The 72,089-nt window shown below is 41.3% G+C and overlaps 1 protein-coding gene and 1 non-coding gene across 2 annotated transcripts; one reads left to right on the top strand and one right to left on the bottom strand.

Moving 5' to 3' along the window:
• Window positions 1-27,389: 27,389 nt before the first annotated feature.
• On the top strand, window positions 27,390-71,849 carry LOC126267749 (pyruvate kinase-like). The gene is made up of 3 exons (XM_049973053.1): window positions 27,390-27,953; window positions 70,848-71,443; window positions 71,504-71,849. Exons 1-3 carry the CDS (start codon window positions 27,390-27,392, stop codon window positions 71,847-71,849), a joined length of 1,506 nt encoding a protein of 501 aa, XP_049829010.1.
• On the bottom strand, window positions 47,752-47,826 carry Trnas-cga (transfer RNA serine (anticodon CGA)). The gene has a single exon. It is a non-coding gene; the product is annotated as a tRNA-Ser (tRNA).
• Window positions 71,850-72,089: the final 240 nt, after the last annotated feature.

Raw genomic sequence — 72,089 nt, 5'->3', positions numbered from 1 at the left:
TTAATTAAAATTTTAAAAAACGATGTGCTACTGGTATTAGGGGAGTACCAATAGAACTGGTGAAATATGATAGATAAATTACATGAACTTTTGGGAAGCCTTTTTGAAAAATGCTTATACAAGGCCATAACAGAAGACTGGAAAGTAAGATTTATATCAACAATCCACAAGAAAGGAAGAAAAGAAGAGTGGACAACTTCAGAGAAATAACTGTAACTTATGTATTTAGTAGACTTTGTGGAAGGATTATCAAACATTTTTTAGAAACAGAATTTAAGGAAACAGAGGCCGAGGAACAGGCTGGCTTCAGAGCAGGGAGATATTCTACAGATCATATATTTTGCTTGCAACAGATATTGAAAAGAGAAAAGGTGATAAATCAACCACTTCATTTAGTATTTGTAGACATAGAAAAAGTGTATGATAATATACCCATATGTAACTTGTGGAAAGCTTTAAAAGGGTTTAATATTAGTTCCACCATAATTAAAGCAATTCAGAACCTTTACGAAAACTCTGTAGCAATAATAAAAGTACAAAATTATCTTTCACCTGGATTTAAAGTTACAAAAAGAATATGTCAATGATGCAGTCTGTCACCAAAATACTTTATAAAATACATACAGAAAAAGTAATGGAAAACTGGAAAAGAAAGTGTAAAAACATGGGGCACCATTCATTACAATTTCTGATGAACAACAAATTTTGATACAAGGTAAAGAAGACATTAAGTACATTACAAGGAAATTAATAGATTAGTACAAAAGATTTGGACTTCAGGTCAACAGGGATAAAACAAAATATATGGTAATGGGAGAAACAAATCAAGATTTGACATTGGAAGAAGGGATGGGAACTATAAACACACTGAAGAGTATAAATATCACACAAGATGGAAAACAAGACACAGAAATTAATTCAAGAATAATTACTGGAACAGTAAATGGTATTTTATGGGACCAACAGATTAGAAAGGAAACAAACAGAAGATTCTTCAACACAATTATGAGAAGCATCATGACATATGGATCAGAAACATGGACAGTTAAATTTCAAATAGTAAAAAGGTTTATGGCAATGGAGATGGACTTTTGGAGGTGGACCACAGGGATATCTAGGCAAGAAAGAAGCAGAAATGAAGTCATTGGGAAGAAAGTGGACGTTAACAAATTCAGTTTCAGATTTTATAGGAGAAAAACAACTGTTATGGTATGGACATACAAAAATGGTGTCAAAGGAGAGCTTACCACAGAGAATAATGGAATGGGAGCCACCAGAAAGAAAGAAAAGGGGAGACTGCTGACCACAAGGATTCAAGGAATTCAGACCTCTATCAGAACAAGAAAAACTGAAGGAAAAATTATGGATAGATAGACAAAAGTGGATGATGTTAATCATGTTTGATGTGTAATCTTGGGGTACCAGAAAATGTAAAGTGTTACATTGTGAAACCAGATAATAATAGTAAAAAAAAGTGTACTTCCACTGACAGTTTGTCTATAATACCACCACCACCACCACCACCACCACCTCCTCCTCCTCCTCCTCCTCCTCCTCCTCCTCCTCCTCCTCCTCCTCCAATACGTCTTCTAGAATGCATTTTATACTGCTGCAGTGGTTGTGGAGTGTGCACCCCAAAATGTAGCAAATTGTTAGCATCAATCCAATAATTTTCTGCTGCAGGAAAACCAAGCCGTTTGACTCGAGCTCTATTTCTTTTACATCTTATGACTCTCTCCACGAGAAACATATCCAGTTCTGAGCTTTTCTGCAACTCTTAAGTGTAGAAGCAACCCACAATTTCTTCACGTTTAACATCCTTCAAGATATAAGTTCTAGGACTCATTCTTTGCACCTTTGAAACTGTAAATATTTCTCTTGACCAGTTTGGCAGGTATGATTTCTCTTCTTGTGTTTTGAGATTCATGGAAAATCTCCTACATTAAATTTCTGTTTATGTGGCTCCAGCATCTTAATGTAATAGTACACCATATCCGTGAGTCTATCAGTGTAAACATCAAATGGTTTCATTTTTATTGTTCTACGTTTGGTTTGATTATACTGAGCAGATATCTTTGGGAGGATATCTGTCCATTTGTATGAGTTGTGAAGGTAAAAATGCATCTGCATTTGACGTTTTATTGTTTTGTTCAGACATTCCACGATACTCGCTCTGGTGAATGAATTTTGAGTAGTGATGTATTCTGTGCCGCTGCATTGCAATCTTGAAATACCTATGGTAAAACTCTCCACTGTGATTGGTTTGGTGGTTATCTGGGCATCAATTCATCCCTGTCTGCAACAAACGCTGCTCACACATATCTGCAACATTTCTCCCCATTTTTGTTTTAAAAGGCAATACTCAGACAGATTTAGTGTATGTATAAATAATCATTAAAACATATTTGAATCCATTATTCTCATGTGAATATTCCCTCTTATGTACAAGGTCAACCTGTGATAAATCAGCCAAACCTTTAAACATAACATGCCTACAAGGGTATGCTTTGAGTGCTGGTTTGTGCATTTTTCAAATTACTGTTGCCTTACTTATTTGATGATAACTCTCTCTCTCTCTCTCTCTCTCTCTCTCTCTCTCTCTCTCTCTCTCTCTCTCTCTCTCTCTCTCTCTCTCTCAGCCTGAGGATTATTAAAACCACCTTATTACTTGCAGCAGCTGATGCCATGAACAAATGTAGTCAATCTATTAGGTTGTTGGGATCATCATAATATATATTCTTCAGGATTTGACTGTTCTCTGCTTTATGCTCAATGTCAATACCATCACCACAGCTGTTGTTGTTTTCACCATCGAGTATTGGTTTTATATTTCCTGTTGCTCTGGTTTCTTGTGATCTAATGTACATCAGTCAAATGTAGTATTTCAGGGTACATTTCCCCTATCATTAACTGAATAATTTATGGGTTTTTTCGTGGGTCTTAGGAAAATAAGATCCATTAAGCTAGGTGTCCTCTCAGACTGTGCATCACCAATCTGTATTGTGTCATCAGTTACATTTATAGGCTGCATATTCAGGATGTACAATCTTCGCCTGCTGACACCAAATGTTCTATCTGTCTGGCCAGGGGCATGATTGATAATGAATTCATCATCATTATCATGTGGTTTTGTTTTTGTTGAGAGCTGCTTGGGAGATTCAGTAACTAGGCTTAAAGTTCTCTCTTAGTGTTTGCTGTTGATCCATATGACCTAACCTTAGCAATCATAATTTCTCTCTAATGGTGTTTTGCACCTAAATGACTTTCTGCTTCATTGACATCTCAATGTATACTAAACAGACTTCTCTGCTATGTAAGGCTTTATATATCAGCTCTTCTTCGCCTTATTATTTGGCTGCTCCTGCTTCTCAATAACAAGGGCCTCAACAAATATTTTCCCTCAATAGCCTCAACCTTTTCAGTTAAGTTGGTTACTTTCTTACCGGTTTCATTAACTAATTCATTTAATGCATTGATCATTCTCAGAAGAGTTCAGTAATACATATGTAGCTCCCTACTCATACCTACAACTCCATGTACAATATTCTGGATTCTTGCATCAATGTACAAGCAAATTTTCTGTCTATGTGCACCCATTCTCTTGGGTTAAGAGCCAGACATGTGCGCGAATTTGTCCGTGGTGCACATAGACTGATGTGCTGACCTCTCTTACCAAGTTAGATGTATGGTGATTTCTTCCAACCCATACAAACTCTAGGGGCTGATTGATAAGGGGATATGGAACAAAAAAGGTCTAATGAACTTATGTCTGGAAATGCACAGTTTCCATGCTAGAGACCATTTATTCAATCATACTTTGTTACAGAGACTGCAGTCTTATATGTGTTGTACCATGCAGCCACAGTTACAGTATGTGTTGACAATGGTTTCCATGTGCCTCAATGCATGCATGTATGCACCATAGTATATTCTGTCTCACACATTCACATCAGCCAAGCTGCCCCTGCACTACCGCAGTGACCAGTAATGACCTCCATCTTGCTCTTTAGAACCACTGCCAGCATTCAATGTGTCAGGAACAGACTGGGCATCCTCATCATCCAAACTGATGAGCAGGACAGACAATAACAGCTCCTTGTCCTGCTCCAGCATGTGGACAATGTGTGCTACAGGATCCCACATGGTTGCTGCAGGTTTGGACACACTGAAGGTTGTTGCTGCTGCAGTCCAAACGTTGATGCAGATGGTGGTTGAGGTTGTTGCAGGTCCAGATGTCCCCAAGGGGGTCCACAACTCTTTTGTGGATATGTGTGTGGCGACCATGAGACCTCGAGCTAGTGCAGCTCTCGTTCTTTTCTGGGCTGGATACATACTTTTCCACATCCCTCCCCATCTTCGATCCTTCCCCCCCTCCCACCGCCCCTTCCCTTCCCCTTCTCCCTCTCTTTGGCGACTGGCGCTTATGACTGTGAGACGTAATTTCTCTTCTTTGCTCTGCAAAGTCTCTGTCCTCCCTTTGTCCTTCTCTTTTATTTGCCTCTTCTCTTTACCCTCTTCTCCACTGCAGCGTTTGAGACCTCTCTTCTTTCCTTTTCTTTGTCCCCCCCTTTCTCTTTCTTTCCTCCCTGTGCATGTCTGAAGGCTGACCCACACTTTCCCATGCAATTCCCGACCACAGGTAGACAAGTAGGACATGTACATACCCCCTGGTAAAGGCCAGGCCCAGGGAGGGATGATTACATGAGCTGGTACCTTCCGAATGTGCTGATTGGTCCCTCCATCTGTTTCTCAGGAGGTGTGATCTGAGGTGTAGATAATCACCTAAGCCATCAGTGCCAAAGTTCCTAGTTGTTTCTCGGCCTGACAAAGATCAAGACTTCTCTACAGTCAACCATTTCATTATTCAGAAAGGGTGTCAACGCAATTGCAGGTCCTGTAAAGTCTTCTTCGTGTTTACGAAATGGCATCTTGTTGTTAGTAACAATCAGTGCCTACCAGGCACAAAAATTGCTGTGAATTACACTGCTACACACCTTCCATCTCTGAGTGGAGGTGCACCGTACTTTAAATTCATCATGTGGGGTGGTTTATACCCATTCACTTGACGGATTATCCAACGAGGCCATACAAAATTACATGTCTGACCAGGGCATAGCAGCCATACATTGAGTCATGAAAAGGGTTGACAAAGACTTGGTACTGAACCGTACTCTCTTCTTGACGTTTGATACGGTTCAACTTCCATCGAACATTAATGCAGTATATGAGATCATTTCAGTTCACCCTTATATCCCCAACTCTACATGTTGCTATCTGTGTCAGTGGTTTAATCATACCAGCCAGTCATGTTCCAATCTGGCCAAATGCGTTACATGTGGCAGGGATGCCCATGAGGGTGATTGTCCACCTCCATCCCCTCGTTGCATGAACTGTATTGGCGACCATGCTGCTTCCTCTAGTGATTGCCCTATTTTCAAAGATGAAGGAATTATTCAGGAATTCCATTGCTGTTTGTAAGTTATTCACCAGTGGAAAGCCCACTGTTTTCCCAGGAGGTAAATGTAGCACTGTCCTCGCCTTGCCTCTCCTTGACTTACTAAGGAGGTGTTCACACAGACTTGCTATCTTACCTTTAGCACCATGGTCATTAGAACGGGTAGCGAATTATTCGCAAAATCCAAGTGAAGGAAGAGGTGTTCACATTTGCTGCTCATAAGTTATTTGCCAGTAGAACGCCCACTGTGCTCCCTGCGGGTAAATATAGCATTGTCCTTGCATCTCCTCAGCCTACTAAGGAGGTAGCCACATGGACTTGCAATCTCACCTTTAGCGCCACGGTCGTCATATTGGCAAGCCAAAATATCACCCATTCAACCTTCCGACTATCACCTGCGCACTCTAAGGCTTCTGCTACATCACGGGCCCCAAAATTGGACACCCAGACTTCCAAAAAAGAGCCTACTCACGAAGATTTTTTACATAGCCCGACCTCCCAACCATCGATTCCTCCCTCCTCTCAACGTCCTGCTTCCAAGAAGGCTCAAAAGAAACAAAGTTCCTCTCCTTCTCCGCCATGACGAATCTCATCTACAGTGCAACTCAGCAGTAGCCACCCTCGGCCATCTTCTGTGTCACCAAGACACGCTGCTGGCGGCTGATCAACCAGCCAATCACTGATGGCACGAGCTGCCCCCGAGCAATCTATAGTTCAGGATCTACATTTGGCTGAATGCCATTCCACGCCATTGGCTGACAGCTCTCAGCGGTCGTTGAGTTGACGGCAACTGTGGTGAGATTTTTTTTCCTTTTTCTGTCCACCCTATGTCAATTATCCATTGGAATATCTGCGGAATTTGCTCCAATCGGGATGAATTGTCAATCCTCTTATGATCCTCTTACGATCCTACTCTCTGGTCGCCTTCTGTCTTCAGGAAGCAAAGCTACGTCTCCATGATTGCTTGGTGTTCCCTCGTTCCAATCGGTGTGGTTTGATCTCCCCTCTGCTAGTGGCACTCTGGCACATAGGGGACTTATGATTCTTGTCCATGATGCTGTCCATTATCACCCAATCCCCTTAAACAGTTCCTTCCAAGCTTTCATTGTACGTCTTTCCCTTTCTAGATACACATTCTCTCGTTGTACTGTATACATTCAATTGACCACACCAATGGCAACAGCCGATCTCCTCCATCTCCTTGGTCATCCCCCCCCCCCCCCCCCCCCTATTTGTTGATTGGGGACTTCAATGCCCACCATCCGCTTTGGGGATCTCAGCTTTCCTTTTCCCCAAGGTTCCCTATTGACTGACCTCTCCCACCACCAAGCAGATCTTGTTTGCCTTAACCCTGGGGAACCTACATTTTTGTCTGCCTCAACCTCAAACTTCTCTCATTTGAACCTTTTTGTTGGCACTGTTCAGATAGCTTGGCGCTTTGAATGGTTCGCACTTGCTGATACACACAAGAGTGACAATTTTCCATACTTCCTTCATAAACAGCCATAACTGCCATTTATGGATCCAAGACACTGGAAGTTTTCCCAAGCTTTCCCAGTTTTCTCCTCTGTAACAACATTCGATGACTGTCAATTTCCTGGCATCAATAATCAGATCACTCATATTACAGCCGCAGAATGTTCAACACCTCGTACTTCCCCTTTGCCCCTGCCCCCCCCCCCCCCCCCAGTTCCTTGGTGGAACGAGATGTGCCGTGATGCAATACGCGAAAGCAGACATTCACTTCGCAGACATGCACTTTGCATTTTCTGCCACCACCCGACATTGGTCAACTGTATCTGCTATAAGCAGTTACGTGTGTGATGCCATTGTAATCTCTGGGCTTACTGTCGCACATGATACCTTAGTAGACCCAGTCGTAATTTCTAACTCATTGGGTCAACATATTGCTGAGATTCAGAGCCCTTCAAATTACCTGCCAGCCTTTCCCCGAAGATACGAGCAGTGGAAGTGCTACCTCTTGCTTTATCCTCTCAAAATCACAAAAGCTATAATACTGTTTCCTCTATGCAGAAACTCCAACCCGCACTCTCTTCCTCTCGCTCTTCCAGCCCAGGACCAGATGGCATCCATGTCTAAATGTTGCTGCATTTATCACACCGAAGTCTGCATTACCTCCTTCACCTTTATAATTGAATTTGGATTGATAATACCTTTTACAGGAGATGGTGGGAAGCTATCATCATTCCTGTTCCAAAACCTGGAAAGATCGAACATCTCCCCTCTAGCTATCGCCCCATATCTCTCACGAGTAGTGCATGCAAGGTTTTGGAGCGTATGGTGAATTGCCATTTAGGCTGGTGGCTAGAGTCTCGAAACCTTTTAACACCTGCACAATGCGGCTTCTGAAAGCATCGTTCTGCAGTTGACCATCTTGTTGCTCTCTCCACTTATATCATGAACAATTTTCTCAGGAAATGCCAAATGGTAGCAATATTTTTTGATCTGAAGAGCATACGATACCTGTTGGAGGACAGGCATCTTATGCACACTATTCTCTTGGGCTTTCGAGGTCAGCTAAGCCCTTTTATTTGTGAATTTATGAAAGAGCACACCTTTAAGGTGCAGGTGAACACTGCTCTCTCCTGTACTTTCTCCCAAGAAAACGGTGTGCCCCAGGGCTCCATGCTAAGTGTTTTACTGTTTGCCATTGCCATAAATCCAATTGTAGATTGTCTCCTTCCCGATGTCTCAGGCCCCCTCTTTGTCTACTACAGATCTCAACAGACCAGACTTCTTGAACAACATCTTCAAGGATGTCTCAATCGCCTCCACTCATGGAACATCGAAAGCAGCTTCTGCTTTCCTCATAGTAAGAGCATCTGTGTAAATTTTTTGCATCCTATGGAGATTTCTCCACCTTCCCTACACATTGGCTATGTCGACCTTCCATTTGCAGACATCGCCAAATTCTTGGGACTTGCGTTTGACAGAAAACTGTGCTGGTCTTCCCAAGTTTAATATCTTTTGGCTCGCTGTCTGTGATGCCTCAACACCTCAGTGTTCTGAGTGGTACCTCCTGGGGAGCAGACCGAGTGGTCCTCCTCTGCCTATATTCCGCCTTAGTGCACTCGAAACTGGACTACGGAAGCATAGTTTACTCCTCTGCATGGCCATCTATTCTTCGGCGTCTCGACTCTGTCCACCACCATGGATTACGTTTAGCGTCTGGAGCTTTTTACAGCAGCCCCATGGAGAGCCTGTGCGCTGAGACTGCTGAACCTCTGCTGTCCAATCGGCGAGCTGTCCTCCTGAGTTGTTACGCTAGTCATCTGTCTTTCATGCCTACCCGTCTGACCCATGCCCTTTTTTTCGATGCCTCCTTGGATTTAGGGTATGCAGGCCACCCTTCCTCTCTACTACCACCGGGAGTCTGCTTCCATCAACTGTTATGTTCTCTTTCCTTCCACTTTCCTAAAACTTTCTTGACAAATGGGGGGTACGGCACCACATTGGCTTTGTTCCCAGACCTGCTCTCTCTGTGACCTTTGTCAGCTTCCCAAGGACAGTACTCCCCCTATGGTTTATCATCGGGCATTTGCTGCTCTATACACCCAGGAGGGTGCCACAATACTGAAGGCTCAAAGACCACATTTGGTGTTGTGAGTGCCTATATTGTTGGTGACACCCCTAATAGATTTCGGGTTCCCCACCAGTGCTAGGTTTTTACTGTGGAGCTTTACTCTCCAGGCTGTCCAATACATCTCTCGCCATAAACAGCTACAGTATATTATATGCTTAGACCCACTCAGCTCTCTTCTCAACCTCCAAGCTCTTCATCCCGTCCACTCTCTGGTCCACCAGATTCAGGACAGCCTCCACTTACTCGACTTGGGTGGCATCTCTGTGGCATTCCTCAGGATCCCACGGCACGTTGGTTTCTGCGGAAACAAGGCAGCCATTATAGTGGCCAAGGCTGCAGTCTCTCTTCCTTGGCCTGCTGTTCGCATGGTTCCCTTTGCTGATCTACAGAGCGTTTTATGTCATTGTATTGCTCTTTTATGGCACACACATTGGTCTTCTCTTCCCAATAATAAATTATGGGGCATAAAACCTCTTCCCTGTGCTTGGACCTCTTCCTCCCAGCCTCGTTGTCGAAAGGACATAATTTTATCTAGATTCCGGATAGGGCATTGTCTTTTTAGCCACTGACATTTTTTAAGTCGTGATCCTCCCCAACTTTGTCCCCACTTGGACTGCCATGGGCAGTGAGACACCTTTTACTTCAGTGGACCTATTTTAATCCACCATTTACAATTGTCGCCTGATATATCTTCCCTTTTAGCAGATGACATGCGCTCAGCAGATCACATCCTTGAGTTTATCAGTGACAGTGAGTTGACATTGGTCATTTGCAGCTCTCTTTTGTGGAATAAAACCCCAACTTCAATAGTAGTTTTCTGAGATTTCCTTCCATTTCTAGTTTCTCTCCTTCTTGAGTTTCGCTCCCATTGCTGTTGATTTAACATTCGGTTTTGTACCCTTCCCTAAACCACAGAATGAGCACTTATGACTGTAGCAGTTTTGCGCCCTAAAATCATAACCAAATAATTTAAAAAAAAGGATCCAGATGTGACATCTTCATATGAAACATTTATGTAACAATTGGAATTCACGATATCCGGTGTTATATGGCACTACACAATATGTTCATTTATTTGGATAAAAGCATATGGTACCTGAAGATGGCAAAATGAATTGCCAAAACTGGTTGCTTTCAGAATATAATAAAATATCATAAAAACATGACTGTTCATGAAGTTTATTGACATTGAAAATTTGCTCACTCGTGCAGGCTTCAACATATCGAAGGGTGCTGCTAAATAAGGAGGAGGAAGCATCACATAGATACCAAGACACAAAACAACCAATAATAATGCTAACTACAGACAAGGATGTAATATGCAATAATTACGTTTCCACTTCCTGTTTTGCAGGGCTGTGCCAGATCTCAACTTGGTGCTGCTCAAGCCTCATGGTTCTTCTTCTGCTGGCTGGCTGAGGGAGATTGATGCTGTCGACCTGCTGAGACCACCCTACACCTCCTATGAGATATGTTACCAGATACTGCAATCGTAATGGCCTAAGGCTATCACATGACTAGATTCAGCATTCCTGTTGGTTCCAGCCCTTCTTTTATTGGACCGCCATCTTGGATTACACCACACAAGGAGAGGAGGAGAGGAGGGGGAAGGAATGGGAAAGGTAATGGGAGGGGTGAGGGCCAACAATGCCCCCTGGTGATGGTGGTGTCGACTAGATCAGTTGGTCTCCAAATCTCAAGGTGAACACTTGTAGTTCATTGTGTTAAAAAAAATGTACCACAGTTGTTTACATCATCTAAATTTTTTAAACACTACCATCAATTTCTAGGTGCGTTGCAATTTCAGAAGTAAATAAAAAATATTCTTAAACAAATTCTCTAAACAATGTCATAAACTACTGTCATAAAGTCCTCCCAGTCCAGCAGCTCCACACAGAACAAGCGAATTTCCCACTGTTTTTATTCACAGGTCACAGTCTTGGATTACATCATGGGAGGGGTGGGGGAGTGAAAGGGGAGAGTTAACAGTGCTCTGTGGTGGTGGTTTTATGGACTAGGTCACTTGGTCTCTGGAACTCAAGGTGAACACACTGAATGGAGCTACTACCTAGTGCTCAGTCAATGGCAATTCAAATTGTTTGAATGAACAATATACCACACTGTATAAAAGATAGAGATTTACCAAAAATTGGGGCTACATTGCTCCTCTGAAAGGGAAATCTTCAAATAAAATCAAAAGCTTTCAGCTTTAAATCATAGATGGTATCACAGTTTTCCAACCAGTAATTTCTCAATATGCCAGTTTGTGTTTAGTTGTTGAGTGTATGATGCCATGGCTAATAACAAGATATGAATTTCTTTTTTCCTTTATTTTACTACCTTGTACTCCATAGATATGTTTCTGATGACATAGAATAATTTTCATTTGGTTATATATTGTAGAACATGAAATGTGTGTGACTATGTTTACTATAACTGTGTCTTAGTAAATCTCCAGAAACTGTTTTCTTCACAAGTGGAAGCCATTGAGCTGAAGTGTTATGTTTTAAACTGAAATTTGCATTTGAAAAGTTGTCTCTACAGAACAGAATTTTATTACTGAAAGGGTAAGTACACAACCATTTGTTGTAGAATTTTGTGCTGAATTAACATTTACTTCATCTGATAATGTGGTTGCATTTGTTTTTCTCTTATTCAAAAATAAATAAGTGAGGTTACATTTTCAACATTTGTGGGGTTACTTTGTGCCACACACAAAATGGAGCAAAGTAACCCCACTCATTTCTACAAAATGTATTTTAGTTATATTTCTGCATTATTTCCAATAGATATGGTTTGTGAATATAAAAGAAAACCAGAATCACATTGATACATGTTATCTACAAGTCTGGGCAGTTGTGGAACACATGGACGAAGGGAGATTCAAAGGGATGCAGGTACAATAATTCTAGTTCAGGATGGTTTGAGAGCATACTGCTGCCAAAGCTGAAGAAACTGGAAGAAAGAAAGGTTTTGATTGCTGAGAATTTCTTCACACATTTGAACATCCAAATTTTCCAGATGTGTAGAGAAAATGATATTCTTTCATCTATCTTCCACCAAACTCAACTCATCTCACTCAACCTATAGACGTTGCCTTCTTTCATTCCATGAATGTAGCATGGTGGCAGGTATCGTGTGAATGGAAGCAAACACTTGAAGGAATGAAGTGTGCCGTTCTTCCTAAACACCAGTTGCCTGCTCTGTTGAAAAGGGCTCTTGATGTGATGCAGCCAAATGTAAAATGTAGCCTTGAAAGTGGCTTTAGGAAGTGCTTTGCTTGAATGTATCGGACACAGAGACGTCCAACAAGATGATCTGAGTAATTCATTTCTGCTCTTTCTTCAAAGAAAGGAAATTATCAACATTCCCAGGGATAAAGGTCACATGAAAAGAAGAAAGATTGCAGTCTCACCTGGAAAAAGTGTCTCTCATGCAACTAGTACCGGTAGTAGAATGGTGGAGACATATGTGGGTGTTACAGTAGAAACCACTTCACAAACACTAGAGGCCAACCAGGAAAACATAACACAAAGCAAATCTGGCATTCTAAGAGAAGTGAAGATCACTATACACAAAACTCTTCTACGGAAAATCCTGGGAGTCTTACAGAAAGAGATGTCTTCTGGAAGTAGAGCATGAAGAAGAGAAAAACTTACAGATCTCTCAAGGACCACAAATTAAACCAGTAAAGAGAGAAGTCAGTGCTTTTGTGATCTTTAATTATAAGGATCATCTGTATCCACGTGTTATTCAAAACTTTAATGAGATTGAGGCAAAAATAAGTGCTATGACTAAATCAAAAAAATCATGGAAATGGCCATCAAAACCAGAGAACTCTTGTATGAATGGAAAGATATTGTCAAAGGCATAGATCCACAAAACATGGTGAAAAAAAGGGACTTTTTCCAAATTCCTGAACTGAGTAATGTTGACTGACAATGTTGAATTCTGTGCTAATTGGGTTATGGTATCTAAATTATATAAACATGTAGCATTTGTGGTGAATATAGTATATCTAAGAAAATCTAATATTTACTTTTCCATAAGAATAATTTTGCACTTTTGAAAAGTAAATAATGTATTTTTGCATGTGGATTTTTTTCTATTTAATAAATGTTAAAATTGAACTTTACTGTGTGTCAAAATTTGATCCATACAAGTTTTCCATTAGAATTAAACTAATTTTGAAAGTGGAGTGAAGTAACATGCTGTATGGGAAACTTTGACCAACTTTTAAAAATTGTGTAACTCATTATAAAATGAAAACCCAAAGACTTCTTCACTCAGACATTATTCCTTTGTGCTTTAATGAACTGCTTGAAAATTCTCAAATGTATTTGTTAACATTAACTTAAGTGTTTTCAAGCATCTGAACAAAGTGTCTAAGTACTGGAGCAAAGTAGCCCTGTTTTACGGTACATCTGTCCTGTTATGCGGCCCAGTACAGACTGAGTCCTTCTCCCGTCAATTTCCAGATGGCAAAGTGGGAAGAGTGGTGGAGTTAGATTAGTGGAGGTAGCCTAATTGACATATTTCCCTGCCTCAGGACTTCAATTTCCCACCAAGACATCAGTGCGAAGTAGCAAATCTATGGCTGCCATCTTGGATCCGCCATTTTCAATAAATCTGGTAACAATGTAGAGTTGGATGATATGAACTTTGCCCTGCTACTAGTGCATACATATTTTTAACTTACCATAAAGCTAATGGACACACCAAAATTGGTTTTCCTTTCCTTTCCTTTCCTTTCCTGTTACTAACTTACTAATTAGTAACTATTGCAACAGCACACAGAATAAAATCAATAAACGGCAGCACTTACATCAAATTTAGCTGCAAGCAAGAACTGAACTGATTAACAAAACAAGTGAAATCAGGTAAGCTCAACAAAGTACAGTAGTTGGTCTTGGCTAAAGAACGGATGGGCAACAGCTGATAGTGCTATCGATATATTAATAATTAACCCTGCTATTGCCGTTCCCAAACCCAGGGGATGGGGAAGGAGGAAGGGGAGGGGTAACAACCTTATAAAAAAAACCTGGGTTCATCTGGCTCCAGATGGTAGCACCCAATTATGGCCCTACCTAGGGTTACAGGGGAAGCCCAGCCAAAAGTGTCAAAGGTGGAAGAGTAACGTTACTTCCGAATGGCAGATAGAGTGGAAGAGCCACTGAAACATATGAGGTAGTGGCTGTACACCATGTTAGGGGCTGCTACCAAAGCCCTTTGTGTCCCTATGTCAGGGGCAGCCTGAACTCATCTTCTGGGGCTAACAACTTCAATCGTATAACTGTACGGACACTAGCCGTTCCATCAAAAAAGTTGTTTTAACCCATGGAATTGATCAGACTATTGAATTAAGATTACCCCAGGGGGATAATCCTCCATCGACCAAGGTCGACACAAGCAGGCATTCGGATTCTGTGGGACCTGCCAGAAAGTGCATAAGGGAAGTGTCAGAGCTCCCAAAATTCTCAAAGAAGATTAAAACTAAAAAGACTTTCAGAATTGGAACCATAAATGTACAGACAATGATTAAGAGTGGTAAACTTAAACTGGTAATAGATGAGATGAAAGAGAGAAGCATTGGAATACTAGCAAAGCAAGAAACAAGATACACTGACGACGAGACACTGGTGTCAGAAGGTTTCATAATACTGAATGGGAAACAAGGAGTTTGAGCGGGAAAGGAAAGACTTGTACCTAGCTGCTTTGGCATGGGATTCATAGTAGACAAGAGATACGAGGATGGCATAACTGAAATGATGAGCGGGTCAGAAAGGATATCAACACTGCCATTTCAAGCAGGAAACAAAACATATACATTAGAAAATGAATATGCGCCTACAAATGACAAGAACAGGAAAGACTAGAAAGTTGCAGACAGTTTCTGGTAGGAGCTAGATGATACACTGAAAAACATACCAATAGACATGAAAAGACACTCATAGGAGATTATAATGCACAAAGTGGAAGAGAGAAGTAACATGAAGGAGTAGTGGGCAAGTACTCTGCACATCAACGGAAGAGCAAAAATGGAGAAAGACTAATTGAACTGTGCCGAGAACATAAAATGAGATAGACAACAACACACTTCAGGGCCAAACTGAATAAGAAAAAGACATGGACAAATTCATGCACCCACCTTGAGGAATTCCAAATTGACCACATAACAATCGCCTGGATAAGCACTAAAGAGATCATAAACACAAAGGTCAGGAAGAACACAAGAATAGAATCGGATCATTATCTTACAGAAGTTAAGTGCCTTTGGATTCCAAACAGGGACAGATTGCCACATACGAATAGGAGAACCGGACACATGAAGATAGACAGAGACAAATTAAGACAGTCTATCCAGATATAAGGGAGAAATTGAATCATTCAATGAATGGGAGGACATGAAGTGAAATATGGCGAAACAGGCTGAACTATGGGGAAAGGAAGAAAAGAAATGGAAGCACTGGTGGTGGAACAAGGAAATTGAGTAAGCAGTAGAGACTCGCAGGAAAGTCTGGAGAGACTGGAGCAGCAAGAAGGATCCCGAAAAATGGGAAGTTTTCTTAGGAGCAAGAAAGGAAGTGGACTGAACAATAAGATGGGCCAGAAGACAAATGATGAAGCAGGAACTGGACGAGATTGAGACCAACTTCAGGAAAAACAACAGCAGACACTGTTTGGAGAATTCAAAAAGAGTCTGATTGGATACAAGGGTAGAGATCTGTTTATAAGAGATAAGAAAGGGGAGCTGGCTGTTAGTGCGATGGAGAACTGTAGGATTTTTGCAGAGAACTTTCATGATCTGCTGAACTGTGAAACACCTGAAGACGAGCTGGGATTGGGGACTGGCACAGAAGAGGGAGAGCCACGCCCTCCAACCAGGGATGAAGTCACACATGCCGTAAGTGATCTAAAGAAAAACAAGGCAACTGGAGAAGATGGTACAACAGACGAGATGATAAAGTGGGAAGGCAACAAAGCAATAGACAACATGACTAACGTAATCCATCAGATTTGGAGAACAAAGAAGTTGCCAGAAGGATGGAAGAATGCAATTGTATTACCAATACATGAGAAGGGGGACAAAATGGAGGCAAACAACTACAGAGGAACATCGCTACTAGAAGTTGGATACAAGGTGCTGTCAAAACTCTTGCTCGAGAGAGTAGAAGAACAGTTAGAAAGTACAGTTGGAGACTGCCAAGCGGGATTTAGGAAGGGAAGAGGATGTATAGAACAGATTTTTACCCTGAAGCAACTGATAGAACATAGGGCCTTAAAAAACAATAAGACAGTAATAACTTTCGTGAACTTCACAAAGGCATATGACTCCATTGACAGACAGTTGTTAGGATCCTGAAGAACAGAGGACTAGATGGAACTACACAAGAATTGATAAAAGAAATTCTGACAGACACAAAAGCAAGGGTGAGATTCAGAGGAGCACTGTCAGAAGAATCTGAGATCAAGACTGGTGTTAAACAGGGAGATAGATTGTCACCATAATTGTTCAATATAGCACTGGATGGAGTGATCAGGCAGTGGTGAGCAATAAATGAGGAAATGGGAATACCAAAAACCCATGTTGGTGGCATAATGGACGACAACAGGGCTCAAGTGGACTACTTAGCCTTTGCAGACGACATATCAATAGTAAATGAGACAGAAGAAGAGGCAAAGACACAACTCGACAACTTAAGTAAGGCAGCCAGAAAGGTGGGACTGGGGTTCGCCTATGAAAGACAAAGACATTAAATACCACTTCAGACTGGGAAACGCCGGAGGGCACTGTGCAAATGGTGGACAAATTTAAATACCAGGGAGAATTTATAACAGGAAGGAACGGGAGCAAGGAGGGAATAACAGATAGGATAAAGAAGATGAGGTCAGCCTTCTGTATGATGAGAGAGATATATAATAAAAAGAATATATCCACAGAGGCAAAGAAAAGCCACTACAATGCAGTGGTGAGGAATGCAGTATTATATGCTGCTGAGACGATGACACTAGGAAGAAATGGGGAAGAACAACTAGAGAAAGAAGAGAGATGGATGTGAAGACGTAGGGAAGAACTTTATCAGAACATGAGAACAATACCTGGGGAAATCAGACTCAATCGGGCAAGGTTTGCTGGACGTGTAATCAGGATGAATATGGACAGAATGACGAAGAGAGTGTGGGAAACAACAGAGAGGACAAGGGGAAAGACAGGAACCAAGTGTGTTGTTGAACTTCGGCAGGACTTGTAGGAATTGGGGACCAAGATCGAAGGGAAGGAAAATTGGAGGAACAAATACACCGACCAATATACCAGAGACCATTTTGGAAATTTGTGATAATGTCTTATGGGACCACACTGCCAAGGTTGTCGGTCCCTAAGCTTACACACTACTTAATGTAACTTATACTAACTTATTCTAAGGACGACACACACACCCATGCCCGAGGGAGGATTCGAACCACTCGCGGAGGAAGCTGCACGGGCCGTGACAAGACGCCTCAGACCACGTGGCGCCGGAGATCAACAACAGAGAAGAATACAGGAAAAGGTTAGAGTGTCACCAGTGGAGCCGACAGAAGAAAAGGACACTGAAGATCTCGGAAAAAGAGTGGGAAAGAAAAATTGAAAAGGTTCTGGGAGAAGAAGAGGAAAATGTAGTCAACGAAAGAACTTCCCATGTCCTACAGAGGCTGTAACGCGAGAAGATGAAGAATAAGAAGAAGCAGATATGTCAATAATTGAAATCTATCAGTGGCTTTGTTGGCTTTCGACAACACTTATCCCATTTTCGTCGTATGACTGAAAATCAAAATATCTTTCCTACAAGGCGCTTAGGTGATAGGGGGAGTCTGGACCCCCTTGTACCCCTCCCCCCTCCTCCTCCCCCCTTTGGCTATGTCCTTGACTCGTTTCGTAAATGTATGGCCAAAGAGCCCTATAATTTTACGCCTTCATTGCGCTGTGGCTCGATATTAATAAACAATAACTCACGTCCTGCTAATATGATAACTGTGATTACACATTTGCGCTACTTTGCTATAAAATGTAACTTTTCCTCCTATGAAGTATTCTGATTTGCATCTGCAGCAGCAACAACTCAGTACAATTGTTGTTACTAATAAATAAATGTGTGAAAAGAGATTATTACGTGTAATATTAAAGTTTCAGTATAAGTGTAAACAACAGTGTCATAACAACACCAAAGCCTAACAGTCTGGGTGGTTTTCTCTTCAGCTAGAGTTGTGGTAGCTTATCTGGTATAGTACGTTAAATAATGTAGGTATTGCATTCCATGCAAATTTCCTACGTTGCATATCCACTGATTTGACTAGAAATGTAGTAAAGAAAATTTGTTGAGTAGATGTACAACGTCTTTCTGCAAAAGGTCGCGTCTTCTGCTATCTACTGGCCACTTCATTTTGTTTTTGTTTTCTTAAAAGACAACATTCTTCAGCGTGATCTCCGATGCTCCTTAGAAAGACAAATATGGTGTCAGTTTTAGTTAGTGCCTATTTTTATGGCTCTAAGTACGGTTCCTATTTTAAAACTTATGTTACAAATCAATATAAACGATGCTATGTTCGCGCTCATCCGATATCATATTCAGAAGTGTAGCTTTCTTTTCGCTTGGAGCGCTGTTGTCACAGTGTACAACAAAAACGATCAAGAGTGCCTTACGGGTCGTTTCAACTTGATAGGTTACCGTGTAAACGGCGCGGGGTTCAAGGCTGTCGGGTTGGCACTTTTCACATCAATACGGCTACCGCGTAAACGGCGCGGTTACTTACGCCGACAGCACTGAGAGACTGTAGCAACTGCAAGACGTTCAGAAGAACATAAAGTTGAACACAGAACCAAAAAAATAAATAGCAATAAATTAGTTGTGGGTATTATATTATATTCGCCTGAAGAAAAGACGAAATAGGACACAGTGTCTTCGTCCAATCGAGACACAATCTCTGGACGTTATTTATACTTTTTGAAGACTCGGAAAAATAATGTCCATAAAATTTTCACCTATTTTAGAAAGGCGTACGAACGTTTGATGATCTGCATTTAAGAATAAGAGATTAAATCCAAAGCTGCAACACATCCATTAGAGAATGTATCGAACCTATACACTTACTGGCAGTCACAATCAGGGAAAAGGAGACATTTTAAATTTCATTGTTACTTATACTCCTGTTTCAAAGACCTCTAATATATTTTAAAGCATTATGTATATGAAAGATATTTAACAACCAAGACGGATGTTTAACAATAATGTAGTAGACAAAAATCGTATATGAAAACGTCTAAGAAAAAACTTTAAATATTTAGGTTAGAAATTGAAGGAATTCAGTGGTGAGGTTTCGGAGTGGTCTGAGGTAGCGGGAAACGTGCTCAGTGCGCCTGTGAAGTCTTGGTTAACGGGACTGTAAAGTATGGTAGTGGTTACCCTGTGCTGAATGGGATGTGCTACGATAAGCAGCCATACTTGCATTTCCTGACTTGCGTGTTTTAATTTCGTAACCAATTTGTAACACTGCTGGAATTTCACTACTTCGTCGTCCTCAAAACCGCCGAAGGACGGAATTATCCTACTGAAAAACGACGTCTGCCGATCTGGCCTGTGCTTCAAGCACCAATTAATTAAAGTTCAACTGGTTCTGGTTTGCTTTCTTTCGTTTTTAGTGATGTTGTTTTTTAAAACATTTCAACTTCCAACATGATGAAAACAGCTAACAACAAGACATATAATTTCACACTAAAGAACACAGAAGCGTCTTAGGCAACAACAAACGTCAAATACCCCCAGATGTGAGCGCCAGCGATGACTCGTAATCCCTTTTCCATTGGTCGGGACTACTGAAGAACGAGGCGACTAATGCGCCTTGGTTTGCCACTCGTGCTGGCTTCCCGCGGCAGCCATGTGCCGTTTAGCCGGTGCCGGGCGAGTGTGAAATGTCTCGCACAGCCGTGTACCGGCGTAGCACAAGTATGAAACGAAGCAGTTATGTGTTATACTAAGTTAACACTGCGTGAATTTTTCTGTTTTCATTCCATAGCTATTCCTCTTCTATGAATCCCCCCACAGACATTCGTCCTCTGAGTAGAGGAAATGATGTCCATGGAGGTAGAAAAAGAAGGGAGATGGCTCCACAGACTTAACACTATACGTTGTTTTGAAGCCAGAAAGGGGCGGGGCCTACCGCCGCTTTAAGTACCCCAAAATTAGCCGACTACTGTTTACGATTGCTGCTTCTCCATTATTTCTATCGTGTGCGCGCAACAAAGGTTTTAAATACCAAAAATTACGTGAATAACAAAGTGTCAGAAGGCAATTTCGAACGTTTTTCTGTTCTTGAATGTGTATTTGCTCTTGTAATACGACACATTCGACCTCCTTCACGTATCTTGCTTTTTTGCTGCTGTATTTCGGATACCCAGAAACAGAAGGAAGTGATATGAAAAGCACGCTTTCGTAATTCATCAAATTTCACTTTTACTGTATTTGCATCGATAGCAAATGAAAGTGGAACTCCGAAGCCAATTATTGTTTGGTTACTGGTATTGGTACTATTTTTTGTTCATTGCATTTTCAGCTTATAACTCGTATGCACATTTTTAGTGTTTACATAAAAACTTACCTACGTTTTCTTTGCTGGCCCATAAAAGTGCGCAATGAGGAAAGAAGGCATTCTATCGTATCTTTTGCGTGCCAACAAAATGAATGATTATTGAAATATCAAAGAAACAAAAACTGCATGGAGGCGTGCCTCCATGCAGAATAGAGTCCTTATTTTATTAGATTGTCAGTGCATTAGTCTTGCTGTAGTTCACCCATCTTATCACTTTGAAATCTTACCTGAGATGCATCATTCATGTGTGGCCAATAATAGCAACTTACAGTGTATGTGGAATGCTATAAATGAGATTAAGGGAATAGTCTCAAACACTTAAGACCCCTTAAAATGGATATTTTGCTTTAACATGTATGCAATGTTACTTTTTAGTAACGATAGTCTAGCCTGGTAAGAAGTACCCCCATCCCTCCAACAATATTTATCGCCAGTCACTGTGTCAATTTTTCAGGAATAACCAAATATACTAGAATTGGAAAGTACGCCTACTTTGATCATCTACTTGATTTTACGTTTGTATTTCATTTTGAGGTTTTCAAAGTAACTAAGTCTATACAATGCTTTGTGACATACCAATAGTTAGTTTAGAGTTCAGTGTATCATTCGCAGAATAGAATGTAATGATATGGAACGAGACTTTATACACTACTGGCCATTAAAATTGCTACACCACGAAGATGACGTGCTGTAGACGCGAAATTTAACCGACTGGAAGAAGAAGCTGTGATACGCAAATTATTCGCTTTTCAGAGCATTCACACAAGGTTGGCGCCGGTGGCGGCACCTACAACGTGCTGACATGAGGAAAGTTTCCAACCGATTTCTCATAAGCAAACAGAAGTTGAGCGGCGTTGCTGGGTGAAACGTTGTTGTGATGCCTCGTGTAAGGAGGAGAAATGTGTACATCACGTTTCCGACATTGATAAATGTCGGATTGTAGCCCATCGCGATTGCGGTTTATCGTATCGCGACATTGCTGCTCGCGTTGGTTGAGATCCAATGACTGTTAGCAGAATATAGAATCGGTGGGTTCTGGAGGGTAATACGGAATGCCGTGCTGGATCCCAACGGCCTCGTGTCACTAGTAGTCGAGATGACAGGCATCTTATCCGCATGGCTGTAACGGATCGTGCAGCCACGTCTCGATCCATGAGTCAACAGATGGGGACGTTTGCAAGACAACAACCATCTGCACGACAGTTCGACGACTTTTGCAGCAGCATGGACTATCAGTTCGGAGACCGTGGCTGCAATTACCCTTGACGCTGCATCACAGGCAGGGGCGCCTGCGATGGTGTACTCAACGACGAACCTGGGTACACGAATGGCAAAACGTCATTTTTTCGGATGAATCCAGGTTCTGTTTACAGCAACATGATGGTCGCATCCCTGTTTGGCGACGTGAAGGTACATTGGAAGCGTGTATTCGTCATCGCCATACTGGCGTATCAACCGGCGTGATGGTATGTGGTGCCATTGGTTACACATCTTGGTTACCTCTTGTTCGCATTGACGGCACTTTGAATAGTGGACGTTACATTTCAGATCTGTTATGACCCGTGGCTCTACCCTTCATTCGATCCCTGTGAAACCCTACATTTCAGCAGGATAATGCACTACCGCATGTTGCAGGTCCTGTACGGGCCTTTCTGGTTACAGAAAATGTTCGACTGCTGCCCTGGCCAGCACATTCTACAGATCTCTCACCAACTGAAAACGTCTGGTCAATGGTCGCAGAGCAACTGGCTCTTGATGAACTACTCTTGATGAACTGTGGTATCGTGTTGAAGCTGCATGGGCAGCTGTATCTGTACACGCCATCCAAGCTCTGTCTGACTCAATGCCCAGGCGTATGAAGGCCGTTATTACGGCCAGAGGTGGTTGTTCTGGGTATTGATTTCTCAGGATCTATGCACCGAAATTGCGTGAAAATGTAATCACATGTCAGTTCTAGTATAATATATTTGTCCAATTAATACCCGTTTATCATCTGCATTTCTTCTTGGTGTAGCAATTTTAATGGCCAGTAGTGTATATTGACAAAAATTTTTTTTAAAATATGCCTTCATGATGATCATTTATTAGTTTTTACGTTTTTCAATGAAAGATAGAGTGTGTTAGTAATTCCTACCCATCACCCACAAATGACCAAAATTTTTGATTTCAGCATAGTGAACCCCTGTTTGCGCTACTGACTACTTTAATATGACGCAATGAATGTCATTTTTTTCTTCTGGTATTGTATTTATGTACATCATTGTTCGTTTGAAGTGCAGTGGATTATTTACAACGAACTTCAGGAAGGAGTGACTATACTGTGAAACGGATAGATTGCTGTTCACATGCGTACTACAAGGCAGGCACGACGAAAATAGTGCGTACATAAATTTTCAACCAAAGCCTTCTTCAGAAAAGGAGCACAGCACACATACACATCCGAACAATCATACACACAAAACTAACACATACATGACCACTGTCTCCGGCTGTTCTAGCCGGAATCTTTCTCAGAGGGGAAGAAATGTGGACAACGAATAATAATAACTATTGGAGAGGAATTCAGGGCATCACATACGGCACTAACTATCAGCGCGGTTACGTAGCCGTGTGTTATGCGATAACGAGACCATTGATACAGTGTGGCTCGGATGTCGTAGCTTTTGCGACTTGGAAGGGAATGACAAACACAGGAAAGAAGAGAAAGAACGGACACTGAGTACTGTAAGGCAAATATAAAGTCAAATGACAGAACTAAAACCATCACAATAAATCTAAACAGCGCAATAATAATTCATGTACCCAAAAGAAAATATTGCTCCAGTTACGAATGAAACGTGATTCCTTTAAACTTTACATTACGATCGGATCGATCAGTATACCTCTAAACAACGCAAGCTGGCATTTTTGATGAAACAATTACGTCTCCATACAATAAAAGCACCCAACACTCGAAGTTGGATACGGGCACGTCAGAGTGACGTCACGGGAAAGTATCACCGCAATGAGCCTAATGTTTTGGACTAGCTGACATTGGGACATCGGCTTCAAGTTTCTTTTTTTACCTCCGTGGTGATATCCATAGACCATATGCAACATAGACCGCGCATGCTCTCATCTGTTGCGTGTTAAGGTTTGAAACCAACATCTTAGTCACGTGACTCGGGGCAGAAAGCCGAGTTTATGTCAGTACGCGCTGTGTGTAGTGGTGTTGACAGTTAGTTTCTCCTATTTATAGCTGAAATCAAGCATTGATTGTGACAATTCAGCGACATGTAGTACAACTGTTACACATGTAGTAGTGCAGTTAACGTACTTTCTCCGAAATTCCTGATAATAAAGCAATGGTTAACTTTTTTTACAAGTGGTCTGTTTGAAACATATTGACAGTTCTTTTTAACAAGCGACAGAATAATTGTCGTTTAGTGAATACTCTTTTTTGATCCTGTTATTCTTGTAGTTCACCACATCCACAGGAGTGGAAGACAAAATATTAATTCCGCACGCAGCATTTGTTTTCTAACGATTCCACAAGAATGTGTGTGAAATGATACAGGCTTTTGTAAGAAAGGAAATTCGTTTGTGTGCATAATGTCAGGTATTTACATAAAATAATGACACATATTGTCAGACTTTTTCTCAATCCATTACAGTTACTGAAATGTTATCAAGATAGTAAGTATAATATATTACAAAACGTTGATTATACTTGTGTAGTAAGCTAGATGTTAACAATACGTCGTCTTAAAATCAAGTTTTGCATCCAAGGATCAACATCCAGCCTAACTTTCAATTCATGGAAATATCTCTGCAAATATTTTGAAATAGTTCCCTTTCACAATTGAGATTTTCACCAGTTCGTGGAGAGTGTAGGGTCAAAACAAGACTTCTCTGGGCATATATTCGCTGAAGAACTGTAAATAGAACAGTCAGTACGTTTCACCTGGCCACACTAAAAGCGATAGTCTTCGCATTAATGTTAGGAATTTTGGAGAAATCAGAATAACTGCACTACTACATGTGTAATAGCAGTTAGACAAACTATTTCTCGTTAAAACTAATGCTTCATTTAAGCTAAAATGAGAAAAACTGGGTAATTTCCAAGTGTGATTGCCTACTGAAGTCGCTGGGTCCAAATGAAACATATCGAACGTGCGATGGTAAATCGATCATGCGACCCCGGTGACGGGCGTTATGATCAGATTAGATTACTACTCGTTACATAGATCATGAATACGACTCTTCGTAATGATGTGGAACGTGTCAGGTTAATAAAAGATGTCTGTACAAGATATTACATTACACAAAATATTGCATGACACTTATGTTTAAGTTGTTGTTTTTTTCCTTAATTTATATCTAAAAATTCAGCCCATGAGTAGAAGGAGTTGTCATCTAGAAATTCTTTTAATTTATTTTTAAATGTTAGTAGGCTATTTGTCAGGCTTTTGATGCTGTTTACTAGGTGACCAACGACTTTTGTGGCAGCATAATTTACCCCTTTCTGTGCCAAAGTCAGATTTAACCCTGCATAGTGAAGAGCAACCTTTCTCCTGATTATTTGTGATCGTCATTTTTATCTGTTTTCCGTCGTTCCCTTACTTGCTCTAAATTACATACCTCCGCGAATTATTTGCGAGTTGTTAGGGAAACCCAGACGATTTATCTCGTTACTGAGTGGAATGTCTTGTGTTCTTGACGCTTCTTCGTCGGATTCCCTCACATTGAAGAATCTAATTCCATGTTTATGCACCGTAGAAAATTGTTCGACTTTTTGTAGCAAATACGGAGTAATGCCAGACAAGGAAAGACCCTGTATAGACTGTGGTGGTGCGAAGTGTGTAAAACTCCGTAAGAACAGTTTCGATGCTGAAATATCGTTACAATTTCATCGCGGGCAGTGCAGAAAACGAACGAGTATCAGGAAAAATACATAGTTCGCCTCTTCCAAATTATCCATCTAGATCACCATAATGGACATTCACATGACGACAACACCGACGTCAAGTATGGTAAGTCGTCTCCTTTGCAGTTAAAGGTATTTTTGTAACGCTCTTCTTTTGTTGTTGCTGTAGCGACCAACGTAAACATACAACGCCCGCCAGAGCCGCACGATCGATTTACCATCGCACGTTCGATATGTTTCGTTTGGACCCAGCGACTTCGATAGGCAATCAATCTTGGAAATTACCAAAAACTGTGTCAGCTCCACCCCATGGAGTAAATATCTCTGGAGTGAGCATTCACATGCGCAGAACAATTTTGCGTTGTCAACATACATTGCCGGCCTGGTCACGTGATCTCGGGACAGCTTGTGTTTGTCCGTATAGCGCCCTGTATATTTAGAATATCACTACATCCCTAGTACAGACGGATTCTTTTTGTACGTGTCGTGGATTATTTATATATGTTGCGCAGACATTTTAACAGTATCCGTTTGATACCGGGAATAAACCAGCTACATAACTTTTAAGGGCAAGTGATGTAACATTCTGCTTCTTTGCGATAGGTGTCATAGTTCAGATGCACTCGATTTTTGGTAGTTTTCGCTATGATACGGCACTTCATAGTATTACAGAGCCTGACGTACATTTTTGCAGTGATTGTCGTTTTCGCGACCTAAAGCACAATTTTTCGTACTAGTGGCACTTTGAGGTATTTATTTAACGCATTTTAAGTATTGCTCCCAGTTTATTAAATAAATAGTAGACTGAGTTATCTATATACATAATTGACAAGTCACTGATAAATGCATGGAGGATAGTATTTACTGAAACAACTAACCTTTCCCTTTCCTGTTCCACTAGCAAATTTATAAGAGGAAGCGATTGTTTGTAAGCTTTTGTACGAACCGTAATATCTGTTTTATAGTCATAAAATCGTAGAAAAATAGGTCTACAGAATCAAGCCTTAATTATAAGGCGTCTCGAATTTTTTAAACATATACAGTGTCGCTTATTAATATGATTACTATAATTAGAGCTACATGGTATGTACCCATGAAAAGTTACTATCCCTCCTTTCACATATTTTTCTTTGCATCCGTAGCAACAACAGTAATTCCCCTCGCTATTACGCTATCAACAAACGGTGAAACACAACAAAAAGTCTTGATATTATAAACTTCAAACGCTGTAGAAAGCACACACGCACAGCGAAGTCACGAAAAGACGTGACAAGCCTGGTTTAATGTTGTCAACATGCGCAGAACGCAATGCTCCAGAGATATTTACTCTATGCTCCACCCCAAAACGTTCGTAATAACAGAAACTCGACGTCCTGTCCCGAGTCACGTGACTTAAACGTTGTTTTCATTGTAATGACGTCACGCGCAGTCTATGCTATCTGTGGTCTACGGTGATATCGATCGACAGAATATTTATATTCGCCTCGTCCAATACTATCATAAATATTCTTTGTGCCACAGTTGACAGTTTTCGACGAAGAATGTGAGCTCTGAGTTAGGTTTCTAAGAAAACAGTTCGTTTTTTCAATTCTTTCTTTCATATTTTGTAAAATTGTTCACAAGTGGGGACAGTTTGTAGCATAATCTCATGCTCGGATATATAAGATCTGAGAAGTACGGAACTTGCAAACAACGTCTCGTGTTTATTTAGGCAATAGAAACATCCCAGTGGGTCTGAGCAAATGAATTGCCACTATCCGAAATTGAGGTTCTCCGAAAATAAAATTGTGTGAGTGGCGATGGGGGACGAGCCGCTGCAGCCGCCGTGGTTGTCGTCGGGCGACGAGGGCGCCCCCGGCTGGAAGGACGCGGCGACGCAGCTGGAGCACAACGCGAGCTTGCGGCTGGGCTGCCTGCAGCGCGCGCGTCGCCTCACGGCTACGGTGTGCACCGTGTCGCCGGAGTGCGTCAACGAGGAGGAGATGGACCGGCTGGTGGAGGCGGGGCTGACGACGTGCCGGCTGGACCCGAGCCGCGGCAGCCTGGAGCAGCTGGCCGCCGTGCTGCAGGCGCTGCGCGAGGCGGCGGCGCGCCGCGGAGCGCGCCTCGGCCTGCACTGGCCCATCTCGGCCGCGCTCGTCACGAGCGGGCCCGCCATCCGCACGGGACATCTGTCGGGCGGCTTCTCCGCCGCCATACACCTCGACCCGGGAGACGTCGTCACGCTCACGACGGACAGCCAGTACTCCGAATCCTGTTCTGCCGACAACCTTTACGTCGACTACGAGAAGATTACCAGTGTCGTCAACGTCGGAGACACGGTGTTGCTCGACGAAGGGCGCATTTCGATGATTGTCAAAGAGGTAGGTATCGTACACAGTCTAGCGGAGCAGTTGTGACCCAGCCCCTACCACGCCGTAGCGGAGAAGCGAGGCAACTGTACCCCAATTGAAGCAGCTGATCGCCGCCATTTGCAGGGATGAATCCTCGTACAGTGTGTAAACTTTTAGGTGGCAGACCTCTCCCTAGTCGTGAATCGGTAGAAGTCGGTAAACGTCGGGAGGCTTCGGTAGGCAAGCAGTTGCGACTGCTGCCAACATCATCTAGCTGACTGTCTTGTACAAAGTAGACATTGTCAACTGCTTCGTTATTGTTTTGCGCTGTACTGTTTTGCGTGTTTTTATCGTGCAGTTGTGCTAAACATTATCAAAATGAGTGAAGAGGCAGTTGCTGGCCCATCTCGGGAGTCGCCAACAACCCCTACCGGTAGGCCTACAGTTAGAAGGAAACCAGTATTACGTAGCGATGCTCGCAAAATTATATTGCGTGTGATTGAATGCTGCGTAAGCGAAAGGGAGCAGAAAAAATTGCTTCCATTACTCTTTACGGGCGTTCCGAGAACAACTCACCAAAGTTTCATTGCAACCGGATGAATGGTTCGTGAGCATAGTAGACAAACATACATACATTCATTTTTAGGTATATGTTGCTGTTGCTGTTGTCTTCAGTCCTGAGACTGGTTTGATGCAGCTCTCCATGCTACTCTATCCTGTGCAAGCTTCTTCATCTCCCAGTACTTACTGCAACCTACATCCTTCTCAATCCGCTTAGTGTATTCATCTCTTGGCCTCCCTCTACGATTTTTGCCCTCCACAGTGCCCTCCAATACTAAATTTGTGAGCCCTTGATGCCTCAGAACATGACCTACCAATCGGTCCCTTCTTCTTGTCAAGTTGTGCCACAAACTTCTCTTCTCCCCAATCCGATTCAATACTTCCTCATTAGTTATGTGATCTACCCATCTAATCTTCAGCATTCTTCTGTAGCACCACTTTTCGAAAGCTTCTATTCTCTTCTTGTCCAAACTATTTATCGTCCATGTTTCACTTCCAAACATGGCTACACTCCATACAAATACTTTCAGAAAAAACTTCCTGACACTTAAATCTATACTTGATGTTAACAAATTTCTCTTCTTCAGAAACGCTTTCCTTGTCATTGCCAGTCTACATTTTATATCCTCTCTACTGCGACCATCATCAGTTATATTGCTCTCCAAATAGCAAAACTCCTTTACTACTTAAAGTGTCTCATTTCCTAATCTAATTCTCTCAGCATCATCCGACTTAATTCGACTACATTCCATTATCCTCGTTTTGCTTTTGTTGATGTTCATTTTATATCCTCCTTTCAAGACACTGTCCATTCCGTTCAACTGCTCTTCCAAGTCCTTTGCTGTCTCTGACAGAATTACAATGCCATCAGTGCACCTCAAAGTTTTTATTTCTTCTTCATGGAACTTAATGCCTACTCCTAATTTTTCTTTTGTTTCCTTTACTGCTTGCTCAATATATAGATTGAATAACATCGGGGAGAGGCTACAACCCTGTCTCACTTCCTTCCTACCCACTGCTTCCCTTTCATGCTCCCCGACTCTTATAACTGCCATCTGGTTTCTGTACAAATTGTAAATAGCCTTTCGCTCCCTGTATTTTACCCCTGCCACCTTTAGAATTTGAAAAAAACATTTAGGTATATAGATTTTAATATACATGACGATTTCAGTTTTGTTTGCGAACAACATTTAAAAAGAGTTTTACTTCCAAGCCTTTAAGCATGATGCGCAATTTGTAGTGCCAGCAGTGCAACTGGTAGGCGTTCCTTGTCCCCCCCCCCTCCCAAAGGCTCCTCTCCCCTCACCTGCCAATGCTTGATTCCTCCTCTCCCCGCACTCCCCACACAACTCTGCCGTCTTACAGTTAACACACTGTACTGGGGTTGTGATTTTAAGTATATGAGACGCAACAAGAGCAAATTGAAGTACAAATTAAGCACATGTTTCTTTAAAAAAATACTGAGTATTCGAGTCTATTTTAAAAGTATACTTAAATGAATGAAGTTTCCTAATTTCCGAAATACGCCTGCACAGAGACCCGAAATTTAAGAATGTAAGGCTCTTTGCTGACATGGTGGAGCGAGATTACACCGAGCTATTTGCATTAGATAATTACACGAAACTTTTAAAGTAGCAGACAGTACAATTATTATTTAATTCACATAATTTTCCTGTCAGTTCCTGTTTGCTTTTTGCCGACTACTGTGTACATTTTGCACGCTTACTTTTGTTTAGCACAGCATTGTCTACACTCGAATACTGGTATGATTAATTGTAATAACCCATATCACTAAATACCGTACGAATTTCATTCGCACATTAGTTTTTAACACTGATAGCACCTCTGAAAGTGGTTGAATTTGCAACATTTCATCAAATATTTGACAATTGACGAAGTATAATCACCACCTGACAAAACATGTTAAGTACCTAAACGCAATTATTCAACCTCCCTCTGATTCATACTTAATATATATTTGATTAAAAATCTAAATACCTATCATGTGCCTAGTTCTTCATTCAGTTCAACGTAGTACATTAACCCTCTTAGTATTTTTAGTAATTTATGTGCAAATACAACATAAGTACTTGACATGCAACAAAGTACCTTTGCCTGTAATTTAACATGCAACTTTTTTCCTATGTAACTTGCAATTTTTGTAGCAGAAAGTTTATTAGATACAGTATAAGGTATAAATATAGACATCAGGTTAGGCTATAGAACAATCTGCTGTTACCTACATTTAGCATATGCATTAATTGGCTTTGCAAACACTATACCTTTTCAAATGAGTTGGAAATCCAAATACTGTCGATATAGCATCTTCCTTCAGTTGACTTCTATTTACATAATTTTCCATACATAATTTTAAAAATGAAGAGAGCACAGAAAATGATTTGCTGTCGGTTGGAAGTTCTCTCTCCGAGTAGAAACAATCCATTTCCGATTTAGAAAATCATTTGTAAGGGGAATTCTAAACAAAAACCATCGATCATGATGCACTATTTCTCCATGAAGATACTATATACAAGTAATAGAAAGTAACAAACAACCAGAAATGACTGACCTGTGAAATGTAACATTGTTTCCGTCTTCGTCTTTACTTCCATTCTTACTGTTACAATTAAAAGCAGCACACGAACGAACCATGTTTACGCACTGTTTCCCTGCAAACGGCGGCTTCTTTCACGTTCAGTGTGAGGACGCGACACTAGCGCCAATGCGAGGTCTAGTTTTTATTTAGTAAGTCTATGTTCGTGACCAACGACCTATATAAACAACATAGACTGGCTATGGCACCGCCATCTTTGAAGCAACTCGAAAACTGAGCCGCCATGTCTTGTAGCGTCAAGGTGCAGCCTACACGTCGTCTGCTAATACTGAATGTTGTTATTGTTTACTACGAATGGCGTAAAAATAAAGCCAACGTGCATTGACAATCTGATTTCTCTACTGTAAAACATAGAGTGATGAAGGCTAAAAGAAATTAAACACACTTCTGACATCGATCAATTGAAAAGTTTATTACGAAATGTTGCAGTTCATTTCGCTGCAATGCCATATAGATTAGATCAAAAACAATTTTAAATAGTTCAATAGATCCAAAAACGACCAATTGACAGCGCAGGATGGGGTAATTTAACAGACTTCCTCAAATAATTATAAAGTTTGAAGGAGTAAAGATTGAGTGTATGGGCAAACTGTCTTATTTCTTTAGGATATTCAGAAATTGAACCTTTTTTTTCATTGCAAAAAGTGCTTCAGAATATCACTAATCTTGTCACATCCTATCACTTCAGAAGCACAGTCTTGAAGTCTCTTATTTAAGCCTACAACCACTGTTTCATACATCACAATTTGTTTCTTCTTTCTTGAAACACTTTGCCTTGCATGTTCCGCTTGCTTCCTCAGCTTCTCACTCCTTTTCTGTAGTGCCACATAATTCTGTTTCAATTTTTTTGGGCTAGGTAAACAATAAGAATGATCTGTATGATCATTCTGATTCACTCTTTCACCTACAAAAATGAAGTATTATCATTAAGCTTTATTTTTCTTTAAACATACAATGACTAATAGTAAAATTCACACATAACCCATATAGCAAATAAATAACAGGAAAACTATTTTACATGGTTCATTTGATAAGGAAGCTGATTCTTCACTGACAGGCTGTTTCCTTGGTTGTCTCTATACTATAGTTGTTTTCTGCAGATGGTCAGCAAACGTAAATATTGTCGGTACTGCGTTTGCCAGAAGTCGCCTTTTTTCGTTTGTACTATACATGTATCTATCTTCAAAGTGCAACGAGCATATGTAACTCTATTGAGTTGGCTGCCACTTATGACGCCTAATATTTGCTACCCACCGACTTAACAGCTCTTTCTTTTTCAGAGGAAATCTAAAAATAAAGAGACGTGTATACAGTAGCTTATTTACATTTTGTATACAGCTTAAACACGAAAATTATGCACAAGACGGTAAGTACAACACGCATTTAGATACTCACCTGAAATATGATATTCCAGTTGTTTTATCACTTCTATTAGCGCAATTGTACGCTGCACATACATTGGGCATGATTCGCGATTGGTCAATAAGACTTTTAAAACAAATTACAACCGGAAAACAGTGATTTTATAACGCCAATACTATGCACCAAATGTAAATATACTGAGTACTGACATGTAGACGTTTCAGAAAATGGCGGCCGGTGATGCTTTTTGCTGCCGCTGGCAGCGCTGTTACCTCACAGATAGCCACTCTACATAGTTTATATACCTCCGTCGTGTCACTCCGTTTCGTTTTTGTTACCACAGCGATAGCAGCGTGCCAAGTGGTCGGCAATCCAAACTTCTGAAAACGATATCGAATGCTATCTTCTAGAATGAATTTGTAACATAGTGTAAAAGCGGTGGCTCGTTTTTGTTTTACAGGTTACTATTACTTGCTGTGGGAGCTGTGATTTTTGATATTTTTGTCTAAACCAGATGGCAGTTATAAGAGTCGAGAGACATGAAAGGGAAGCAGTGGTTGGGAAGGAAGTGAGACAGGGTTGTAGCCTCTCCCCAATGCTATTCAATCTGTATATTGAGCAAGCAGTAAAGGAAACAACAGAAAAGTTCGGAGTAGGCATTATATTCCATGGAGAAGAAATAAACACTTTGAGGTTCGCCGATGACATTGTAATTCTGTCAGAGACAGCAAAGGACTTGGAAGAGCAGTTGAACGGAATGGACAGTGTCTTGAAAGGAGGATATAAAATGAACATCAACAAAAGCAAAACGAGGATAATGGAATGTAGTCGAATTAAGTCGGATGATGCTTAGGGAATTAGATTAGGAAATGAGACACTTAAAGTAGTAAAGGAGTTTTGCTATTTGGGGAGAAAAATAACTGATGATGGTCGAAGTAGAGAGGATATAAAATGTTGACTGGCAATGACAAGGAAAGCGCTTCTGAAGAAGAGAAATTTGTTAACATCGAGTATTGATTTAACTGTCTGGAGGTCGTTTCTTAAAGTATTTGTATGGAGTGTAGCCATGTATGGAAGTGAAACGTGGCCGATAAATAGTTTAGACAAGAAGAGAATAGAAGCTTTCGAAAAGTGGTGCTACAGAAGAATGCTGAAGATTAGATGGGTAGATCACATAACTAATGAGGAGGTACTGAACAGGAATGGGGAGAAAAGGAGTTTGTGCCACAACTTGACTAAAAGAAAGGATCGGTTGGTAGGACATGTTCTGAGGCATCAAGGGATCACCAATTTAGTACTGGAGGGCAGCGTGGAAGGTAAAAATCGTAGAGGGAGACCAAGAGATGAATACACTAAGCAGATTGAGAAGGATGTAGGTCGCAGTAAGTGCTGGGAGATGAAGAAGCTTGCACAGGATAGAGTAGCATGGAGAGCTGCATCAAACCACTCTCAGGACTGAAGACAACAACAACAAACCAGCAAGGCAAAACAGAAGCCACTACTTCCACCACATCAAGTGGATTTAATGCTCACGTACTCACACTGAGCCGTGAACACTTCCCAGTTTATGAATGGGGAATAGTTGAACATGATTACTACTGTTGTCGGTGCCATGCGTACGATATTGAATCATTATACTATCATTTGTGGCGCGAGACTTGCACGACCTTACAGCAACCGTTATAGAGGTCGTTACAAAAAGGTACGCCCAAACTTTCAGGAAACATTCCTCACACACAAATAAAGAAAAGATGTTATGTGGACATGTGTCCGGAAACGCTTAATTTCCATGTTAGAGCTCATTTTAGTTTCGTCAGTATGTTCTTCCACCTACACTCAATGGAGCACGTTATCATGATTTCATACGGGATACTTTACCTGTGCTGCTAGAACAGTGCCTTTACAGATACGACACAACGTGTGGTTCCTGCACGATGGAGCTCCTGCACATTTCAGTCGAAGTGTTCGTACGCTTCTCAACAAAAGATTCGGTGACCAATGGATTGGTAGAGGCGGACCAATTCCATGGCCTCCTCGCTCTCCTGACCTAAACCCTCTTGACTTTCATTTACGGGGGCATTTGAAAGCTCTTGTCTACGCAACCTCGGTATCAAATGTACAGACTCTTCGTGCTCGTATTGTGGACGGCTGTGATACAATACGCTATTCTCCAGGGCTGCATCAGCGAAGGGATTCCATGCGACGGAGGGTGGATGCATGTATCCTCGCTAACGGAGGACATTTTGAACATTTTTTGTAACAAAGTGTTTGAAGTCACGTTGGTACGTTCTTTGCTGTGTGTTTCCAGTCCATGATTAATGTGACTTGAAGAGAAGTAATAAAATGAGCTCTAACATGGAAAGTAAGCGTTTCCGGGCACATTTCCACATAACATATTTTCTTTCTTTGTGTGTGAGGAATGTTTCCTGAAAGTTTGGCCGTACCTTTTTGAAACATCCTGTAGTTCCGCATTACTCTGTTACACTAGGGGGGAGTTCACGTAAGGAAAGAGAGAGAATGTAAGATTTACGGACTCATTTATTTAACGCCGGCGAGAGTGGCCGAGCGGTTCTAGGAGCTATAGTCTGGAATCGCGCGACCGCTACGGTCGCAGGTTCGAATCCTGCCTCGGGCATGGATGTGTGTGATGTCCTTAGGTTAGTTAGGTTTATGTAGTTCTAAGTTCTAGGTAATTGATGACCTCAGAAGTTAAGTCCCATAGTGCTCAGAGCCATTTGAACCATTTTTTTTTATTTAACAGTTGAGAATCGAACAATAATACAACCAAATGGGAGTGGAGGGGGGGGGGGAGAAAAATTCGAGTTCAGCAGCCTGCCCTAACGTACGTTCATAATACGCCACGATAGCAGGAGGAAGGGAATTTTAGTAACGATCGCCGTATTATTAAATAGAATCCCATTCAGTAAAGGGCGGGGTTGCAGGCTTGCAACGACCACCACCAGGAATTAGCCGAAGACTAAGAAGATGCTACTGTGCGTGAATCGCTCGGTAGCCTCCCGTACTAAAGCAATAAAACCCGCAAGACGCGAAACTATTCACAATGACCTATCAGGTTCCCGCAGGGCGCGAATCTACAGTACACGTCGGCACTCATTCTTACCGAATTTCACCTCCTGGAAGCGGCACCTCCGGTCTCCGGCACGGTCACACTAGAACTAAACTACTACCCCTTTGACCACCACCCATCCACGGAGGAGCGGTTGGCGACCGCCCGCGAAAAACGGACGCGCACCTGAACAGGCCAATCATAGGGCCGCAATTTCACAGGAAGGCGACCTCGCGACGTTAAAATTGTGCAGAAATAGCGGTTACAAGGTTGGTAAGGCATGTTGGGGAACTGAGAAGAAGAGGAACTTTGGCTGCTACTGAACATTCAAACGACACCACGTGCTACCCTGGCGATCGGAAAAGGATAGGAAACGGGGAGCCATCATGGCTGCTAGAAGATAGTTGCCCTCGCCCATAAATAAAGAAAATTCCTGGCGCGGAGCTCCTCTCACAGGTCAGCGTGAGACAAACTGTAAAAATCGTCAAATAAATCAGGCAACCCATAGAAATTATTAATATTACCTGAATTATTACTTTTTCGAGTACAGAATGCTGGGATTAGAAATATGAAATACGAGCACTGAATGGTGAATGAAGTGCACGTCTTTCAATAGTTTTTACAGTAAGAGCATATGTAGTACCATAAAAATCGACAATAACTAAAAAATGACACCACATTGGTCATAATTGAGTTTTCTAAGGACCGTGGAATGTATAAAGCAATACATTACAGGACAGTTTATTTACGTTTCTCTTGGAACGTGCAGATATCTTTTGAAGTATGTCGTTTACTGATAATAACCAGAAATTGCTATTAAACACCAGAAGACCAGACCATTGGCTTAAACACACAGTATATCTACCCTACAACGTGAAGTTTTGGTCGCTACAGTACCAGCCGAATCAGTGACTTTGAAACGTAGGAAATCTGGATGTAAAATAATTCCTGCATTATTTAACGTATCAAATATGCCAAAACATCTATAGCTGAAGGGAAAGCCACATAGATGTGATACTAAAAAGTCAAAAGCAACAAAACTTGTTTTCCAACACAGATGAAACTAATTCCACAACTGTCGGTACATGTGAGCAACAAACGGAAGGAATCTTCAACGCATTCGTTTTTGAAGCAAAAGTAATTACATGTCCAAAAATGTCTCTGTATTAGAAAGACGAGTGATGTGTAAGAATGGACGCATCATTGAAGTCCGAAAACAATTTTTAGGTGTCAAGGAAGAGCCAGACATAAACACGTTTCTCACGCATGAAATATGTGTTGATATTCTCTTGTTTTCGGCGGAGCAAGCTGCAATTATACTCACATATTCGAAAATGTTTCTTCATCAATAAATTGTAACTTGTGTCACTGAATCAGTGAGTTTTGGTTGACTTTACATTTATTTGACGGTAATTCATGTCTCTTGGTAATTTACTGATGCATGGAACGTAAAATATAACTAGTTCGTTAATTAAGTATAAATATAATTAAAATGTAACATTATTCTTACGACCCATGTCTCTGCTTTCTCACCGCTTGGTGCGCTAGGTTCGCTCCATCTGTCAAACGCTAAACTTTCGCGCTAGAGAATGTCACGACTGTATGTACTAGACTGTGGTATTATATACTGTTTTGGGGATGAAGAGGAAATTGCAATACTAGCCGTCGATTTAGACCAGTGACGGAGTCACAGTCTAATACACACAGTCGCGACACCCTCTGCTGCGAAAGTTGTTACCGTTTGATAGCTGTAGCCACACTAGCTCTCCAGGCGTTCAGAAAGTCGATACATATGTCGTAAGACTAATGTTGCGTTTTAATTATTTTTCTGCCTAATTAACGAAATACTAATGTTTTTTTTTACGTTCCATGCATTAGTAAATTAGCAGAGACATGAATTATCATCAAATAAATGTAAAAAAAAGGCGAATATCACTGATTCAATGACATAAGCTACAACTTATTCATGAGGATCATTTTCGAATATGCATGTGACTGACTGCAGCTTACCCCGCAAAAAACAAGAGAATATAAACACATATTTCATGCGTGGGAAGCATTTCTCGCTGTTTTTGTCTGTTCTTATTACAATACGCACTTTTCTTGATACTTAAAATTGCGGACTTAAATGATTCATCCATTCATACACATCTCTCGACTCTCTAAAATACACGAACATTTTTGTAAATGTAATAAACTTCGCTTCAAAAGTGAAGATTCCTTTTGTTTGTTACTAAGCTGTAGCGACAGTTGTGGAATTAGTTTCATCTGTGTTGGGAAACAGTTTTATTGCTTTTGACGTATTATTGTCACATCTATGTGGTTTTTCCCTCCGGCTACAGATGTTTTGGTGCATTTGGTTGCTAAGTAATGTAGGTGTTATACACCATCCAGGTTTCCTATGTCCCACAGTCACCGATTTGGCTGGAACTGCAACGACCAAAACTTCACGTTGTTGGGTGGATATACGACGTCTTTCTGCTAAAGGTCTGGTCTTATAGTGTTTACTATCATTTTTTGGTTATTAACGGTAAACGACATACTTCAGGAAATATCTGTATGTTCCAAGAGAAACGTAAATAAGTTGTGCTGTAATGTACCGTTTTTCCAGGGTCCTCATGAAACTCAAGAATGACAAATGAGGCGTCATTTTTAGTTATGGCACTACATACGCTACGTTACAAATCAGTGTAGGCGATAATATTCGCACTCATCCGATATCATATTCAGAAGCGTCGCTTCCTGGGCGCTTGTTACCCTGCAATCGCAATGGCTAACAAAAACGAGACGCAATGTCACGACTGTAAACCGGGCCCTAGACGGTGAATAACATTGTGCAATGTTATTGACGTTCTCTCTATACAGCTCAACAAAATTGTGCAATTAAATAGTGGATCGAAAATGTTGACGATAAAGACGTTGGTGCTGCGATAATTGCTCTACTTCATTGCAAGCAGAAATCTATGAAAAACTTGGTCAAGGGGCAGTCGAAGATCACTCAACTTACTGAAAGATTTGAGGCTGAAAAAAAATCGCAACTTTTTGTGTGTTGACGGTCCAACATTTGATACATTACTGGAAATGATTGTCAACGTACGTAGGCGTCCCCATACATAAGCATCCCCACCCCTCCTCCTCCCCACAACCTTCTGCACCCCTTTGAATCTGCAGTACGACCTATTTTTATGCATTTCATAATTTTTATACACTACTAGAAGTGATTTCCCATGATTCCGCTAAAATTCTCGCTTAGCCAAATGTAGCACCACGTGACTGAGTCTGAGACAATAGTATTATAGCTTTAGCAGTTGCTACAAATTGTTTGTTCTTTTAAGTACAATATTGAAGTAATGTACGTGTAGTAAATACTGAGTGGATAACCGCCTTTTCTCTGGATATAATGTTTTGTGTGTTACCTATAAAATTTAGTTCTTGAGGAATAACACGTCCCAAAACCGATCGATTCATTTACATCAGAAATTTTAGAGTCTTGCACTCACCTCCACTCCCCCCTCCCCTCCCCCCTCCCGCTCCCATAGACGTTAGATTTTTTTGCGGGCGTACAAATCCCTATTATTAAAAATCCAAAACAGTACAGTGACAGACATAATTTCACGAAGTCTTTGTTTACCTGTTATGTATTATGATACAATACTTTGCATGTGGCAGTTCTTTGGAAGACTTTAAATTTACAAATTCAGGTTCACCTTATAGTTCTGGAAACTTGTCACGCAATAGTGCATGCACTAAATGACTGTTTTCGGATAGGTCATATAAGCACACACATAAATATCTATATATGATGTCATAATTTTGCTATAATTATTTTTTTAACATCGTCCTTCGTGGCCTTTCCCCGTATTTTTTTGAGCAGCAAATTTTTTTTTTAGCAGCAATTCTTTATAAGCCATTTCCGTTTTTGTACTCATCTGCATTAACATCCCATAATGCCGGTAGTTATTTATACATTTCGATGCTCTATAATCATAATGCTCTTTCTTCTTATTTTGAGCTCATTTTTAGCACCGTAACAACAACGAACAATGATATCCCAGAGTCTATTAGCCGGCCGAGGTGGCCGCGCGGTTGTAGGCGCTACAGTCTGGAACCGCGCGACCGCTACGGTAGCAGGTGCGAATCCTGCCTCAGGCTTGGAAGTGTGTGATGACCTTAGGTTAGTTAGGTTTAATTAGTTCTAAGTTCTAGGGGACTGATGACCTTAGAAGTTAAGGCCCATAATGCTGAGAGCCATTTGAGCCATTTGAACCAGAGTCTAGCACGCGAGAGACTGGCAAGGATATTTGTCAATACTGCCCACAGCACAATATGTCCAGGCAGTGCAAAATATTTCAGAAGTCTTTAGTGTTCTCATTATTATTGCGCAAGCTCTCAGTCTCACGCCTAGACGTTAAATATCTTTGTGCTTCAGGAAAAAAAATTCTACAATATTACTGACCGTTTACGGAGCGCTTCATATTGGACTGTGACGTAGTGAACGTGCGACAAACTTCATAAACAACATGATGACCATAATGTCGTCTTGAAAGGTAAAATGCACAGACAGTTTTGACTACGAGTGTTACCTGAAGTAGGAAAAAAATAGTTCTAACTCCAACTATTATGCTCAGTCGCGTAAAATACCAGAAACAGTACATGGAAATAAACCGAATCGATATCGTAAAAACACATTATACATATGTAATGGGTATCATGACACAAAAATTATCGTAAATGAATCGTAGCTACTATCGGAAAATTTACTTTAGCTATATAGTTCAAATGGAGAGACTGATACGCAGTTTCAATGCGTTTACTTGTCAGTTGCAAAATCGAAATAGTTAAAAGAAGAATAATCTTTAACTATTTACTGAAAGAGCGCGAATCGAGTGTTGCTAAAAAAGTTCTATATCTGTAAGGGAAACCTTGACACGAAGTACGAAATGAAACTGAAATGTGTATCGTAAAGAAATCGGGTCAAGAGAAGGTCCGATTCCAGCCGTTTGCTTTCACGTCCCGAATGACTTCATTAGTTTACGTTGCGAAGGATGTAAGCGAACTGTTATTAAATATTATCTGCACTTATATTAGTTTCCTGTGCTGTCTATGGTATTTGTAAACAGGAAGCATAGCTTTAATTGGCGGTAGAGATTTAAACAGCGTTTATATTTTTATTTTTTACACAAATACGGGGCTGTCTATTTCTGGATTGAGCACGATTTCTGAGCGTAACGTTACACAGGAACCTTAGAGCAAAAGTTAAATTGCTGCGAGTGAAACGATCAGTGTTCACTGCATTTTTTCAGTTTATTCTGGAAGAATCACCGTATGTTACTTTTCGAGTATGTAATTTCCTTGCAACGTGGATGTCTGCTATTGTTACCTTCGTTTGAGTTATATAACCCCAGCATATATTGAGATTCCACTTGAGTGGTTTTTGTACATTTTTGTTCGCTTCCGTGTGGGGGAATTTGTTTTCGTTATTCGTCGAATATGTCGTGGTGCTTTTGTGGCTCTGTGCCTTGCTGTATTCCTTTGAGTTATACAGGTGTTACAAAAAGGTACGCCCAAACTTTCAGGAAACATTCCTCACACACAAACAAGGAAAAGATGTTATGTGGACATGTGTCCGGAAACGCTTAATTTTCATGTTAGAGCTCATTTTAGTTTCGTCAGTATGTACTGTACTTCCTCGATTCACCGCCAGTTGGCCCAATTGAAGGAAGATAATGTTGACTTCGGTGCTTGTGTTGACATGCGACTCATTGCTCACATCAGTACGTAGCAACAACAGGTTAGCGTTCATCACGAACGTGGTTTTGCAGTCAGTGCAATGTTTACAAATGCGGAGTTGGCAGATGCCCTTTTTGATGTATGGATTAGCACGGGGCAATAGCCGTGGCGCGGTAGGTACGTTTGTATCGAGACAGATTTCCAGAACGAAGGTGTCCCGACAGGGTGAAGTTCGAAGCAATTGATCGGCGTCTTAGGGAGCACGGAACATTCCAGCTTATGACTCGCGACTGGGGAAGACCTAGAACGACGAGGACACCTGCAATGGACGAGGCAATTCTTCGTGCAGTTGACGATAATCCTAATGTGAGCGTCAGAGAAGTTACTGTTGTACAAGGTAACGTTGACCACGACACTGTATGGGTAGTGCTACGGGAGAACCACTTGTTTCCGTACCATGTACAGTGTGTGCAGGCATTATCAGCAGCTGATTGGCCTCCACGGGTACACTTCTGCGAATGGTTCATCCAACAATGTGTCAATCCTCATTTCAGTTTAGATGTTCTCTATTCGGATGAGGCTTCATTCCAACGTGATCAAATTTTAAATTTTCACTATCAACATATGTGGGCTGACGAGAATCCGCACGCAATTGTGCAATCACGTCATCAACACAGATTTTCTGTGAACTTTTGGGCAGGCATTGTTGGTGATGTCTTGATTGGGCCACATGTTCTTCCACCTACGCTCAATGGAGCACGTTATCATGATTTCATACGGGATACTCTACCTGTGTTGCTAGAACATGTGCCTTTACAAGTACGACACAACAAGTGGTTCCTGCACGATGGAGCTCCTGCACACTTCAGTCGAAGTGTTCGTACGCTTCTCAACAAAAGATTCGGTGACCAATGGATTGGTAGAGGCGGACCAATTCCATGGCCTCCTCGCTCTCCTGACCTAAACCCTCTTGACTTTCATTTATGGGGGCATTAGAAAGCTCTTGTCTACGCAACCTCGGTACCAAATGTAAAGACTCTTCGTGCTCGTATTGTGGACGGCTGTGATACAATACGCTATTCTCCAGTGCTGCATCAGCGAAGGGATTCCATGCGACGGAGGGTGGATGCATGTATCCTCGCTAACGGAGGACGTTTTGAACATTTCCTGTAACAAAGTGTTTGAAGTCACGCTGGTACGTTCTGTTGCTGTGTGTTTCCATTCCATGATTAATGTGATTTGAAGAGAAGTAATAAAATGAGCTCAAACATGGAAAGTAAGCGTTTCCGGACAGATGTCCACATAACATATTTTCTTTCTTTGTGTGTGAGGAATCTTTTCTGAAAGTTTGGTCGTACCTTTGTGTAACACCATGTATAGGTCTATCGTAAGATGCGATGCCACTTGTTTACTTCGACTCGTGACGTAAGTGCGTTATTTTGCGAAGTCCACGGGAAAGACCAGCGGTGGCGCGTACGTCACAGCATCTCATAATAGGTGTAAAACAAAGCATAGGACTATGGATGGAGAGATGTTGAATGAAACGCGTTTGGCTTTCAAGAGAACAATGCGTGAAACCTTCAGTGACTATCACAGCAGAATTCTTTCAAACGATATTTCATAAAACCTAAAGAAATTCTGGTCGTATATAAAGGATGTTAGTGCCACCAAAGTTAGTGTCAAGTGTCTAGCGAATAAGATAAGAACTGGAACAAAGGATAGCAAAATAACAGCTGAAATGTTTAACTCGGTTTTCAAGAGTTCCTTTACAAAGGAAAACCCAAGAAAATTGCCACAATTTAATACCCTTACAACTGAAAAGCTGAATGAAAACAGTATTATTGTCAGTCGTGTTGAAAAACATCTGAAAAAGTTAAAGCTGAACAATACTCCAGGGTCCGATAAAATCCCTATCAGATTCTGTACTGAATATGCGGCCGACTTAGCTTATCTTCTAACTATAATCTACTATAGATCCTTCGATCAAAACACAGTGTCCAGTAGTTGGAAAAATGCGCAGGTAACACACCACAACATGAAGGGTGATAGAAATGGCCCACGAAACTACCGTCCAATATCCTTGACATCGATTTGTTGTAGATTCGTAGAACATATTCTAAGCTCGAACTTAAAGAGGTATCTTGAGCAGAATAACCTTCTCCACGCCAAACAGCATGGATTCCGAGAACATCGGTCATGTGAAACCTAGCTCGCACTTTTCTCAAAAGACATAATGCAGGTTTTGGGTCAAGGCAGTTAAGTAGATGCAGCATTTCTTGATTTTCTAAAAGGATTTGACTTAGTACCACACCTACGCTTATTGACAAAAGTTCGATCTTATGGGATATCAAGTGAAATTTGTGACTGGACTGAGGACTTTCTGGTTGGGAGGACACGGCATGTTATCTTGGATGGAGAGTCATTGTCAGATGTAGAAGTAACTTCAGTTGTACCCCAGGGAAGTGTCTTGGGACCCTTGCTGCTCATGTTTTATGTTAATGACCCTGTGGAGAATATTAACAGTGCCTCAGACTTTTTGCAGATGATGTACTTTTGTACAATGAAGTGTTGTTTGACAGAAGCTGAAGCTGCATAAATATATAGTCAGATCTTGATCAGATTTCAACGTGGTGCAAAGCTTGGCAACTTGCTTTGAATATTCAGAAATGTAAAATTGTACACATCACCAAACGAAAAAACGTAGTATCCTATGACTATCATAAATACCTGGATGAAACACTTTGAAAGGATATGAAATGAAATGATAATATAGTCTCAGTTGTGTGTAAAGCAGCTGATAGACTTCGGTTTATTGGTGGAATACTGGGGAAGTGCAATCAGTCTTCAAAGGAGACTGCTTGCATATCACTTGTGCTACCCATTTTAGAACATTCCTCATGGGTGTGGGAGCCGTACCGAATAGGACTAACAGGGGAGATTGAACATATACAGAGAAGGGTAGTACGAATTGTCAGAGGTAAGTTTGGCCCGTGGGAGAGTGTTACAGCGATGCTGAAGGAATTTAACTGGAAGACTCTTGAAGATAGACGTAAACTATCCCGAGAAAGTATACTAACAAAGTTTCAAGAACCGGCTTTAAATGATGACTCTAGGAATATACTACAACCCCTTACGTTTCGCTCACATAGGGATGGTGAAGAAAGATTAGAATAATTACTGCACTGACAATGGAATTCAAAGGATCATTTTTCGTGCGCTGCATGCGTGAATGGATCAGGAAGAAACCCTAATAACTGGTGCACTGGGCTGTACCTTCTGCCATGCACTTTGTTTAGCAGAGTAGGGATGCAGATATGTGATACTGCACGTCTTACGAGTGCCAGCAGCCGTACCCGTTGGGGGGCGAGTAATTATTTCAGACGAGTTTAATAATTTTTGACTGCGTGTTTAAATGCAAGCCAGCTCTCGATGCCACACTACAAAGTAAAGTGTGTGTGTGAAATCTTATGGGACTTAACTGCTAAGGTCATCAGTCCCTAAGCTTACACACTACTTACCTAAATTATCCTAACGACAAACACACACACCCATGCCCGAGGGAGCACTCGAACCTCCGCCGGTACCAGCCCCACAGTCCATGACTGCAACGCCTTAGATCGCTCGGCTAATCCTGCGTGGCTAGAAAGTTGAGTCCTTTAGGGGATACGTTATCTACTGCATATTAATTTCTGGTGAGCCCTACATGGAGCCGAGCGTTCGCGGGGTGTGGCAGACAAGCCGACTAGCGTGATGTCACAAGTTCGTTGTGAGGTCTCAATTACTCGTGAGCCCCGATTTGTTGTATGAAGTCGTGCACGCTCAATCTACGAGGGTTACTCCAAAAGAAATGCACACTATTTTTGTAGTTTTCATTCTGCATGTGTGAAAGTTTTACAATGTGTTAATACATCCTTCCCACTTGCTTTCAAACTTAGTTCAACCTGTTCCCGTGAGTGGCGCCATCACAGCATGTCTTCAAGATGGCTGCTACACTTGACGTTCGTCAAGAGCAACGTGCTGTTATAGAATTCCTGCGCTGCGAAAACGAGACAGTGGGAAACATCCACAAGAAGTTGAGAAAGGTTTATAGAGATGCTGCTGTCTATCGCAGTACAGTTAGTCGGTGGGCAAGCTGGTTACGTGATGAAAGCGGGCACGGCAATATTGGGGATTGTCCTCGCAGCAGCAAGCCTCGTACTGCATACTCTCCAGAAATGTGCAGACAGCTAAGGAATTGGTGAGTGCTGACAGACGCATCACAGTGAACGAATTGTCACATTACGCTGGGATAAGGGAAGGAAGTGTTTGCAGAATACTGAAAGTGTTGGCGTTAAAAAAGGTTTGTGCCAGGTGGGTTCCCAGGATGTTGACGGTGGCTTACAAAGAAACAAGAAAAACGGTATGCAACGAACTTTTGGAACAATACGAGAATGGTGGAGATGAATTTCTTGGAAGAATTGTGACAGGTGATGAATCATGGCTCCATCATTTTTTACCAGAGACGAAAAGGTAATCAGTGGAGTGGCACCATCCAAATTCACCCGAGAAAAAAAATTCAAAACCACACCTTCTGCTGGAAAAGTTATGGCTACGGTGTCTTTCGATTCCGAAGGACTCTTGATTGTGGACATCATGCCAAGTGGAACCACCATAAATTCTGATGCATATGTGACGACACTGAAGAAACTTCAAGCTCAACCATCGGCAAAAGCAGGATGTTTTGCTGTTGCACGAGAATGCATGGCCACATGTCTGTCAAAAAACCATAGAAGCGATCACAAAACTCGGATGGACAACACTGAAACACCGGCTTTACAATCCTGACCTGGCTCCATGTGACTATCATCTCTTTGGGAAGCTGAAAGACTCTCTTCGTGGAACAGGGATTGAAGATGATGACTCCCTTGTGCATGCTGCCAAACAGTGGCTCTAGAATTTTACCGTGCTGGTATACAGGCGCTGGTTCCAAGATCGCGTAAGGCAGTTGAGAGGGATGGAAATTATGTGGAGAAATGAAAATATTGTTCCTAAAAGATGTATCTACACACTGTAAAATTTTCAAACATGTAGAATAAAAGATGGATTTAAAAAAAAATAGTGTGCATTTCTTTCGGAGTGACCCTCATATTTCAAATTTGGTTTCTGGAGTAAGTGGGGACTTACTATTATGTTTGTGATTTCATCTGTAGAAGTTGTGTCTAGTCTCTTGCAGCAATATGTAATTATGTATTTTTTTCCTTTTGACTTGTAAGTTCTAGTTTTCGGTTTCTTCGTTCTTTGCTTCTTGTTTGTTTTCATATAATTCTTCCCTTTGATTTGTGTTAAGAGTGTGTGGCAATATCAAGTACCGTTTGTTTTGGAGCGTTGTTCGCCATTTAGTGAGTTTCTCATTTTTTTATTTATCCTTTTTTGTTTTGTACATTGTGAGTTGTTTCTTGTCGGCAGATTCTGTTTCTCTGAAATAGAATCGTTTGTGTTTACCGTTTGTTGGTGTGCATTTTTTCCCTTGGAGTTGCACTTCTCTGTTGATTTGCGTGCAGACCGGTTTCATTTTGGAGATTTTTGTTTTGATTTTAGACAATATTTTTCACTCGGTAGTTTTCCTTTTTTATTTATTTTTATTCTCCCAGCGGCTGGTTTCCGTTTCAAGTTTATTGGTTATTAAGATTGAATATTAGGTATTTGCCGTGTGTTCGTATGTATGGAACCATCTGTAAAAGTGAGTTCGAGATCTCTTGACATTGCTGTGGGCGAAGACATCTATAGCTACATTAGATTTTTAGTCTGTTGGTGTTATAGCTGAACACGTTAGGTGTCGGCAGTGTGGCGAATTTATGAAGTTGTCTCGAGTCCCTCCATCTCGGACCAGGGCCCTCAACAAAAACGTCAGCGCGGTGACATCTGGAGATCCATTCGCCGAGGCTCGTGGTTCGAGAAATCTATGTTGCCATTGAGTGAACTGTGCGAATGATGTATTGTTGGTCGTGTGGGTATCCTACATGGCCGTGTTCCCGGGAAACAGGAGTGAATCTAAGTTGTGTTGTTGATTGGTATTCTTTCTGTTGGGAAGTTTGTTCTGACTTTACTAAGTATAAGGGATCTTCGGTGGGGGCTGACTGTGCATCTCGATATTGAAGAGAGCCAGTTTGCTAAGAGAAAATATAGAAAGGAGAAAAGGCTTGTGGGAATTCGAGGGTGGGAGGTTGTTGTTCATGCGGTGGGTGTTGTTGGTCGATGTGCAAAATCGTGTTTGGTAAGATAAATTGAAAAATTTGTCGAGTTGGGGTCTACCATTATTTCTGATTGTTTCTTCTCTTACACTTTTTCTTCTCTTGGGGCGTCGAACTTACGACCATCTTATCGTCAACCATACTTTGTAATTCAAAGATGAAGAAGTGGGGGCTTGTACGAACACAATAGAGGGTCCAGAATGAGATTTTCACTGTGCAGCGGAGTGTGCGCTGATATGAAACTTCCTGGCAGATTAAAACTGTGTGCCCGACCGAGACTCGAACTCGGGACCTTTGCCTTTCGCGGGCAAGTGCTCTACCAACTGAGCTACCGAAGCACGACTCACGCCCGGTACTCACAGCTTTACTTCTGCCAGTTCCTCGTCTCCTACCTTCCAAACTTTACAGAAGCTCTCCTGCGAGACATGCAGAACTAGCACTCCTGAAAGAAAGGATATTGCGGAGACATGGCTTAGCCACAGCCTGGGGGATGTTTCCAGAATGAGATTTTCACTCTGCAGCGGAGTGTGCGCTGATATGAAACTTCCTGGCAGATTAAAACTGTGTGCCCGACCGAGACTCGAACTCGGGACCTTTGCCTTTCGCGGGCAAGTTTCACAATAGAGGGTAATTGGCACGCTATTAAAGCCGTTGTCGGTAGATGCATATCTATGTTACAATCTCCCCTAGATGAGTACTAATGGAAGAGAAGTAGGTCTGAAAATTTCTTTCCTTTCCAAGTTTTGTGAGATCAGTTTGTAAAATGTATAGGACAGGGGAGGTTAGTTACGGGTTTTAAGGGAGTTGTGCCGGATGGGAGGGGAATGGCCTTGGGTTGTGATTTACAGGACCTGCTTTTTTCATTTATTTTTTTAAGTGCAGAGTTTCGTTCTGGGGAAGATGTTTCCTTAGTTTTTATGTGTTGCTCTCCTTTGTTTTTGTCGTTTTGTTTAATCGTCATGTAGATCGAACAATGGCTAAAGGAGCACTCATTCTCAGTTTTCTTACACACACTCCCGCATTCTCAATACCCGTAAGGTGGTTGTCTTGCATCGGGCAGGTACATTACACTAGCTCTTTTGGAAAGGAGTGAAAGTTTGCTATACTTCCTGGTACCAATGCCTCTAACTGTGTTAAAGACAGCCACCACTTGGTACGGCTGGTCACCCTTGACAAAGACGACATGTGGACATGCTAGCATTGTTTTTCGCAGAACCTGCACTTCAATATTACAATACCTAAAAAAAAAAAGAGGCGGTTATCCAATTTAACGTCTACTTCGTATATGTAGAGCAAGCACTGTACTTATAAATCGAAGCTTAACACCGAAAATAGATCAGTCATATGCTGCAAAGGCGTGATACAACAGTGTCCCGATTTCCTCGTTAGATGAAAACTATAGACAGGTAGATAATAATTTGCATTAGATACAATGACTCTTTTTCTTCAGATCTATGATATTGCTTGACGGTATTGTGGTTAAAAAATACGTTTCTTCTGTTGTTTTAATGTAACACTTGCGCAGTGGCTTAGGCACTGGCTTACACACGGCGGCAGACAGAATGTTCGTCTGCAGCAAGCTGGGGCTTACGAATGTATTAAGGCAATACATTTAGCAACCACCGATCAGCAGAAATGAGTGTGTATAGTCACAGCACAAATGAGAGCTGCTTTACCACTACGTATGACGAACAAATACTCTAACATGAACTCCAGAGGTTCAACCTGTCTGTAGGAATCATTAATGCATAGCATTCAAATATTATTAATGTAAATTCAGATCTACAACAATGAACGTGTTTACACATTCGATACTTCTTTTATTTGGTACATCTACATTTTGTCCTACAACTTTTACCAATTTCCGGCATTGGCGTCATTCCAAATTGCCAATTTTACAAACAATTTACAAATTTTTGGGTTTGGTAGTCTACCAGATCACCAATTTTACAGCCAATTTACGAATTTCTGGATTTGGTATCCCATCAGTTTGCCAATTTTACAGCCTGTTTTACCAATTATCGGATCTAGCATCCAACAAAATTGCCAATTCTTAGCTAATTTGCCAATTTCCAGATTTGTTGATCTACCAGTTTACCAATTTTACTAATTTCCGGATTTGACGCTCTGCCAAATTACAAATTTGCTGCCAGTTTTACTAATTTCTGGATATTATGTCCTACCAGTCTGCCATTGTACAGCCAATACTAGCAGTTTCCGGATTTGGTGCCACTCGACTAATATATTGCAGATATGCTAAAACATCATTTTATGCCATCAAAGTATTCCATGCCACCTCGCCATTTTTAACTCTGCTTTTCAATACAGTGTCATGTAATTCGAATAATAAAAAAAATTGTTACAAGAAATACCAACAACCCAATCCTCTCCTGTTTCATATTTTACGAGGGAGTGTTCCAATCCGACATGTCGGAACTATCCTGAAATGTTTTACGCAGGTGGAATGCACTGAAAGAAATGTACTGTTAAAATTTTATAAGCTAAGGCCCACTGCAAATATTTAAAAAAGAGTTGAAGTTACTCGTTTTTGCAATACGAAGAACAGCTCATAACAGCGGTTTGTACAGCTTTTCCTCTCTAGTGCTCGAATCGGCAAATAAGCAGACGTGGCCGTGACGAAAGGACGTAGTGCTGCGTAGCGCGAAGCCCGAAGTGCGCACACGTGAATTTTAAGCTCTTAATCCATACCAAAAATGTCTCACTTCACAAATTATTTGAATAACTTGCAGTTCCTAACGACATCTTAACTGTTGCAGAAGTAATTGTTACAGACGTAACTAGTAGAGGACAGAAAATCAAGACAGTGTATGATGTTACATTACAGACTATTTACATCATACCGGAATTTTAACTGTTGATATTACATATTTTATAGCAATTACTGTTGCACAGTTCTTATGTTAATTTTTGAATAATGTATATTTTGCTACCAGTGGAACAGTTCCTCGTTTATTCCCTGTTGTCAGCACAAAAATGCGAAAATTCTCTCCCAATTGAATGACGAAAACAAACGTTTTCCTTACATTAGGCGCACCTGATAATAGAAAAATTAATGCATTCAGGCACTTCTCCTGAACAGAGTAAATTCTGCACATTTTGCTGCGTACCAGGCATACTTGATCCAATTCTAAAAATGTGATGATGCAAACTGACAATGCAGAAATATCTGAAGGTTCCGCTGATAAACCTGGAATGACAAAGAGCTATCGGAAATTACTTGTCCGACAGTTATTTGAAAAATGCTTTACACGGATGAATAACTTTTTTTAACGAATCTTTTTGTCGTCCTGTTAAAGACAAAGGTGTCATTATGGCCAAGCCAAGAGTCCAACAAAAGCAATGAATTAGACTCCTATTCTGTGAAAATGGTGAGAAGACGTTTCGCATGCTACACTGAAAATTAATCTCTCCCAATTTTTCCAGATTTTGCTACATCGATTACAAGACTTTTGCAGATAAACGGTCTTTTTTTTATTAACTTTTGGTCCTAATTTGCTCTATGTTGCTGAAGAGAGAGATATAAGTTGCAGAAACAGTAATCCTCTGATACTTATCACAGGCATTGCTCTATATACGTAGTTTCCAACGAGGTCCGGGAGACCAGAGGGGGCTCCAAGGTGGCGCGAAAAAAAAAAAAAAATAAATAAATAAATAAATAAATAAATAAAAAGAAAAAATAAAAAGAAAAAAATGGGGGTTCGCAAGTTGAAAGTGGGGATCCAAGAAAATTTTTAACCACCCTAATTTTTTTGAGTACCTAGTGTATTTTAAGGTCAGAGACTGCTACTTGTAAAAACAAGCATATTCGATATTCAGTACATGTAATGTACTGCATGTAGAGACTTGCAAAGTGTCACCCGCTCGCCCCGACTGCTTGCTTACAGTTAGACGCGCAAGTGACGAAATACCACTTGTGCTGTGCTTGCAAGCTTCAGCAATATAAACATGAATGTCAAGGACAAAAAGTTACTCATTTGTTTCCGGAATTTTGAAAATAAAAGTGTAAGTGAATCGATGTCAGTGTTTGCCAGTGCCAAAAAAAGGAAGTACCTGCTCATTTGTTAGCGATATATTAATTTTATAATAAATCGTTTTTGAAGCTTCTCAGTCATATTATTGGTATTAACAATAAGAATCAGTACTGATCAATAAGGCGTTGCCCTCATTGAGAACAGTGCAACTAAATAATAACACAGTCCACTAATAAAGAGAATCTATGCTTATGATAAAGATTTCCAACGATTGCTCTTACATAATGAATATTAGTCGGCGCGAATTCTCCCAGTATCCATACTTGTCGCCAGAAGAATGTCTTGATGATGATATTCAGACATATGCTCAACATTTAATTACCGTGCATGATGACTTCAAAAATACAGGGTGTTTCAAAAATGACCGGTATATTTGAAACGGCAATACAAACTAAACGAGCAGCGATATAAATACACCGTTTGTTGCAATATGCTTGGGAGAACGGTACATTTTCAGGCAGACAAACTTTCGAAATTACAGTAGTCACAATTGTCAACAACAGATGGCACTGCGGTCTGGGAAACTCTATAGTACGATATTTTCCACATATCCACCATGCGTAGCAATAATATGGCCTAGTCTCTGAATGAAATTACCCGAAACCTTTGACAACGTATCTGGTGGAATGGCTTCACATGCAGATGAGATGTACTGCTTCAGCTGTTCAATTGTTTCTGGATTCTGGCGGTACACCTGGTCTTTCAAGTGTCCCCACAGAAAGAAGTCACAGGGGTTCATGTCTGGCGAATAGGGAGGCCAATCCACGCCGCCTCCTGTATGTTTCCTGATAGCCCAAAGCAATCGCACGATCATCGAAATATTCATTCAGGAAATTAAAGACGTCGGCCGTGCGATGTGGCCGGGCACCATCTTGCATAAACCACGAGGTGTTCGCAGTGTCATCTAAGGCAGTTTGTACCACCACAAATTCACAAAGAATGTCCAGATAGCGTGATGCAGTAATCGTTTCGGATCTGAAAAATGGGCCAATGATTCCTTTGGAAGAAATGGCGGCCCAGACCAGTACTTTTTGAGGATGCAGGAACGATGGGACTGCAACATGGGGCTTTTCGGTTCCCCATATGCGCCAGTTCTGTTTATTGACGAAGCCTTCCAGGTAAAAATAAGCTTCGTCAGTAAACCAAATGCTGCCGACATGCATATCGCCGTCATCAATCCTGTGCACTATATCGTTAGCGAATGTCTCTCGTGCAGCAATGGTAGTGGCGCTGAGGGGTTGCCGCGTTTGAATTTTGTATGGATAGAGGTGTAAACTCTGGCACATGAGACGATACGTGGACGTTGGCGTCATTTGGACCGCAGCTGCAACACGGCTAACGGAAACCCGAGGCCGCTGTTGGATCACCTGCTGCACTAGCTGCGCGTTGCCCTCTGTGGTTGCTGTACGCCTCGCCCTACCTTTCCAGCACGTTCATCCGTCACGTTCCCAGTCCGTTGAAATTTTTCAAACAGATCCTTTATTGTATCGCTTTTCGGTCCTTTGGTTACATTAAACATCCGTTGAAAACTTCGTCTTGTAGCAACAACACTGTGTTCTAGGCGGTGGAATTCCAACACCAGAAAAATTCTCTGTTCTAAGAAATAAACCATGTTGTCCACAGCAGACTTGCACGTTGTGAACAGCACACGCTTACAGAAGAAAGACGACGTACAGAATGGCGCACCCACAGACTGCGTTGTCTTCTATATCTTTCACATCACTTGCAGCGCCATCTGTTGTTGAAAATTGTAACTACTGTAATTTCGAAAGTTTGTCCGCCTGAAAATGTACTGTTGTCCCAAGCACATTGCAACAAATGGTGTATTTCTATCGCTGCTCGTTTAGTTTTTATTGCCGTTTCAAATATACCGGTCATTTTTGAAACACCCTGTAGATTTGAAGATATTCTGACGATGGAAATATCACCTCAGATCATACATCCATTTGATGAAACGGTAGTGGCGAATGTGGTATTACAAGAGGAGCAACTTGAGCTTAGCACCAATGAGGAGCTGAAAGTGAAATTTAAAAAACAAAAATTTTGACTGCAGGCAGGAATACCCGAAAAATATCCTGGGCTGTGTGAAATTGCGAAAAAATTTATGGTAGCGTTCCCCTCGTCATTTCTTGTCGAAAAAAGTTTTAGTGTCGTTACCAACCTATAAACCAAATAAATGGAGCAGATTGAACATCACAGAACGGAGAGATCTGAGGTTATTCCTTACAAAACTGAAGTCAAATATTGATAATTTGCTTTCAATTCATCAAGTGCACCTGTCTCATTAAAATTATTTCTATTTTTTAAATTGTTTATTTGAATTTTAGAGTTGATTGTTGATGTTTTGTCGATTGTTCATTAGTACGTTATCAATGTCTATTTTCAATCACATTAAGTATATAATCATAAGTATTATTTTAATAAATAAGACACGAGAAAATGAGCTATTTTTATTTGTACCATTCCGACCGTGTCATTTTTTAGGAGTTTTGGAAATATGGTAGAAATGTAGCAGCAGGGGTCTACGAAAACAATAAAACTTTCAAAGTGTTCTATGAAAAAAATAGTTCGGGAACCTCTGCTCTATACGATGTGCCATAGCATTCATTGACTGCACAAACTACTATGTCTTTATTTTTCTCTCGAAATGACATTGTGCGCTTTGCACGAAACCTGACTGGATTTATACAAAGCCTTTAGGAGATAACAAGAAGCTACGTCTTCACCTCAGCTACTAATTTCCCTATAGTGTTTCCTACTAATGAAAGTCCTCTACACGTTTGCTTGAGGTAAACATAGTAATTTTGTAACTTCCGTTTCTCTGTAATTTCCTGAATCTGTTTAACCAGGTTGAAGAAGCCTGGAAATCATTAATGTTCATCTCATTTGCATTTCAGAGTGTCCAGTCTTGTAGATCTCCCTTGGAAATGGTGCACTGACTCATATGATCAGTTCCAAAGCTTTCGAACATTTTTTTTTTTCTCACACTGCTGCAGTTTCATTTTGGCGCATATTTCGTACTTCGTGTAAATCTTTCTTTCATAATTATATAAATTCACTTTTAGATTTTACGAAACGAGACCAGCTTTGCACTCTGCTTAAGTTTAAGCATCTTCTCTTTCCATTGTTTTACCAAAAAATTTACCGCCTTTTTTCATAATTGTCACCGAAAGCTGTTACTGTCTAAGTTTTCTTTGGGCTTGGAAGGTATTCTATTTTTGTTCTGGACTTTATTTAGCGCAACAATGATCTTTCCAAGCACAGTTAATGGAATTGTCAAGAGTTATTTCCTGTTTCTTCTAACGTTACCACAATTTCTAACGAGATGTAGACATCTTTGGAAAAAATGTCCAAGAAATTAATTAATAAATGACACACACGTAGGTCTTCAGGAGAAATACCTGAATTCAGTTGCATACCACATTCTTGCCGATGATGCAAGTATAGCTATCACACCCAGAATTAACTGATGAAATTATAAACGATGTTTTACAGAAAATCACTAAGTGGTTCTCTGCAACTGGGCTCTCATTCAACTTTAACAAAACACAGTATATACAGTTCCACGCAGTAAATGGAATGACTTCATTAATAAATACAGACTTCGATCAGAAATCGGTAGCTAAGCTGGAATATTCAAAATTTCTATGTGTATGCATTGATGAGAGGTTGAACTGGAAAAAACACGCAGAAGATCTGCTGAAACGTTTGAGTTCAGCTACTTATGCTATTAGGGTCACTGCAAATTTTGGCGATATACATCTCAGTAAATTAGCTTACCACGCCTATTTTCATTCTCTGCTTTCTTATGGCATCATATTCTGAGGTAACTCATCATTGAGTAAAAGTGTGTTCATTTGCACAAAAGCGCGTAATCAGAATAATTGCTGGAGCTCATCCAAGATCATCCTGCACACACTTATTTAAAGAGCTAGGGAACTTCACTGTAGCCTCACACAATATATTTATATTCACTTACGATATTTGTTATTAACAATCCGAACGAATTCAAAAGTAATAGCAGTGTACATGGCTAGAACACTAGGAGAAAGGATGATCTTCACTACTCAATCTTAAATCTAACTTTGGCTCAGAAGAGGTTAAATTATGCTGCCACACAAGTCTTTGGTCACTTACCTAATAGCATCAAAAATCTGACAGATAGCCGTATAGCATTTAAAAGGAAATTAAAAGAATTTCTTAATGACAGCTCCTTCTACTCATTAGATGAATTTTTGGTTATAGTAAGTGGGTAATTCCCCCCCCCCCCCCCCCTCACACACACACACACACACACACACACACACACACACACAATTAAGTATCATGTAATATTTTGTGTAATGTAATATCTTGTATAGACGCCTTTTATTAGCCTGAGACGTTCCACATCATTACGAAGTGTCGTGTTCATGATCTATGGAACAAGTACTAATCTAATCTAACTTAATCTCCTTAATCTTCACATTTTTCTTTGCAAGACTGAAAACATTAATTGGATTCAATGTTAGTGTGAAAATTTGGAACCTTCACAAAGACAGATTGTGTTACGAACAAATACCAACAAATCTCAAAGAAAATTAATTTTATCTCCATTGTTAAGACTTAGCGATACTCCAAAGGCAATTGCTAATTATTATGGACATTAAATGAGTTGCAAATTCAAGCCAATAGTAACTGCGAACAATAATGTCAGAGGAACGATCAGCAGAAACTTAAATTATCTTTACAAATTACGATCGTGTAGCGCCGTGTTACCTGTTTACCAATGTGCCGTCAATGAAAGAAATGTGCTCGCCGTGTTGTGAATGTGGATTGCTACACAAGGGTGTACATGTCGTCAGCCGCTTGGTGAGCTAGGAATTTGGTAAATTTCAAAATAAGAAAACAAATACTTGCAGTATGCCTTAGCAGACAAAAAACTTACATTGTGTTTCTTTCGGTATATTCTTCCTGTATAAAAAAATCAAGGCAGGTTTCGACGTGTCGAATTGGACAGTTTCCTTGTTGGTTTCTTTTACACGGTAACGGCTGTGTGTGCATTCTGTCCATGTACCTTGCAAAGTTCAAACCCATGGTGGTGTGTGATACAACGATAGGTATGAGCACAGGCAGCTGTCATACCACCCACGGCCTCAATAGCAATAGTACTGAAACTACTGGGTTGTGAAACTACGCATATTGTATGTTAAAAAGGATTATATGAACTGCAAGTGCGTAATTTACTACTAATAACTCAGAACTTAATTTGTTAAGTTAGAGTTCAACTGCTGGCAAACAGATTCACCGGTAAGCGGCGATGTATTTCTTTTTGAAAAATAAGTATAGGACATGGGAGGAAATAACAACAATTGGTTTTGTTGGGATGTATAGTTTGCTTTATTAACTTAAAATTGTTGCATTGTAGCACAGTGTTCTGCAAAAATTTGTCTTCCACACAGAGATTCATGGAATACATTTTTAATGTGGTGTCGGATCTCATTTTGCCCGGCATAGTGTGCTGTGTGCGCAGTGGTAGGTGACGTGGACTCAACAAGTCTTTGCAAGTTCCCTGTAGAAATATTGAGCCATGTTGTCACTACAGCCATTTATAATTGCGAAAGTGTTGTCAGTGCAGGATTTTATGCACGGACTGACCTCTCGATTATGTACTGTAAATGTTCGAAGGGATTCACGTCGGATGACCTGAGTGGCCACATCGTTCGCTTGAATTGTCTAGAATATTTTTCAAACTAATCGAGAACAATTTCGGCCTGGTGACAGGACATCGTTGTTTCGGAACATGAAGTCCATGCATGGTGCAAATGGCCTCCAAGTAGCTGAACGTTACCATACCCAGTCAATGGTCGGTTTCATTGGATCAGAGGGGGATCGGCGACACACTCGAATCCTTCCGTCAATTCTTACTAACTGTACTCGTTTCACCAGCTACTGTTTTCCAGTTGTCTAGGGTCCAACCGATATGGTCATGGACCCATGGGGGGGAGGGGGGAGGGGGGGGGGGGGAGGGATAGGTGTTATGTCCGTATGTCCTCCCTTTAGTTTTCTATGCCTGCTCTTAGATGGCGTTCAACCCCTAAAGAGTGTTCGTATGCGCTAAGTCGACGTTATACGACTGGTTCTCTGCTGCCCAGCAGTTGCCGTTTGTTAATGAAGATGGCTGAGGTTATGACACGTTGTGAGTTTGAATACTGTGGTGGTTCAAAAGCAATGAAGAGACAATGTGAAAGTGAAAGTAAGAGAGTCATGGAGAAGAAAAGAAGAGTGTGTACTTCACCATGCAAGGCAGGAAAAGGAAAAGAAAGACATCCCAAGCAACAGCCAAACACGCTGGCATGGAATCAGTAAACCAAACGTTAACGCTCCACAATAAGAGTATCTGCGTGAGAGTCTAATGGTTGAAAACAAGTAATATAATATTGTACTATTATAATGTGTCGTCACCGTCACTCCTCAGCCGAGCATAAGACCAACTTGTTTTCTACGCTTTACCGGCAAGATGAGTAGACATGAAGTCATTATTAATGGGGCTCATGGCCCTTATTCCATTAGAACGTCGGCAAAATGCAAAGTACGCCGATCCAATGGAGTCGCCGCTAGTGTACATTGATTTTTATGGCTCCTGCTGGTGAGGGTGTACAAAAACAGGTATGTAAAAAGGCCTTTGTGGATGTTTCCGGTATTTCAAAGAAAAAATAGAGATCATGGCACGGAACAAAAAGACAATAGAAGAGGATCATTTAATAGAAAATACACAGATGAAGATGGGCAGATTGTTCGTGTTCACGTTCACGTGTTACCTAGAGATATGAGTCACTACAGTAGAAAGCGCATAACGAAGTAATACTTAAAGCCCCGATCTCAATATGAACAGGCTCTTCACTGCGTTCAATGTAAAATATACAGATAGTACTGTGACGAATAAATCTTACAGAAAAGTTTTCCTTGCAGGTTTTCCGCAAGTACTCTTCGGAAAGCCACGATCAGATACTTGCCGAACATCTGACCAATTAGTTCTAGATGGTAAGGTAATCCACCAGGATGTTGACAAAGCTAAGCAAGAACTTGAACTGCACAATCGCAAAGCCGAAAGGACGCATCACGGTTAAAAATTGGTGCACTTGCTGCAACGTTATCTGACAGAGATACTTGTACGTTATTCATAGATCTCCAACAGATTATGTTCGTACCTTTCCTTACACATTCAGATATTTCCTAGCTGAGACAACTCTAATGTTACATTTTCGCTGTACATATGCGTGACACTGATGATGCAACATTGTGTATGTGGAATGAGGGGAAGGTAGCAGGGGAGCTAATGAAAACTCATCCTGTTTATTTGCACTTCTCAATCAAGTACCTAGCTTCATAATGAAGAAAAAACTGTGTGTAAGGAGTGACTTCTGCTGCACACAAAATAAAAACAAAGTTCTTCTATTCATGTACTTGTTTCTAGGGTCTTTTGGAGTGTCTGAATGTGTTGACAATAAACATCTCATTTCTAGACAGAACTTTTCTGGTATGCGATCGAGATTTTGCAACCAACGAAAAGAGAAAAAGACAGTGAAATGTTTTGTTCCGTGCGATCTAGTGAAGATAGTGACTTTGTCACGTCATGCAAAGCCATTCAAAGTTCTGGAAATACGTGAGTCGCACTTTCTTGACTTTTACACAGCAGCAGAAAACTTGATCACTAACAAACTCTTGATATCAACTGCATCGTGGATTCTAGAAATAACCCCTGGAGGATGAAATACAAAGAATCTTTAAAAAACTGGAAGAGTAAGCTGTGTTCGATTCCTGAAGGATGGCAAATCAGTCTCTGATTTCCAAAATATGGAACTAAAGCAAGATGACAACCGCCAGAGAAGAAGAAGGACCTGTTAAGTATGGTACTATATTTACTCGAAAAACGCAGAAAGTTTTACTAGGACGTTTGTGTTTTAATTCGTGTAAAATGTCACAAGATGGTATTTGGTACTCTTATTCCGCGGCGTTGTGTTATTGTAATCATTGCAAAAACAACACAAGGACAATGGACTCAGCCCTTTCCCAAATCGTCATTTTCTTTGTGATGCTGAGAGCGTACTAGTTGTTCAGCTAAGTCTCTGAGTTACCATGTCACAGCGGCCTACAGTGTGACTTACTAATGTTATTATTTGTATCAGGGCATTCTATGCGGAATAAATTGGTTTTCGTTCAGTATCACGGAACATTAATTTTGGTACTTAGCCCCTTTTGAATTTCTAGTCTTCAATTTCAAAATAAAAACTCTTGCTCTCTTTTTCTATTTTTTCAGCCAGTGTTGGGGGAGAGTACATGCCCCATTCCACCCCCCCCCCCTCCCCCCCAATCAGTCTTTGTGCACATCGCTATCCCATGACTTTCGTCACATCAGTGTATAAGCCTTAACTTCAGCCCGTATTGCATTTAGTTCAACAGGTGCAAGTACACACACTAGAATACCTTTTGTACACTCAGCCTATACACACGACTGGTTCGACACTTCCACACTTTGCTACTGAAGGAATACAGACATCGATACATTTCTCTGCTTGTTCGATATTTACTTTGCTGTTGTGCAGATACACAACAAATTCGTAGCACGCCCTTCTTACATATGGGTGCCAGTGGCACAATTTATCTGTGGCAACTGACAATGTATAATACAGGTTTGTAAGTTTAACAACACTTGAATGTTTTAGATATATATATCTTCAGGTTCCATGTAGTAAATTCAAGCATTGCCCCGCCATACATGCCAACCATAGACATCTTAAGACCAAGCATGTGAATGACAATCGGAGGATGAGATGAGTCGTCCATCATCTACTTCTCTATAGATTCCATCATACCACAAATAAAATCCCACTATTACTATGAATACTGAACTTAAGCACCAATGCGTTGTGTGTTTTCCACTTCTGTTACCACGTCAAAGTCACAGTAAGGTGATTGGCCCACATTAACCCATGTAGACGCACTCGCTTTCATGTTACACGTGTTAGTGAGAAGCATTACTCCTGGGCTTGCCTGCGACTCGGGGAGCTTTGGTAGTTGCGGAAGTGACTGTTGCTGATGCAATATGGCATTGAATAGCTGAATGACACCAGGCGCGGTAGGTTGTGAAGACATTCTGTGTAAAGTAACTGCTGCTACTGCTGCTGAGTGTGATGCAGAATACCTGCGCGTCCTGACCCAGCAGCTCGGTCAGCACTGGATTAACGTCTCTAACAATAATAACAATACCCAAGTATATACACGTTAACTATACACTAAGGTGACAAAAGTCGTGGGAAAGCGATATGCACATATACAGATGGCGGTGGCATCATGTGCACAAGGTTTAAAAGAGCAGGGCATTGGTGGAGATGTCATTTGCACTCAGGTGATGCGTGTGATAAGATTTCGACGTGATTATGGCCACACGACTGGAATTAACAAACTTTAAACGCAGAGTGGTAGTTGGAACTAGACGCACGGGACATTCCATTTCGAAAATCTTTAGGGAATTCAGTATTCCGAGATCCACAGTGTCAAGAGAGCGCCGAGAATACTAGATTTCGGTCATTATCTTTCATTACACACAGTAATGATCGATGGCTTCCCCTTAACGACCGAGACCAACGGCGTCTGTAAAGAGTTGTCAATGCTAACAGACCGCAGAAATCATTGTGGGACGTACTACGAACGTATCCGTTAGAACAGTGCAGTGAAATTTGGCGTTAGTTGGCTACAGCAGCAAACAACCGATGTGAGTGCAATGATAATTAAATCGACACCCTAGCTGCAAACAGGACTTGATATACGTCATTGGGGACATGTTGAAAATGTGTACCCCGACCGGGACTCGAACCCGGGATCTCCTGCTTACATAACAGACACTCTATCCATCTGAGCCACCGAGGGCACAGAGGATAGTGCGCCTGCAGGGATTTATCCCTTGCACGCTCCCCGTGAGACCCACATTCCCAACATGTCCACACCACTAGTGCGCCTAACGGTATCTGTTTCTTTCGGGAATAGATACTACCTTCATATATAGTTAAAATATGGCTACCCAGCCATTGACCTTCTTGTGCAAATGCACACGCTATGCCCCAACTCGTACGGCACTTAGTAGATTTATCTGGCACGAGTAGAGTGTGATGGGCAAGCATCTACAGTATTAGGCGGACTATGAATGTAGTAGTGTGGACATATTGGGAATGTGGGTGCCCTGCAGGCGCACGATCTTTTGTGCCCTCCGTGGCTCAGATGGTTCAAATGGTTAAATTGCTCTGAGCACTATGGGACTTAATATCTATGGTCATCAGCCCCCTAGAACTTAGAACTACTTAAACCTAACTAACCTAAAGACATCACACAACACCCAGTCATCACGAGGCAGAGATGGCTCAGATGGACAGAGCGTCTGTCATATAAGCAGGAGTTCCCGTGATCGAGTCCCGTTCGGGGCACACGTTTTCAACATGTCCCCAGTGTTATATATCAACGCCTGTTTGCAGCTAGGGTGTCGATTTAATTATCATTTCATTATAGAGATGCTGAACTGTCATCAGTGGTATCTGTTCTTTCGGGAACAGATGCTACCTTCATACATCGATGTGAGTGTCTTTGCTAACAACACGACATCGCCTGCATCACCTCTCCTGGGCTCGCGACCCTATCTATTGGAACCTAGACGACTGGTAAATCGTGGTGTGGTCAGATTAGTCCCGATTTCAGTTGGTAAGAACTGATGGTAGGGTTCGAGTGTGGCATAGACCCTACGCAGCCATGGACCCAAGTTGTCGACAAGGTACTGTTCAAGCTGGTGGTAGATCCATAATGGTGTGGGCTGTGTTTATGTGGAATTGACTAGTTCCTCTGATCTAACTGAACAGATCGTTGGCTGGAAACGTATATGTTCGGTTACTTGAAACCATTCAGGCTGCCCGACATGAATCCCATTGAACATTTATGACACAAGATTGAGAGGTGATATGTTAGATATTTTGCATGTACTTCACGTTCCCAAACAACGACTGAATTTTTAGGATGACAATGTTTCATGTCACCAAGCCACAATTATTCACGATTGATTGGAAGAACATTATGGACAATTCGAGAAAACGATTCGGTCATCCAGATCACCTAACATGAATCCCACTGAACATTTATGGCACAAAATTGAGAGGTCAGTTCGTGCACAAAATCCTGCACCTACAATACTTTCACCATTATGGATAGCTATAGATGCATCATGGCTCATTGTCCAAAGGACTTCAGATGACTTGTTGACATCATGTCAGGTCGAGTTGCTACACTACACTGGGAAAAATGAGTTCTGCCATGGTACTAGGAGGTATCCCATGACTTTTGTCACCTCAGTGTGTAGTGACTACAGAATATGCCATAAAATTATTCATTTATCACTATAGGTCAGCACACTGTAAATCTGTAAAATACATATTTACTGCAAAAAAGTGCTTTCCTAAGTCTTACATGAAAGTTGTAGAACATCAGTTGCTGGCTCCTTGCAGAGTATTTTATGAAATATGCAATTAATAACCATAAAATCATACAGGTATCGAATATTTCAATGGAGCTCCCGAAGAGAGGTAAAGTAAAATTTATGTTTCTGCTAATTTGCTTTTTAACTAAGATAGACAAATGTTAGGATGATGCTACATTTCAATAAGGGGTGCCTTGAAATATGACATAAATAAACACATGTGTATGTATGGCTGCTGCCTAGATTCCAAGCTTCTTATCTGTTACTTGGATTTTTCAATCTAAAGTCTACATAATGTAATTTGAAACAAATAACTTGTTCCAATTGTGTTTTTGGTTTTATACCATTAAAGGGCCATTTCCTGGATGTGAGTGAATATATAACTTGAATTGACAAAGAACTGACAACAGTTCCTTCTAGAATTTCAAACTGTGTAGAAATTACCAAAGCTCTTAGAGCTTCCTTATATCTTTGGATAACATTACTTGTTAAATTATGATGTGTTAGTAAAAATTTTAAAGTGTTTTACAGGATTCTAGTTTCTTTTTCAGCTGTGAAACTGAAAAAAATATACAAATTACAAAAGGAAAGTGGCCAGATGAATTTTGTCATACAGTGACTTTTTTCTCTAATACCAACCATAACAAAATTTTTGGATGAGTCTTTTAAGCACTGGTAGTTATTAGAAAACGAAAATATGAGCGAATCTTAACCAAAAACCCTGATGTGGATAGTGTCACAGTGAACAACAGCTTAGACTGATGTGAAAAGTTACTTTCCTACTGACAAACATCTGGTCACAGGTCATGTTCACTTCCGAAGGGACAAAACCATTGAAATCTATATATAGAAGAATTAGATCATTTTGTTCTGTGATGTGATCCTTAAGGTTTTTTCATTCACTACCGAAATTTATTACATGGCATTGTTAGTTTAATTTGCTTTTTATTGTACTTTTAATGTGTATTATTTATACGAATTTTTTCCATATTGAACTGGCACAGCTTCAGACCTTTCTACCTGCAATAAAGCCCACTATTCTCCCCACTGCCTCTTATGTAAAATATATTTTGTCGTATTTGTACATTTAAAATATCTAGGTCTATTCATGGCCTCAATGTTGATATGATATCCTATTTTACATGAGCGGCTTTCTTATCTCAATCGACTACTCATGTCTATTGTGTCACCCTTATCACAACTATGTTTTCATATTGGCGGCAAAATTTCGCGTGTTATGAGACTGTCTGCTGTGCAGTTTGCTACTGAAACATGCAAGTGAAAAGAGGCCACACTTTACAAAAAAAGTCAAATGTAGTAATAGAATTAAAGGCTTAGCATTGTCATAATGTTTTATTAACATGTTCTTGAAAAATGTCTTATTGTAATTGGCTGAGAACTTAAAGAGAAGGAAAAGTGTCATCCAAACATTTCAAAACTCAACATTTCTTTTCTTGAGAAAATTCAAGGATGTAATGAAAAGTAATGCTCTTAATATTTTGTGTTAAAAATCCTAAAGATTTTGAAATAAAACAGAAGTGATTAACATTCTCCATCTTTATCCTTCATGTCTACATATTTATTTTTGAACATAGTCATCCTGGCGACGAACACATTCCTCCCAAGATACCAGTTTGTTGATATCATCACTGTAGAATGTCTAACTTTGTTGAAAAAGCCACAGCCTCCCCTCTGCTTGCACCACTTCATCACTATTAAAATGAAGTCCTCAAAGGTGTTCTTTAATGTACGTATCTGATTGGTGTTTGTTCTGTTGGACATGTCCAACAGAACAGACATCACTCAAGTATATACATTTCTATACGAGCGCGATGGTTCCTTGATCTTTGTTTCAGTATGGATGCATTAATATCATATGAAATCCTACAGGAATCAATAATTTACTAGCAGGTGATTAATGGATGAGGGATGCTCCATTGCAGTATGCAATAAGTTTATGAGAAGCAGTAAATTAGAGTTCCAGTCCTGGCCCACCAAGAATTTTTAACTTTTGCCATTTCATTGTCAAAGTACGTTGTGCGGATCGAAGTCACAAATTCCAACCCATCCCTCCCCTTTATTTCCCCATTCTCTGTTTCATACAAATAGGTGTTCTTTAAGTTTTGGAAACAGACGGAAATCGGATGGGGCCAAGTCAGTACTGTATAGAGGATGATCAATGATAATGGACTCGAGGCATCTGATTGCTGCATATGTTGCATTGCTCGTCTGTGGTCTGGCGTTGTCATGCTGAAAGGAGAGGGTGCTCTATGTGTGTACAAACTCTTCGAATTCGAAACTCCATTACAGCATGCTGTTTGTCACGCATTGACATAGTTGCATTGTGCTCCACCATGTTACACGCTACAATTGGGAGCACTCTAGCGGCAGAGGGCTGCAAATACATAGACAAGGAGAAGAAATATGTAACATGTTAATAACATTTGTTTTATCTAAAAAAATTCAAGAGGTTTCGTATTACAAATTCGGAGGGTACACCTTCATATAACCCACATAATCTTGAAACAGTATTTGGAAGGCAGTGATTTGCACCGTTTTACTTATCTTTTGTGTCTTGTTTCTTTGTAGGTGCCGAGTGATAGTGTAAATTATTTTTCTCGTTCAACAGATTTCGCATTTTCACCACTGAAGCTATTTTCATTAAAAAGCAATGCTATTTATGTACAGTTTTTTCAGGTATTGTAGAACTTAACTTTCTCTTTGCAGGTATTTGATCTCTCTTGTGGGAAAACATCAGTAGCAAAAATACTAGGTCCTAGTACAACATCTGCAACGTGTTGCGCAAACAATAAAGCGATGATAGCAAAGACGCAAAAACACAAAATCCATTACTGTAACAAGAGAGGGCGGCAGGATTAGGTTAACTGCCGATGTCGCCACTGACAGACGACGCCACAATCTCTTGCATGTCAAAGTCTGAAGCTCTACACTCAACACAATCAGCTGATCAATGACGTTCTTCTGTCGAGAAAGTCATTTTGCAGACCACAAAGAGAAACGCCCAACTTCACTGATGAAATAAACTCAAATGCTAACTGTCGATTATTGCATAAAACTGTCCATTGTTGTAGCTGTTTATTCCAGAAGTCGAAATATTGCACTTGTGTTCAAAAGGGAGGTGTGCAACTTTTAACTATGCCTCTCTCTATAAAGATATTGGCATCTTTTGCTTGTATGTATTGTACTGTATGTTAACCGGGGACCATGAAACGGTGGAGAGGCTACGTCCCCGGCGCAGCCGCAGCCGCAGTGGTCCACAACCCCACGACGACTACCGCAGGCCACTTCACCCCTCCGCGCCCCACTCCGAACCCAGGGTTATTGTGCTGTTCGGCCCCTGGTGGACGCCCCCAGGGAACGTCTCACACCAGACGAGTGTAACCCCTATGTTTGTGTGATAGGGTAATGGTGGTGTACGCGTACGTGGAAAAATGGTTTGCTGTTGCGCAGCAGTCTCCGACAGTGTAACTGAGGCGGAATAAGGGGAACCAGCCCCCATTCACCGAGGCAGATGGAAAACCGCCTAAAAAGCATCCACAGACTGGTAGGTTCACTGGACCTCGACACAAATCCGCCAGGCGGATTCGTGCAGGGTACCAGGCACTCCTTCCCACCTGGAAAGCCATGCATTAGACTGCACGGCCAACCGGGAAGGCTATCTTTTGCTTACTTTTACTATATTATGTCATACAGTATCAAATTTTGGGTAACACCACAAACCAAAAGAAAGACATTAGAATGTAAAAGTGTTTAATAAGACTCATTTTCGGTGTTTATTGAGAAATGAGTATTACCCTCAAGCATCTTAAATAAGTTTATTGTAAGGTGTTATGTTTTCATATGAGACTCCCATTATTTTTTGTCCATGGAAGGAAAAATAAATCTAACCCACTCAAAACAATTTATTTGTTCATCGCATGTAATACACAAATATAATCATAATACAACTTAACAAATTTGTACATGTATATTTCGTGTGTCCTGTAAGTACTTATTTATAGATGCGGCAGGACTTTGCAATTTTATATTTTCCTGCACAAGTTTAAAAAATTCTTTTCAGTTATAATCAAAATTGATTTCAATGATAAGTTCTGAAGTAATTAGTCCCAAGTTGTTGTTACTGTTTGTTTCAACATCGTTAACAAGACGAGAAACTCTTTCGAAGTATTGTTAAATGTTGTGGTGTTGTGTGTCAATTCAGAAATAAAGTAATGAGCGTCTCTATAATCCTCTTTCGCGAGTACTTGATACTTCCGCACATTATTTGTACCATAGCTGCTGATTGGTACGAGGCCATGCGCACTCGTGTGTTGTAGTACTCTCCGAGAATTAGTAAATAGCCCCCCCCCCCCCTTCTCACGACCCTTGCAGACGTGTAGGCTATGTCATTCTTTCCACACTCCTCACATTCACTTGAGCACAACAACCTTCTTTCCTTAGAAGCATGAACAGAAAACAGACTACAAGTCGACAACAGTATCGATTATTATACAAAGCGTTCGATATCTGTCGGTCATGAAGCTTCAGCTGTCGTCAATGCTTAGCGGGATTAATATTTATGGAAGTGATCACTGAAGAATTATACGGGAGGAACAGGCGATCAATTAGGGATCCGGGATTTGCTATAATACAGGTGATTCCTGGGAAGTACGGGAGAGTTGGTCACTCCAGTGTTGGAGTCTTAATTTGAAGCCTTGTCATGTGGTGGTTGTGCAACAATTATGGGAGGATGACAGTCTCAGAAACGTGTAGATTACTGCACGTAGCTTTTCAATAACATCAACGATGACTTTTTTTTAAACGCTTTCCATTACATAATGAGTGATGAAGCATGGTTTCATCTTTCCAGTTATCTGAATTCGCAGAATACGAGGTTCTGGGCAATGGAGAACCCTAACACTGTGTCAGCGACCACACCATGATGAATAAATCGGCGTTTGGTTCCGCATAACAGGAATGCTCATCATTGGACCGATATGTTTTGACACTACCCTGAACACGGTTGCATAAACGGAAATATTTATACATTTTGTGCTCAGCTCACTGAAACGAAAGACAGTACTGCTTCTTCCACAAGTTGGGGCAACATGCCACACGTCTGAGGTACCCCTGGAATGAGTCCATGATGTCACCACTTAGGAACGAACTATAAGCAAACGTTTATGGCTACTACGTTTGCGGATCTAAGAACATGTGATTCTTTTTTTGTGGGGACACTTGAAGAGCAAGGTCTATGAAACAAATCCACACATAATACACAGTCTGAAATACAACTTCAGCGGTGAAGTTTCCGCCATCAATCTCCGAACTTTACGCCGGGTATATCTGAAAACTTTTAGAGGTGCACAGAAATGTATTAATGTTGCAGGAGGTCACTTACAACGTCTTCCATCGACGTATTTTTCACTGTAAATAAATGGTAACTCCATTTCAGCTCTTCATTTCTGTAATTTCACTGCATTTCCTTTATACTTACACGGGCAACTTTTATCTGCGGTAGCCTATGTTTACCCCTCCGTTGTCACCAATTCCAAGAAAATGCCATGTAGTGTGCAACTGATATTTATTGCAATCATATCTTCCTTAAACCTTGTAACGTATTACTATGTTTATGACGTTGCTCATCGAGCCATATACGTTATCTCGCATTTCTAGCTGCTTCTATCACACAAATAATGATAAAAATTCAGAAATTCAGGGTCGCCACCAGCCCAAGCCCTTCCTAATCATTTAGAAAAAATGGAGCTTGAAAATTATTAGTTTAATTACTTTAATAATTTAATTACAAGTACGCAAATTTCTTTAAGCAGCCAGATAAATAGCACTCCATGTCGTGCATGAAGCAACTTGATTAATTCAGGAATGGAAATCATAGTAAGGGGGTAAGATCGACACCAAAGAATTTATCTTTCACGTAAATTATTTATTGTAACTAGATATTTGGTTGCACATCCTTACTACACATAACTGGTGCCTGACTCGAAATATTTATGTAAGAATTACGTGAGAATGAAACAGAGCACAATTTAACTACTGCAAGAAGAAACACACTAGACGGGGGTGGGAGACAATTATACTATCATCTCCTTTGCATTAATACGATAAACATATCTAAGTGAGATTTGCATTACGATTCTACGCATGCTCTATTCTGGACAGAGGTTTAACCTGTACACAAGGCTGTGCGATAATTATTTAACATACTAACTGCGTTGCTCCTTGCAAACGGCCGAACTAGAGCACGTGGTGCATTCTGAATCAAACTGTTGTGCTGCTTTGTAGAAAGCGCACGAAAGAACAGATATTCTTGCAGAAATTGTAGCTTATTAAAGCAGGAAACTGTTAAAAGAAAGCCTATTGCGGTGCCGTGGTGAACCAGAAGGGTCACTGATTACCAAACACGTGGCACAATAACGACACACAAAGACAAAAGCAATTTTCACAAAATATAAGATTAAAAATCATTACAAAAATAACTCGCTTCACACGCTTCAGATAAGCTAAAGTTCTTAAGTATTTCACCAGTTAAACATAACGAAGTCCTAACTCAACCTGATTCCTATCACCTGGAACCCCCCTTAAGAGCTACGATCGTACTCACCAAACGTTCACCGAAGAGTGCCCCTTTCTCTTTCCAGGTTACCTAGCTCCTCGTGCAGCGGAAGCTGCCAGAAGGGTAGCCCCCGTCACCAACGTCACACACAAAAACAGCCTTCGAATCAGCCCTCGACTAAGATGGGTAAACCTCTCTGTTCAGGTATTGGAAACCTAAGTTGGTCAAGCCGGCCGGAGTGGCCGTGCGGTTCTAGGCGCTACAGTCTGGAGCCGGGCGACCGCGACGGTCGCAGGTTCGAATCCTGCCTCGGGCATGGATGTGTGTGATGTCCTTAGGTTAGTTAGGTTTAATTAGTTCTAAGTTTCTCAGAAGTTAAGACGCATAGTGCTCAGAGCAATTTGAACCATTTTGATCCTAAGTTGGTCATCCTGTGCTCTCCTTTGAACGAGAAGCAACATCGTCTGCTCCCAGCAGACGATGACCAATTCAGGGATTCCCACAAAACAAATCCGAAACCCACATTAAAACACGCATAGGCCTTATTTGAGTGCTCAGTCTTTCTGGAAGAGGTCACGATTTGAGCTAAAATCAGGTGGTAAAATGAACAGGTTTATTTATTTTTTTTTTTTTTTTATTCATAGCTGCTAAGGTTCAGTGACCGTGTCAGAATTATATTGTAACAAATAAGCCCTCGGTCACAAATATTAAGTCAAAATTGACCTGGTTGCAACCTTTGTCCAGAGTACGTGCAGCCCTTAGCGGCTCGCCATCTCTGAAGTGTTCACGACGTCGCCTTTCAGGCTTAGATCTTTTTTAATATGTGACTTGTAAGTACTGCATCTTTTCGAGTCAGTACAAACTTTAATTTTATTAATGTACTATATACCTAATGTTTTAGTACAGTTAGTCTAATTCTGAAGACGACGCTCATAGTAGCGGCGAAACCAGGTCAATTTTGACTTAATATTTGTGACCGAGGGCTTATTTGTTACAATATGAATATGTTGTACCGAATTCGACATGCGTCTTACGAAACGACTTCACAGAGACGTTCCAGTCTCTGTTAAAATCGTAGTTAGATTTTGGTCGTCTCCCTTAAAACCATGAACACACGTTGGCCGTCCTACACGCACCCACCACCAATAGTCGATTGCGGCGAGAAAGTCGCTCGTTTAAAACCGACATTACTTGTCTTCCTTCACTTACAAATGGCTTTTGTTTCATAATTTACCAGGTGAAGAGGAAAAGTGTAATATGCGAAGTACAGAAGGGCGGCGCGTTGGCAAGTTTCAAGAGTGTAAATCTGCCCGGCGTGACCCTCGACTTACCCGCCGTAACGGAAAGGGACCGCCGCAACCTCCAGTTCGGCGTCGAACAGGGCGTCGACATAATATTTGCGGGCTCCGTACGCAACGCGGAGACCGTCAGGAAACTGCGGGCGGAGCTCGGAGAGAAAGGCTACGAGATACTCATCGTGGCCAAAGTGGAGAGCGAGGAGGCGGTAGAGAACGTCGACGAAATTCTCAGCGAAGCGGACGGCATAGCATTAGGGTGCGGCGCGGCACACGTGGAAATGTCGCCGGACAAGGCGCTGCTGGCGCAGAAGCTGATCGTCGCCAAGTGCAACATCGCGGGCAAGCCGGCGGTGTGCGCGGCGCGGACCGGGGCCGACGTGGCGGCGGCCGTGCAGGACGGGGCGGACTGCGTGCTGCTGCTGCAGGAGACGACGGCGGAGAGCCTGCGCGAGGCGGCGGCGCTGTGCCGCGCGGCCGAGGTGGCCGTGTGGGAGCGCCAGCTGACGCAGGACCTGCTGCGCGCCGCCGCCGCGCCGCCCGCCGCAGACCCCGCCACGGCCGCCGCCGCCGCCGCCGTCGTGGCCGCGCTGCTCAGCCGCGCCTCCGCCATCGTCGTGCTGACCGCGACGGGGTGGTCGGCGCGCTGCATCGCGCGCTTCCGGCCGCAGTGCGCGCTCATCGCCGTGACGCGCAACTCGGCCGTGGCGCGCCGCCTCCACGTGCTGCGCGCCGTCCTGCCGCTGCTGTACATGGCGCCGCCGCTGGAGGACTGGCCGCGCGACACCGACCTGCGCATCCAGTACGCCCTCTCCTTCGGCCTCACCCAGGGCGTCGTCGGCAAGGGGGACGCCGTCGTGCTCGTCTCCGGCTGGCGGCCCGGTCCGGGGAACACCAACAAAGTGCGCGTCATGTACGCCCCGCCCCTCAGTGATGGCAAGTAGACACTGACAAATACGAAACCGTAGAAAAATTTTAAGCTCTCCTAACGACAACTGTAGAACTCTATGTGACCCATTGTAATTGTAAAGTGCCCTCGACTAGAAAAGATGCAAATATAAAGTTTACAATGTTATTCACAAACTTTTTCAAATGTTTTACTGCATTAGACCTTTTAAACATTTAAGGGGGATAGGACGTCAAACGGGCCGACTTTGAGCAGGAGAGGCACCACAGGGCATTGT

The sequence above is a fragment of the Schistocerca gregaria genome, chromosome 4 (genome assembly GCF_023897955.1).
Source record: "Schistocerca gregaria isolate iqSchGreg1 chromosome 4, iqSchGreg1.2, whole genome shotgun sequence".
Taxonomy (NCBI): domain Eukaryota; kingdom Metazoa; phylum Arthropoda; class Insecta; order Orthoptera; family Acrididae; genus Schistocerca; species Schistocerca gregaria.
The sequence above is the reverse complement of the archived record's forward strand: the minus strand, read 5'-3'. Positions and strand labels throughout refer to the sequence as shown.

Bases quoted from the DNA above. Each gene is read 5' to 3' on its own strand.
- LOC126267749 (XM_049973053.1), top strand. From the start codon at position 27,390: ATGGGGGACGAGCCGCTGCAGCCGCCGTGGTTGTCGTCGGGCGACGAG. The intron at 27,954-70,847 runs GTAGGTATCGTA...ATAATTTACCAG, and splicing joins TTTCGATGATTGTCAAAGAG to GTGAAGAGGAAAAGTGTAAT. The intron at 71,444-71,503 runs GCCCGCCGCAGA...CGCGCTGCTCAG, and splicing joins CTGCGCGCCGCCGCCGCGCC to CCGCGCCTCCGCCATCGTCG.